This window comes from Grampus griseus (genome assembly GCF_964374135.1).
Source record: "Grampus griseus genome assembly, chromosome: 1".
NCBI lineage: Eukaryota > Metazoa > Chordata > Mammalia > Artiodactyla > Delphinidae > Grampus > Grampus griseus.
Genome location: NC_139017.1, coordinates 70,855,033 through 70,913,697, shown reverse-complemented (window position 1 = coordinate 70,913,697; position 58,665 = coordinate 70,855,033). Strand labels below are relative to the sequence as shown.

The 58,665-nt window shown below is 49.5% G+C and overlaps 1 protein-coding gene across 1 annotated transcript; it reads right to left on the bottom strand.

Moving 5' to 3' along the window:
- Positions 1 to 18,747: 18,747 nt before the first annotated feature.
- On the bottom strand, positions 18,748 to 58,145 carry IQGAP3 (IQ motif containing GTPase activating protein 3; the record flags this gene model as incomplete). Its single annotated transcript, XM_082678996.1, has 38 exons — positions 58,067 to 58,145; positions 55,421 to 55,508; positions 50,549 to 50,705; positions 49,842 to 49,919; positions 48,462 to 48,538; positions 47,647 to 47,714; positions 47,444 to 47,557; positions 47,023 to 47,201; positions 46,499 to 46,577; positions 45,759 to 45,922; positions 45,151 to 45,238; positions 43,377 to 43,540; positions 41,478 to 41,635; positions 39,637 to 39,758; positions 39,371 to 39,534; positions 37,916 to 38,006; positions 36,860 to 37,027; positions 36,628 to 36,767; positions 36,353 to 36,523; positions 33,180 to 33,263; positions 32,952 to 33,023; positions 32,781 to 32,850; positions 29,859 to 30,067; positions 28,995 to 29,147; positions 28,536 to 28,699; positions 27,949 to 28,173; positions 26,960 to 27,100; positions 25,464 to 25,548; positions 24,807 to 25,039; positions 24,307 to 24,439; positions 24,111 to 24,213; positions 23,387 to 23,513; positions 22,224 to 22,311; positions 21,268 to 21,480; positions 20,504 to 20,670; positions 20,091 to 20,192; positions 19,542 to 19,650; positions 18,748 to 18,861 (listed from the first exon to the last, which is right to left on the bottom strand). Exons 1-38 carry the CDS (start codon positions 58,101 to 58,103, stop codon positions 18,748 to 18,750), a joined length of 4,899 nt encoding a protein of 1,632 aa, XP_082535122.1. The 5' UTR covers positions 58,104 to 58,145.
- Positions 58,146 to 58,665: the final 520 nt, after the last annotated feature.

The window sequence follows — 58,665 nt, the reverse complement described above, 5'->3', positions numbered from 1 at the left end:
GTGCTGTGAGATTTGGCCTTGAAAAAGAGGAATGAAATGGGAGGTGGGGAACTCTGTTGGAACAGAAAGAAATGCAGGATAGACGTTAGGAAGGACTTCCCGGAGTAGGACGGACAGGCCTTTCCTCTAGATTCCCCAGAAGTTTGGGTATTTGCTTCTGGGAGAGAAACCCAGGAGGAGCAGAACAACTCTGAGGGTAAAGGAAACTTGGCATTTACGACTCGCGCAATTATAATTTCGGCCTTTCCTCTATCCCTGCCCAGCATGTCCACAGCGCAAGGACTTCGGTCACTTCGGGATCCTCAGCACCAACAACAAGGGCGTAGTAGATACTCAATTTAAGTATTTGTAGAATGAATTGAGTACGATGCAAAGCCACCTCTTTTAGGAGGCTTTCCCTGATTGCCCCACCCAGCTACGCGTAGCACATACCCGAAGCTAAAGGCAATCTCACTCTCTTTTGAACACCCACGGCGTTTAATGAATTTACATCTTCCTTCCAGGCATTAGCGACCACAAGGGCAGTGGTTAAGAGCCCGAACTTGGAAATCACGTAAACGTAGGTTCCAGTTCCATTTATATAGTTTACAAGCTGAGTGACTTTGGACAAATCTCTTCATCTTGGTTCTAATAACTGTCAAATGGGGCTAATGCTACTTAGACCACAGATTTGTTATGAGGATTAAATGGGACAATTTTTGTGAAGTTCCTATATGGTATCTAATGCATAGTAAGCACTCAATAATGGTGGAGAGCAGGTTTTAAGATGGCCATCTCCCCCACTAAACTTCAAGCCTCTTGAGAGCAAGGAGCTTGCCGTACTAATTTATTCCCAGCACCAACACAATGCAAGGCTTACAGTTTGTGCTTTTAAAATGTTTGTTGAATGAATAAACATGAATGAATGAGTATTTCAGTATTTCCTGAAATCTGACCTCCAAACCCACCCCTGAAGTTGTTACCAAAGAGAGAAAACATTACAAGTGCCCCCTCTGGCCCCAGGTTTTAAGCTCTGTGGTAGAGCCTCAAGGTAGAGTTGGGGTGAGGCCCTAATCTCTGTGGTTGAACCAAAAGTATTATGCAAACAAGCCTCAAATGATTGGTCTGCAATGGAGACCTGAAGGGGCCCTCCCCACCTCTCCCCATCCCCAGCTGCTAGAACCCTGTCCCAGCAAACCCAGGCTGGGCATCTGCCAGGAACACAGGACACTAGGGAGCTAGAAGAGAGCTTCTTGCCCCTTCAGAGTTTCTCAGCCCCAACACTAATCCATCTTTGGCCTTTTCTTCCCTGGAGCCTAGTCTGTCCCCCCATCAATTCGTCTCCCCAGCTCTGCCTCCCATCCCCCATTCCAACCCTCATTCCCTCCACAGCTTTCCAACAGTTATAGTGGAGGGCGAGGGGGACACAAGACCTCCTATCACCTGATTCCAGCTCCTTGGCCAGAGGAGCAGTAGCCACCTCGTCCTGGTTCAGCCTGTCTTGAAGCTGCTTATCGATCTGATTTTCAATATCTGTCACCATCTCTGAAGTAGAAGGGCTGACAGACAACAGAAGGGACTTCCTGCCAGGGGAGGAGCTATGAGCAGAAGGCAGTGAGAGCCCTCTCCTTCCTTGAAGACCAGGAAGATGTGGTGAGACCCTCCTCTGGCTGAGAGCAAACCTGTCAACCCAAGGAACCCTGGGAGGTGCAGGTGGGTTTCCCCCACAGGAATCTCCCATCGGCCTTCATGCTGGCTCCACCCCCTGCGGGGGTAGGGTACCGCCCAGGAGCACTCTGTGTTCCAGAAAACCCCAAAATAACCCGCCTTAGCTGTCCGGCTACTATTTCTGTCCATCTTGTTTAATTATTCAAACCCAAGTTGGGGAGTGAACTATAAAAAGCTCTCCTACTTGGGGACCCAGGAGAGCTGGGAGACTCGCCAGGTTGCAAAAGCAGCAGACCACAGGGTTTGGGTGAGGTCACTCAGTCCAGCCTCCTGCCTGAAAGTTCCATCTGCTGTTTGCTGGCTTCCTCTGCTAGAAGAGGAGAATCCAGGTCTCCCTCCCTAAATCTCCCTCATGCTCTCATTTCAGCATCCCTCCAACCCTGCTGTGCCTGGGCTCCACCCGGTCTCCCTTTACTCAAAGTATTTCCTCTCAGCCATCTCTTTGCTGACTGCTCCCTAGTCCTGGTTCTTAACCCACAGGTAATATTGTCAAACCCAAGCCTAAGGGATTGAGGGAGGTGGGGTGGCAGGGAGTGTAGGTAAAGAGGTCAGGTCAGGTGGAAACAGACAGGGGGATGGACACCATGCCCTGGGAGGGCACTCTATCAGCTGGGGGCTGGGCAGCACTGTTCTGGGTGGGGCAGGTTCCTGCCCACTGCAGGCGCTGAGTCTCTTCAGGAGCTTCTCTTGGGGACTCTGACATTGTAGCTGATCGGATGGAGGGAAGGCAGCGGGGAGGACTTTCTTTCTTTTCTGGACCTGGTCTTCTTCTAGTTGGCCAGAAGTCCAGTGTCAGTTTCCATTGAAACTGAAGCCCAGAGCAGGCTGAGTGCAGAAAGCAGGATTCCCCTGGGGGCCATTTCGGTGAAGCCCCTCCCACCACAGACCTTTCCTGGAAAGGTGGTAACAAGAGATGTGGTCATGGTTGCTGGGGCAACATGGGGTCATCCCAGTGACCAGTCTTTGGAGGTGGGGAGTGAGGGGATTGGTGTTAGTGAAGGGGAGACAGGCAGTTACTCAGTCTGAGCAGGAGGGGCTGAAAGAGAGCCTAAGACAGCCACTGAGACCCCAGAGACAAACACATGTGGATGTGGAGTTATAGGATGACAAAGGACAAGGGGCCTTGCGCCTCAAGAGGGGAACAGACCACATGGGGAAGATCCAGAGACCCAGGGCAGAGAAAGCACAGCAGTGGGGTGAGATGTCCAGTGTGGGAGGGGGAACCAGCAGCCTGGCAGAAGCTAGGGACAGGGGAGGGTGGCAGGACCTTCCGAGAGTCAGTGTGGGACCTGTGTGTTAAAAAAGAACCTTGGGTTTCACACCTGGGCCTATTTGGGGGCTTGTTCCCACACATTCCCTTTCAGCAGCAGCAGCAACTCCTGGCAGGTCCAGCCTGGCTCTCCCTGCTGTGGCTGCTACTAGAGCTACAAGGGGAGGTTGCTGAGGTAGGGGGAAGAGGCACGCCGTTGCTAAGCAACCAGAGGCTGTACCTGTGTGGCGGCATAGGAGGGGGCCCTGGCACCATTTGTAGGGGGCAGGGGAGGCAAGGAGACAGTAAAGGAACAGAGTGGACAAAGCTCAAGGCTTCCTCTCGCATCCTCCTCATGATGGTTACAGAGGAGAGGTGTACTTGTCACTCCACGTGTTAATGAGTGTGTGTATGGTCCTTCTCCAGGATGCTATGATTGTTTGTGTGGGCTTGCCTGTGAGGTACTCATCAGACTATCTCTTTTTTAAAATTAATTTATTTATTTTTGGCTGTGTTGGGTCTTCGTTGCTGCGCACGGGCTTTCTCTAGCTGCGACGAGCGGAAGCTACCCTTCGTTGCGTTGCGCGGGCTTCTCATTACAGTGGCTTCTCCTGTTGCAGAGCACAGGCTCTAGGTGCGCGGGCTTCAGTAGTTGTGGCTCCCAGGCTCTAGAGCGCAGGCTCAGTAGTTGTGGCGCGCGGGCTTAGTTGCTCCACGGCATGTAGGATCTTCCCGGACCAGGGCTCGAACCCGTGTCCCCTGCATTGGTAGGTGGATTCTTAACCACTGCGCCACCAGGGAAGCTCCGGACTATCTGTTGAGGGCTGTTGGGAGTGGGGACGGGAGGTAGGGGACAAAAGACCAGGTCAAGCATTTTTTCATCGGGTGATAGAAGGGGTCAAGGATTTGCCCCATCCACCAAAAGGTAGGAGCTTCTGCAGAACTGCAAAGGCCGGAGGGTAGAAGCTTGGCAGGAGCTGGAATGGGAGGAGAGGCTGGCTGGAACCTGCACTGGCCTCCCAGTCAGACAGAGGCTCTGCAGAGGAGAGGCAGCCTGGCAGCAGGATCCCTCTCTCATCCTGGAAGTCTCAGTGTTCTCAAAGCTGAAGTTCCCCACAGTATTTCATTATTTTTATTCTATTACTTTAAATTTATTTTCAAGTTGGCTGGAGTTTGACAGTGGTAACCATCAAAAGCAACGACTCTGTTGTTTCTCCTTTGAGCCCTGTCACCCACCCAACCACACCTCTAACAGGTCTATCAGGAAGCAGCTCAGGCCTTCATGCAGTGTGGACACAGGGCCATCACCATTCTTCTATCGCTTCCCCCATTGGCTCAGCCCCTATCCCCAAAGAGCATCTTCGTTCAACAAGTTTTACTGAGCACCTGTGATAGGGAGCTGGGGAAGTGACGAGGGGTGGGCACCGTGATGGTCCATACCCAGCTCCCCGTGTGGAGTGCCAGCCTGCCAGCTGGTGTCTCGCCAAATTCTGGTTCTCCCATCGCTCTCCACTCACACATGTTGCACATACTGGTTAATAACTGCTTGCGGTCTGTCCTGGCATGGTCCCCAAATTCCACAGGGAACGGGGTGTGCTTCAGCCCCCTCCTGCTCTCAGTAAGAGCTAGGAAATTGCTCCATCTCACACACTCCTGACTTGCCCCTGGAGGGCTGTGTTGCTGCGAAGACGCAGGGGCCAATGAGAGGCCACCTTAGTCCTGATCCATGAGAAAGTTTAAAAATTGAGGATAAAAAAGGTACAAGCTTGTTTTGTTTTCGTTCCTGCTGGATGCCAAGCACTCTGAAAGGCATTAGAGGCACTATTCTCATCCTCCAATAGCCCATCTGACATAGAGTTATCATCCTCATGTTACACATGATGAAACTGAAGCTCAGAGAGGTTAAGGAACGTGTTTGTATTCACACAACAGGTGGCTGTGGGATTCCAACCCAGGCCTGTGTGTGCCCAGTCAGGTCAGGGACAAAATGGTCTCACTGTTGCCCAATAAGAGAACCCTGACTACGTGGTTACAGGAACGCTGGAGGGGCCCAGGACTCCACACGGAGGGGAGACCCCAGGGCGTAGTTGGGACTGTATCCTCATGAATTCAGGACTGAAAGTGCCAATGAGGGAGAAAAGGGCACTCAGAGACCCAGCATGGTCACACAGGAACCTCAGAATTGCTCAGGTTTAGAGAAAGCCTGGGCAAAATGCTGAGTCAGGCAGGTCTGAGATCCAATCCCAGCTCAGTCATTTCTAGCGGTGTGACCTTAGGTGAGTCACTGACCCTTTCTGAGCCTCAATTTCCTCAGTGATAACGTGAGGGTGATACTCATAAAGTACTGCAGAGATTACAGTAGTTAATGTAAATGACGTATGTATGGTGCCTTGCTACAAAGGCCTTCTCCTTCCATCCCCTACAGAAGGAGAGGGTCACATGTAGCCAAGGCCAGATTCCAGAGTGGTGCAAATCTGTTGGTATAGTACCAGGATGCTCAAAGCCCGGTGGAGGTTTGTGGACTATCTTAGAGGTTTCTCTCTTTCTCTCATGGCAGGGGGCGGGGGAAGGTCATGTCTGGAGCAAAAGTGTTGCGAAAGGGCCAAAAAAGGGTCCTCTGCTGGAGCAGGCTGAGTAATGGTGACAGATGACAGAGGGAACACAATTCCCAACTCCAGTTTTCTACCCGTTTCTCTCCTAAAACAGATATTTAAAGTGGAAATGAGAGAACTGAAGTTCTGGAAAGGTGAGAATCAAGTCTACAGCCCATTCGTTCAGCAACTTCCTGTTTCCACCCCGTGAAGTTCAGCAGCGCAGCAGCGCAGAGGGAATTTGCACAGATGGTTGTGGTGGCATGGCCCCCGATCTGTGAGGAATTCTGGAGTTCTGGAGAATAGAAGGGGAGCCAAAGACTGGAGGTGAAAATAGGAGCTTCCAATCTTTAGGGAAGGACTTCCTTGGTGGTCCAGTGGTTAAGACTCCGCGCTCCCACTGCAGGGGGCGCAGGTTCGATCCCTGGTTGGGGAACTAAGACCCCACATGCCTCACAGCCAAAATAAATAAATAATAATAATAAGGAGGAGGGAAAGATAACCCCCACCACCATTTTGGTAGGTGAGAGAGAAAAGCAGGGGTCATCAGGAGCTAGCTGGGGTTTGCTAATCCCTGACCACTCAAGTGGGCACAGGCATCACCTGGGAGACGGTAAAAACTGCTGAGAATCTCGACCCACTCCAGACCTACTCATCACAACTTGCATTTTTTTTTTTTACCTTTTTTTTTTGGCCCCGCTGTGCGGCATGCGGGGTCTTAGTTCTCCAACCAGGGATCGAACCCATGCCCCCTCCATTGGGAGCGTGGGGTCTTAACCACCGGACCACCAGGGAAGTCCCACAACTTGCATTTAACAAGATTCAGAGGTGATTCGAATGTACATTCAAGACTGAGACGCGCTTATCACAAGAAAAAAAAATTGGAACTATGTGTGGTGATGGATTGTGCTGGTCATTTCACAATATATACAAATATAGAATCATCATTATGTTGTACAACTGAACCTAATATAATGTTATATGCCAATTATACCTTAAAAAAAGAGAAAGAGAATAAAAAACAGACAAGAAGCACTGCTGTGACCTACTGTTGGACCCTCTATGAGGTGAGTGATTTTTTTTTTTTGGCCATGCAAGGGCAGCTTGTGGGATCTTAATTCCCCCACCAGGGATCGAACCAGTGCCCCCTGCAGTGGAAGGGTGGAGTCTTAACCCCTGGACTGCCAGGGAAGTCCCAAGGTGAGTGATTTTTAAATGTGTCATCAAAAGCTAGGAGTTCTGGGCTTCCCTGGTGGCGCAGTGGTTGAGAGTCTGCCTGCCGATGCAGGGGACACGGGTTCGTGCCCCGGTCCGGGAGGATCCCACATGCCGCGGAGTGGCTGGGCCCGTGAGCCATGGCCGCTGAGCCTGCGTGTCTGGAGCCTGTGCTCCGCAACGGGAGAGTTCACAACCGTGAGAGGCCTGCGTACCGCAAAAACAATAAATAAATAAATAAATAAAAAAAAAAAAAAAAAAAAAGCTAGGAGTTCTTTCAAGGACGGGTCCCTCCCTCCATGGAGTGTAGTGAGGAGAGGCTCTGTCTGGGCCCCAGCGGCTTGTTTCACTTGTTTTAAACAGTGGGCTTCCAAGAATACTTTTCCTTTGAAGAGGCAGGCCCCAGCTAAAAGATGTTTGAAAATCTTCTATGCCCTGTTATGGAATATCTATGCTATGGAATGCTGCACAGCCTTACAAAACGTGGAGTGGATCTGAGCCCACTGACACACATCAGTCTCAGAAATTGCTCAGTGAAAAAAGCAAGTCTCAGAGCAATCTATATAATAGTAGGTCATTTATGCAAGTAAGCATAATATACATAGATATATGTATATTAATCAATTAGCTAATGGTTAGTGGCTTTTTCATTCAGGGTCTTACACTGTCACACTCTGATAGGGGTTAAGGTGAAAGCTTCCTCACATGTCTGGCACATGGGGTGGGAACACTCAAGCAGGGTGGGAACATTCAAGCAGGGGTCCAGAAAAGCTATGATCTATTCCCTCTGTAGTCTATCTTTGTGGTCTCTCCAGCATGGGGGCTTCAGGGTAGCCAGACTTCTTACAATGTGGCTTACGGCTCTAGAAGTATGTGTCCTAACACAGACAGCCAAGGGGAATCAATATTGCTTCTTATGACAAGACTTGGGTGTCACCTAGCACCACTTTTGTCACACCTTAGTGAGACAGGCCCAGAGGCCTGCCCAGGCTGTGGGGTAGAGGACAGAGCCCCCACCTGAGGGAGTGTGGTAACGTTTTGGAAGAGCATGTGGGATGGGAAATGGTGTCATGGCCATTTTTGGAAAATACATTCTGCCACAAAAAGTTCATATACATAAATGCAAATAATATATATAAAGAAGGGCTGGAGGGATCCATACCAAACTATCAATAAACCTTCCCTCTGGGGAAAATAGGTAGCAGATGTTTTAGCTTACCTTCGTATCTATTCCTTGAGTCTTTGACATTGAGATACAATATACATTATTTTATTTGTTTAATGAAAAGGAAACTGAAGAGAAGGAAAAAGTAAAACTTTGCTGTAAGCCTTTTATAATAAAATTATTTAATAGATTGGTATTTCTGGGGAATGTTGTATAATGCATCTGAAATTCATGAAACCATTTAATTAGGTTGATTATAATATATTTAAACAAGATGCAGAAATGTGGACAGCATTAATATTTTATTTTATTTATTTTTATTGGGGTATAGTTTTACAATGTGTTAGTTTGGACAGCATTATTATTATTTTTCTGTCTTTATTAAGATATAATTGACATATAACATTGTATAAATTTAAGGTATACAATGTGATGATTTAATACATGTATGTATTGCAAAATGATTACCACAACAGGGTTAGTTAACACCTCCATAAACCTCACATAATTATCGTGTGTGTGTGTGTGTGTGTGTGTGTGTGTGTGTGTGTGGTGAGAACATTTAAGATCTACTCTCCTAGCAACTTTCACGTATAGAATACAGTATTGTTAACTGTAGTCACCATGCTGTACATTAGATCCCAGAATTTATTCCTCTTATAACTAGAGGTCTGTACCCTTTGACCAACATCTCCCATCTCCCCACCCCCCATGGATAGGATCATTCATTCATTTAACAACTATTTATTGAATACCTACGTGTGTTAACTGAACAGCTATTCCCAGAACATTTTTGTTCTGAGTCCATTTTGAGGGACATCTCTGGTAGTTCCATCCATTGTCTCACCCTTTTTCACATATTTATCTGGAAAGAGAAAAGCCAGGCTTGGTAAGGAGTGGCATGTTGGTGTAAAAAGACTTCAATATATTAGGTAAGAATAGTGAAAATATTCAGCCTCACTCTTCCAGTTATCTATTGCTATGTAACAAACCACCCTACAACTTAGTGGCTTAGGGGACTTCCCTGGTGGTGCAGTGGTTAAGAATCCGCCTGCCAATGCAGGGGACATGGGTTTGAGCCCTGGTCCGGGAAGCTCCCACATGCCACAGAGCAACTAAGCCCGTGCGCCACAACTACTGAGCCTGTGCTCTAGAGCCCATGAGCCACAACTAGTGAGCCTGCATGCCACAACTGCTGAAGCCCATGTGCCTAGAGCCCGTGCTCCGCAACAAGAGAAGCCACTGCAATGAGAAGCCAGCGCACCGCAACGAAGAGTAGCCCCCGCTCGCTGCAACTAGAGAAAGCCCAGACAAAAAAGACCCAACGCAGCCAAAAATAAATAAAATAAATAAATTTATAAAAAAACAACAAAAAACGTAGTGGCTTAAAACATCATCATCATCACCATCATCATCATCATCACAATCATCACCTTCATCACCATCATCGTTATCATTATGGTTCTGGGCTTGCCTGAGCTCAGCCAAGCAGTTCTGTCTTAGGGTCACTCATGGAGTTGCAGACAGACAATGGCTGGAGTCTTCCCAAAGGCTTCCTCACATGTTTAGTTGTCAGCTAGGACCTCAGCTGGGAACGTCAACTGGAACCTACACTTGGCTCCTCTGTGTCAGCTTAGCTTCCTCACAGCATGGCTGTAGGCTACCAAGAACAAATGTTCCAACAGGACTGGGCAGAAGCCATATCATTTGTGACTTACCTTTAGAGGTCCCAGAGCCTCACTTTCAGTGTAGTTCTAGGCCTGCCCAGATTCAAGGGAAGGGAACATAAAGGCCAACTCTCAATGGGAGGAAGGCCGATGCCATGATAAGGAGAGCATGGGGGCTGGGAGAGTTTGTTATGGCCATCTTAGAAAATATAATCTGCTATTTCAGTCATTATCAAAAAATGAAAACTAAACAATCACGCTTGTAGTTTTCAAACGAACAATGGATTCGGTTAACAGAGGGTCAAAGCCAAGTCCTTCTGTGTCAGGCCAGATGGGCTAAGTTGTGCTGCGGTGATGACCACCCCCCAAATCTCAGTAGCTGAAGATAGTAAGTCTCAGTGCCAGACAGTGCCTGGCTGTCTTTCCAGGGTGCCACCCGCTGGTGACTCAGCTCATGACACTTGTCACACATAGGATAGTAGGGGGAAGTTCTGCTCCAGGTAGCCACTCGGTAGTGACCCAGGCCGATGGAGGCTCTACCATCTTGTAGCTGCACTCTCTGGACCACAGATACCGATGAGGGAAAGAAAGACCAGAAAATCACATGTGGGATTTTTGTCGCCTGTGAGCCTGGAAGTGACACACTACACCTCCTCTCACATTTCATTGGTCCAAACTGTTCATATAGACCTGTCTAGCTGCAAGGGGCTGGGGAATGTAGCAGAGTAATTGGGGTTTGGGGTGAGCATTTAGTGGTCTCTGCCACATCTCGTGTGACCCCAACAAGGCCATACACGATCGGTCCTTCCACCTTATCTCTCAAACCTTTTCTCCAGATATCCACATGGCTTACCTCTTCACCTCCTTCAAGTCATTGCCGAGATGCCTCCTCCTCAGTGAAGCCTCTCCTTATCACCCTCCTGAAAATCGTAACCCACCCTTTATTCCTCCCCTTCACCCGTGCTGTCCCTTATTCTGATTTTTCCAAAGTACTTATTACTTCTTTTTTTTCTTTAAATTTCTTTATTTTTGGCTGCGTTGGGTCTTCCTTGCTGCGCACAGGCTTTCTCTAGTTGTGGCGAGCAGGGGCTACTTTTAGTTGCAGTGTGTGGGCTTCTCATTGCGGTGGCTTCTCTTGTTGCAGAGCACGGGCTCTAGGTGTGCGGGGTTCAGCAGTTGTGGCACACGGGCTCAGTATTTGTGGTGCACAGGCTTAGTTGCTCTGTGACATGTGAGATCTTCCCAGACCAGGGTTCGAACCTGTGTCCCCTGCATTGGCAGGCGGGTTCTTAACCACTGCGCCACCACGGAAGTTCCTACTTCTTTTCTTTTCAATTGAAGTATAGTTGATTTACAATATTGTGTTAGTTTCAGGTGTACAGCAAAGTGACTCGGTTATATATGTATAGATCTATATCCTTTTTTCAATTCTTTTCCATTATAGTTTATTAAAAGCTATTGAATATAGTTCCTTGTGCTATACAGTAAATCCTTGTTGTTCAAAGCGGTTGTTACTTCTAACATACAAAAGTATCTGTCTTTCTTTACAATGTCAACACCATGAGGGCATCAATCTATGTCTGCTTTGTTTAACGACGGATCCCAAGTACCTAGGATAGTGCCTGGCACAGAGACGGCACTTAATAAATATTTGCTGAAGGACTGAATTTTTAAAAATACTTGCTGTCGGCAAGGTCGTGGTAAGACTAACACTTCTATGCCGCCCTCTTAGTGGGACTATAAATTGGTGTAATAGAGTTTTAAATAAACTTTTAATTTTGGAATAGTTTTCAATTTACAGAAAAGTTGCAAAAACAGTACAGAGAGTTCTTGTATATCCCTAAGGTTAACATCTTACATTGTTGTGGTACATTTGTCAAAACTAAGAAACCAATATTAGCATATTATTATTAACTAAACTCTAGACTTTATTCATTTTCACCAGTTTTCCCATTGGTGTCCTTTTTTCTTCCCAAGATTCAGTCCAGGGTACCACATAGCATTTGGCAATCTGTATTTTTAAAATGTGTGTTCCTTGCCGAGGAAGGGGCCTTCTTATGCTACACTGGGAGTGGTAGGAAGGCAACTGAGAGGTTTCGCAAGCCCCACGAGGGCAGATTTGTGTTGATTTGCAAGAGTCAGGCTGGGCTTCATTCTGGATCAAGGAGTACTGGCCCCATAGGGTGTACCGGTTTTCTCTCACCTTCTGTGCCCTCTTTCTTTGTGAATTGATACAGATTTGCTGGAGGACATTAGGTCACATGCAAAAAGTGCCTTTAAAAGGTGCCTACTCTTTGACACAGCAACTTCCCTTCTAGGAGTATAATCCAAGGAAATAAACCCAGGCACAAAGATTTAGGTAGAAAGATGAATCAGGAAGGAATCTTTGTAAATAATAAAACATGGCGCTGAGGAATTTCAGCAAGCAGGGATCTGTCAGGAGATGCTGATAGCACTCAGGGTTGTAAGGAGTGAGATGACTTGACCTGGGAAAGATGACACACTGACCCCTCTAGGGATCTCAGTGTCAGAAACTGCTGGCTGTCTCTCCAGGGTGCTGCCAGCTGGTGACTCAGCTTCAACTGGCTTTCCTTCCGGGGTGCCACCCTCAGAATTCAAATTCTGATTGCAGAAGGGAAGGGAGTCTGTGTCTATTCTATAGCCTTGAGCCCAGTGTCCTGGTCAGGGGGAGGCAGATTCTGCTAACCATTAATCCCACCAGTCATTTGGAGGAAGAGAGAATCAGTACCCTAAAGGAAAAGACTCAGGACTTCCCTGGCAGTCCAGTGGTTAAGAATCTGGCTTCCCCTGCAGGGGGCACAGGTTCGCTCCCTGGTCAGGGAACTAAGATCCCGTGTGCCGCATGGCATAGCCAAAAAAAAAAAAAAAAAAAAGACCCAGAGAGAACAATGCCAACAGAGCCCCCTACAAGGCATTTGCAACATAACATTCTTCTATATATCAAAACTTAACCCTCTAGACGGTTATTTTATAGTGGATGGATTAAGTATATATGGTTATTTTATAGTGGATGGATTAAGTAAATTATGGTATATCCCATTTAATATGGTGAATTTTTTACAGTGTTAAATGGAAAAAGCAGGTTACAAAATAAGATGCATAGTGTGATTCTAATTACAAATATGATTAGAAGAAAATACATCAAAATATTACAAGTAGCTACCATTTGGTGATGGTATCATGAATTATTTTAACCTTTTTTTGCTTTTTAAATATTTTCTAAATTTTCTACAATGAATATGTGTTATAATCTGGAAAAACCTAATTTTTTAAAATTTCATGCTCTTTGATCTAGTAATTTCTGTCCTAGCATTCTAAGGAGATAATTAGAAATGTAAATAAAGATCTTATACCCAAGGATATCCATTGCAGAATTATATAAATTAATGAAAATGGAAAACTGTCCAATATTATGGGAATGTTAAATATATGAACTATATGGGTTATGTTATAGACATTAATAACGTTTTTGAAGAATTTTTTTTTGTTTTTAATTAATTAATTAATTAATTTTATTTTTGGCTGTGTTGGGTCTTCGTTGCTGTGCGCGGGCTTTCTCTAGTTGCAGTGAGCGGGGGCTACTCTTCATTGCGGTGTGTGGGCCTCTCATTGCGGTGGCCTCTCCTGTTGCGGAGCACGGGCTCTAGGCGCGCGGGCTTCAGTAGTTGTGGTACGCAGGCTCAGTAGTTGTGGCTCGTGGGCTCTAGAGCACAGGCTCAGTAGTTGTGGCACACGGGCTTGGTTGCTCTGCGGCATGTGGGATCTTCCCGGCCCGGGGCTCGAACCTGTGTCCCCTGCTTTGGCAGGCGGATTCTTAACCACTGCACCACCAGGAAAGCCCTGAAGAAATTTTTAAGACATAGAGAATGTTTTTCACAGCTAAATGAATAAAGCAGACTCTAAAATTGCATATATAGTGTGATCTCAGCTACTCCATTCAGTCCCTCTGGTTTAATTCAACAGTACCAATGTGGGACTTCCCTGGTGACTCAGTGGTTAGGACTCTGGGCTCCCAATGCAGGGGGACTGGGTTTGATCCCTGCTCAGGGTATTAGATCCCACATGCATGCTGCAACTAAGAGTTCGCATGCCACAACTAAGGAGCCCACAAGCCGCAACTGAGGAGCCTGACTGCCAAAGCTAAGACCTGGAGCAACCAAATAAATAAATAAATAAATATTAAAAAAAAAAAAAAACCAGAAACCCCAGTGCTAATGCACTTTTTTCTTTTTAAATAAATTTATTTATTTATTTTTGGCTGCGTTGGGTCTCCCTTACTGTGTGCGGGCTTTCTCTAGTTGCGGCAAGCGAAAGCTACTCTGTTGCGGTGTGTGGTCTTCTCATTGTGGTGGCTTCTCTTGTTGTGGAGCACAGGCTCTAGGCGTGCAGGCTTCAGTAGTTGTGGTGCACGGGCTCAGTAGTTGTGGCTCATGGGCTCTAGAGTGCAGGCTCAGTAGTTATGGCGCACAGGCTTAGTTGCTCCACAGCATGTGGGCTCTTCCCCGACCAGGGCTCAAACCCGTGTCCCCTGCATTGGCAGGCAGATTCTTAACCACTGTGCCACCAGGGAAGTCCCTACTGATGCATTCTTATGTCACATGACTAAAAGTATTCCCTGTAGAACAGTTCTTCTCAAGCTGTCTGTAATGAAGGGTGGCATCTTAAGATTTCCCATCTGTTATGGACTGATATTTTCGTGAAATACAATAAAAACTAGTTATTAGAAAAATGAAATGAAAAGACTTATAAAATATAAACTCAATCTTTTATTAGATTCAGGGGTAAAACTGCTGGCTGTGAGTTTCTAAATGCTTGTTCTCAATTTCGGCATGTGTCCCAGTAGCGGACCAGGAACAGCTTGTGGTGCCTAATCCCAGCAGCACTGCTGTAGAACAAGGGACACGCCACTCCTCCGTGATGTTCACACCTCAGTTCTAGAGCCATAGCGTGCGTTGGCTTTCCTTTTCATAAGACTAGTATAAGCTCACTGTAAGAACAGCACAGAAAGATACTTCCTCCTCCCCAAAGGTGACCACTGCCACGTTTCTTGTGTATCTTTCCAAACAACATGTACCATTGACAGCTTTTCACATCATTGCACTCAGATCTAGCTCATCATTTCTATTGGCTGCATAATGTACCGTTGTGTGGCTGCCTTTCTAAGATCATCACCATTACAAATAATACTGCCACAAACGCTCCGGAGCTCTTTGCTCCCTTATACAGGTGTCTCCACAGGAAAAATTCCTTACTGGGTATGTATGCTTACATTAAAAAAAATAAATATAATTCACATACCATAAAATTCACCCTTTTAAGGTGTACAATCAGGTGGTTTTTTACTATATTCACAGAGCTGTGCAGCCATCCCCACTATTTAATTAATATTTTCAACATCCCCCAAAGAAACCCCATATCCATGAGAAGCCACTTTCCATTCTCCCCTTTCCCCAGGCCCCGGCAACCACTAATCTACTTTCTGTTCCGGACATTTCATATAAATGAAATCATACAATATATGACCTTTTGTGTTCGGCTTTCACTTAGCATAATGTTTTCAAGGTTCTTCCATGTCGTAGCATATATCAGTACTTCCTTTTGATGGCTGAATAATATTCCATTGTATGGATATATCACCTTTTGTTTATCTATTCATCAGTTGATGAACATTTGGATTATTTCCACTTTTTGGCTACTATGAATCATGATGCTATGAACATTTATGTACAGATTTTTGTGTGGACGTATGCTTTCAATTTTCTTGGGTATATACCTAGGAGTGAAATTGCTGGCTCATATGGTAACTCTATGTTTAAAATGCTGAGGAACTGCCAAATTGTTTTCCAAAGTGGCTCCACTATTGTACAAGCTCCCTCGCAATATATGACTTGTAATTTCTCCGCATCCTCACCACTTGTTATTACCTACTTTACTTTAGCCATCCTAGTGGGGGTGAAGTGGTATCTCATGATTTTGACTTGCATTTTGTTAATGACTAATGATGTTGAGCATCATTTCATGTGCTTATTAGCCATCTGTATATCTTCTTTGGAGAAATGGCTTTTCGAATTCTTTGCCCATTTAGTTGGGCTTTTTATTTTTGAGTTGTAAGAGTTTCTTTTTTTTTTTTTTTAAATTTCTTCCTCCCTCCCTCTCTCCCTCCTTTTCTGTGTTGGGTTTTTGTTGCCGTGCATGGGCTTTCTCTAGTTGCAGCGAGCGGGGGGGCTACTCTTCGTTGCGGTGCGCGGGCTTCTCATTGTGGTGGCTTCTCTCATTGCGGAACATGGGCTCTAGGCGTGCGGGCTTCAGTAGTTGTGGCTCGTGGGCTTAGTTGCTCCGCGGCATGCGGAATCTTCCCGGACCAGGGCTCGAACCCGCGTCCCGTGCACTGGCAGGAGGATTCTTAACCACTGTGCCACCAGGGAAGCCCCATAAGAGTTCTTTATACATTGTAGATATAAATCCCTTGTCAGATATATAGTTTGAAAATATCTTCTCCCATTTTGTGGGTTGTCTTTTTATTTTCTTGGAAGTGTCCTTTGAAGCACAAGTTTTGAATTTTGATGAAGTTCAATTTATCTATCAATACTTTTTCTTTTGTGGCTTGTGCTTTCAGTGTCATGAAAATTTATGTGTTTCTTCTAAGAGTTTTATAGTTTTAGCTCTTATGTCTAGGTTTATGATGTTTTAATTTTTGTTTGTGGTGTGAGGTAGGGGTCCAACTTCATTCTTTTGTATGTGGATATCCAGTTGTCCCAGCACCATTTGTTGAAAAGACTACTCTTCCCCCCATTGCATTGTCCTGGCACCCTGCACTTATATTTCTGATGTTGCCAAATTGTCCTCCGAGGAGGTTGCACTGGTGTATAGCCCCAACCATTGGAGCTAAGTGTCTGTATCTCAGATTGGGCATCAACAGTTAGGAGAAGACTTGATGAACTGAAGCTCATCAGGGACCATCACTAGGGTCGAGTCAGGTGAACCTGGAAGAAGAGAGTGGCATGAGAGTGTGGGGTGAAGGAAGTGGAAATGCTTCAGAGAAGAGAAAAATGCAAGGGAATATAATCTGAGCAGATGGGCCCGAGTTTAAAGACTTTTTGCCCCTTACCAGCTGTGTAGCGTTGGGTAGTTATCTAATCCTCTGAATCATAGTTTCATCATCTGTTAAACAAAAATGGTGACTGCTTACCCTTGTAGAGTTGTTGTGAGGAATAAGTGTAGGTAAATATCCCACCAGTAACGGTAGCTGTTGTGACTTTTCTACATGCGGTGCCTGCAGCTGAGATCATGTGATTGTGGGGGGGCATCACAGTGGGGTAGTGTTGGAGCCATTTGGTGAGTGTGAGACTTTTAATGATGACTGATCATGTACAGAAACTTGGATCCACTGGTACGTGTCACTGTCACCCAGAGCGAGGCGGTACTTGAAGTTTTTGCTGTGACATGTTAAGGGGGGGAGAGGATGTGACTGAGATTGAATGTGACAGCAAGACAGATCCTGAGTGACAGAATGGAACGGAGTGCAGGGAGATGGGCTGCACTGGGCAAACTTGTGTGCACCCGCCCAGTAGGAGCTGCTTGGGAGTTCTGATGTCAGGACGGGTGTCTGTATAGACTGTCCCCTCCTCCAGACTCCCCTCCGTGCTTCCTGAAACCTGGGAGGAAAGGAGGGCGGCTTTCCTCATGGACATGGGATTTTGATCATAGTGTAGAACCCATGATACTAAGGAGCTGTGGCTCAAGCACCTTTGGTGTCATCACCCAAGGCTCAGGAAAAGAATTTGCAGCAAATGTGTGCAAAACGGATGAAGTAGAAGCTGGACTGGTTTCTCCTCCTCTTGGCTTTAGTCTTCAGAGTGGCTGATAAAAGCAGAATCAAAACCTAAGCATTTCTTCCTACTCTCTGTCCCCTGGGGGAGGGAAGAGAGGAATAAACGCCACATCTCATTAAGCATTGATGAGCTCAGGCAGGCAGAGTGGGCCCACAGCCGAGGCAGGCAGGAGGCTGGGGGAGGCTGCAGGAAGGACTCCCCAGCTCACCAGGGAACATCTGTCCCAGAACTTGGAGGCCTGCGCAGGAAGTGAAATAAGGGGTTAACAACAGATGTGGGGGTAACAGCTGCTTTTATTAAAATGAAATCAGAAGGGCCACAGGGACAGGAAGCTGGGTAGATGTGGGGACAAGAGAGAGACAGTGGCTGAGACAAGACGGCAGATCTATGGAAACTGCCTGGAAGAGTCAGCTCTAAGGTGCAAGAATCCTGAGGGTGAGAGAGAAAAGGGGAAGACTGCTTTTTGTACCGTATGAAGCTGAAGTAATGAGATCTTAAACACGAGTGATCCAAGGTGACTTTATATACAAGGTATAAAAGATTGGCATGAATATTAGTTTGAACAGGGAAATGGGAACTCTTTCTCTGAGCTCAAAAAGAAAGCAAGCCATGATTAAGGCTGCACAGAGTATAGGGGTAGGAGAAAATAAATACCCTAGTGACCCGCATGTAAAACAGACTGTAAACAAGGGAATGAGATTTGAGGTTAACGGAGGGTCATCTTGCCTAGGCCGCCTTGGATGGCAACCGTGTCACAATGCCACATGGGCATTCACGAGCGCCGTCCACCCGGTGTGAGGGTGACGGGCTGGAGGGTGTGAGGCGTCACAGAGTGGCCTGGGCTTCAGCAGGGCAGGAACACACACAGCTGATGAAGTGGGAGTGGGGACAGGGACCCTCTGGCTTTGGGGTCTGCGAAGGGAAGGGAGGCAGCAGGAAATCAGGCCGCTGGGGCAGTGCTCACGGTATTGGGAGGGCAGCAGCAGACGCAAGAGCAATAGCTTTCTCAGGTCAAAGGGCAGGCCCTAGGTTCATTCCCTACCATCTGGCTGGAAAACCGTGGGGTTCTGGGACTTCAAAGCCACACAGCCAGACTCAGAGACAGGGTTCGCTTGGGCCAATTAGAGTCCCTGCCTGTGGCCAGGTAGACAAACTCCTCCCAGCTGGGGAAAGGGTGAGACTCCTCGAGCCCTGCCCAGTCCTGAGCTCTGGGTGTCTGCAGGGAAGTGGAATAGTGCATTAGTGTTAAGAAAAGCATCCAGCGAGGTAAGAAAGGCTTGGGTAGCACCCACTGCCTCTGTCACTTCCGCAAGAATTTCTTGTTGAGGAGGAAGATGAGAAGGTTGACGTTGACCTTGGCCTTGTTGAAGAGTTTCATGACAGCCACACCCTCGTATTGGAGCTGCAGGAGGTCCTAGGAGGGAGGGAAGGGGCAGGGAAGCAAGTTTGAGGGTTTCTCACGGTGGCCCATACAGCTAGTCTATAAAACACTAACATCTTGGAGCCTTACACAGTCATCCAGTGGCACTGGCCACTGAAGTGGGCATTGAAACCCCCTGCACAGATGAGGAAACCGAGGCCAAGAGACAAGTACAGTGACTTGACCAAATGTCAATTCAAGCAGAGCCAGGGCTTGAAATCATTTAAAAGACAAAACAGCAGAGCAAAAAGATTTGGATTTAAAATCACTGCTTCCCTGAACACTGGCTTATGACTTAGGCCGGCTTCTTAACCTTTTAGTCTCAGAGCCTATAAAATAGGGATAATGCTTGAGAGTTTCGGAGAGGATTAAATGAGGTAATGTGTAAAGTCCCTGACATGTGATAGGGCTTCAAATGTTAATCCTGCTCTGACATCACCAGCCCACTCCACTCTCCTGATGCTTGGCAGTGGGGTCTGTGTCAGGGCACGGGGACAGAGAGGCTTGGGCTACACAGACCATCACCCTTCTCTTCAGGAATAGATGATACGGATTGGGTGGGGAACAGAGCTGATGTCATCCGCGGCCCAGGGAAGCCAGGCGAGGCTGCCATCTTTAGGCTAGCACCGAAAGCCCATCGGGTGTCTTGAGGGCTCATGGGAGTGTCCCCTCACCTGATAGTGAAGCTGAAATCGCTCCATGTCCACACCCAGGAACTTGGCATTTACTTCGAACTTTCCTGCCTCATCTCCAGGGGTGATGTCAAAGATCACATTTCTGAAGCTATCAAGAACAGGATTCAAAACAGGGACCCACTGCGTCTTTCCAGGGCCACAGCCGCACTCTTCCACCCACAGCTGCTCATCCCAGGCAGTGCTGTGAGTCACCCAGAGCCAGGCTTCTCCTCTATCACTCTCTTTCTCCTCCCACTTTTACCTCTGCTTACACCTCAGCTCTTCTCTCTGCCCAGCCCTAATCAACTGTTCTCTCCTCCAGGACACCTTCCCAGCATCTTCTGCCTTGGAGTGTCTAGAACTGTGCCAGACCACACCCACTGCCCTTAACTCTGTCTGGAAATGTCGTGTCTTCCCCATTGTTCTAGCAGCTCCTTCAAGGCAGGGACCATGCCTCTCCTTCCCTCCCACCTGGTGCCCAGCCCAGAGCCCCACCCCCAGGTTAGGACATGGGAGAGGTCTGACATTCTGCCCTCCAAAGACACATACTGAGAGGTGGGAAGATCTTCAATTTCCACCAAGACACCCTTCTCCAGGAGCTGGGCAGCAGTGTAATGGAGAGATGGCTGCTTCTTCCCTTTCCCAGAACTCCTGAGGAAGAAAAGGCCCCAGAGAATGCATCTAACAAACCCTTCAACACCAAAGACACTAGTTCTCTCTGTGGCTGGTAGGAAGGAAATTAGACCCCGAGGAAGACTTCTCACTGGTGGAAGACAAGAGGAGGGGGCTGCACTTGAACCCAAGACTTTGCGAGTGAAACTCAAAGACCAGAGTCAGGAAGGGACCATGCTGTTCTGGGGTGAGATGTCCCTATCAAAGCTGGGAAAGAGTGGGGCAAAGGTCGACATGGGCAGGAGGAGAGGTCACAGGCAAGCTTCAAAGTGTAGGAAGGGAGCACCTACTTGGAGCTGGGGGCCAGGTGGTCCAGGCAGGCCCGGATGTACTGGCTGTAGTAGTCGCCCTGCTCCTCATAAAAGGTGGCCTTAGTGCTCAGGGCCTGGAACGTGGCCTGGAGCTTCACCAGCTCTGCCTTCCGCCGCTGCCGGTGCCTGCGCTGGTTGCAGATGTCCTGGGGTTGGGGGCACCAGGGGAGGGGTGAGTTGACCCTTCCTGGCAGGAGAATCTCAGGGTCTGATTCAGGCCCAAGAACAACTCACTGTAAGGATCTTTAGGAAGAGCAGGAAGAGGAAGATTTCAAGGTTGTTTTCCCTAGGAGGAGGGCAATCTCAAGGACCCTATCCCAAACCCTTGAAGGACGTTTTCAGGGCCTCTCCCCCATTGAGGAGTAACTGTTCCACGGCTCCTTGTTTTTTAGTGAAAGAGAGTTTCAAGAATACTCCCTTCCCTGACGAATTTTGAGACCTTTCCTTCAAAAAGGACCCTTGGAGATCGCTTGGGCTTCCCCTGGCTGGTGACAATTTTGGGTAGGCACTCACCAGGGAGAGGCCTGCCCTTGAGGTGCCAGCACTATGGACATGCGTGCGCGCACGCACACACGCACACACACACGCACACACACACGCACACACACACGCACACACACACACACACGCACACACACACGCACACACACGCGCACACACGCACACACACACGCACGCACACTCTCTCACTCCCTCCCTCTCTCTTTCTCGCCCTTCCGCTCCCTCCAGGCCCAGGCCGTTACCTTGGCCAGTTCGTCTACCAGCCCCTGGTAGCCGTCGCTGGCACTGACCAAAGCCAGGCCCTCGAGTCGGCGCAGGTTCCGCAGGACACGCTGTTGCTTCTCTGCCAGCGGCAGGAGGGAGTGAGCTGTCAGCGAGCGGTGTCGTCGCAGCGACACTGGGGTCTGGGCTTCACAGGCCTGGCGTCGGCACATCAGCCGCTTGTGGGCTGCTTCCTGGGGGGCAGAGATGCTGAGGGGTCTAGCAGGCCCTACCATTCTGCCCCCAGGCCATGGTCCAGAGGGGGAGGGGCGGGGTGAGGTGGCTTGTGAACATCAAAGTGTACAGCCTCGCAGATGCTGAAGGGCCTCGCGGGTCACCTGAGAGGAAGAGCGGCCAAGGGGGCCCCACTAGGAGTACAGCATAAAGGATTCCGGTAGACACTGGCTGCGACTCCCAACGACGGAGCTTTGTGATGGCTCCAGGGTATCTGGGCTTCTCTCCCTCCTTCTGTCCTGCGTTGTGGGACAGGCCTCTACTGGTTGTCCCCACCTGTTCTCTGGGAAGCCCCTGGCTGAGTCTGTACTCCAGCTGGCCCAACTTGCCCCTGGCCACCCACCACTCAGCACCTTCTCCTGCCTCCAGGCCCTCAAGCAGCCCACTCCCTACGCTGAGCACCGGCCCTTCGGTGCTCTTCAAGGGAGCCTGCCCAGACTGCCTCTCTGCACCCCCAGCAACTCCTAGCACTGACAGCAGGGGCTGGCGTCCCTGCAGGGCTCACTCTTATTTCAATGGGGAGTAGGGAGGGAGGTGGAGTCTTGGCACTCTGCAGCCTGAGGGTCTCTGGGGGTCAAGGGCAGAGGCCTCGGCCCCCCAGAGCTCACATTACTGGTGAGCACAGCTGTCTTCCCGGGAAAGGCATCAGCCATGCTGGTGGGGGGTGAACGAGACAGTACCTGTGGGCCAGCCTGCCGCTCACCTGCTCTCTGGAGGCCGAGAGGGACAGGATCTCCTTGAGGGAATCCCCAGAGTGGAACTGCATGATTTCAGCCAGCATCTGCTTGGTGCTGCAGGAGGGGAGCGAGGGGGGAGAGGTGAGGGACAGGGGGAGGGTCTGGACATGGGGCTGGTTAGGGAGCTGAGAGTAAGTGGACCTTGCCCCGCATCACGGCTGCCAGGGATGCTTGGGTGGTAAGGAGAGAGGGTGCGATGGGGGTAGGTGTTGTGAGGAGAACATAACCAGGAGGAAGACCCAGGAGGTGGGGTGATGGGTCTGTGATACAGAACTACCAGGGTTCCGAACACACTGTGCTCTCTTACACCTCTGTGTCCTCTGCCTACAATGCCTCCCACAAATGGTCTTCCTTTGAGTCCTTTGGCTGAAGGACACACTTCCTCCTCTGTGAGACCTTTTCTACCTAGGTGTCCCTCTGAGCACTCATGCACCTGACACCCACCTCCCTCTTGGCAGCTCTCTGATGTGTACTCACCCCTAGCCTCGCCCCACTGTAAGGGCTTTGATGGCAGGACAGAGCTGAACACCCTGCTCACTGGTTTACCAGGTGAATGGGTGAGCAGAGGGACTGCCTTGCTGGCAGGGGGATCAAAGTGGCGACCTGGCTCCTCTTCTGCCTGGATGACCAGCCCAGCCCTGCTGGGGGTCCTCCCTCACTTTTGCAGAACTGGGGTTGAAAAGCTCCATGCCCATCTCCTGACCATCACTCGTAAGGACAGGGAATTAGAACACGAGTTCCCCCACCGACCGGCTGTGGGACTATAGGCAAGTCACTTAACCCAAGTTTCTTTCTTCCACTGGAAGGCAGGGAAACCATCATCTACCTCACCATTTGTCCCTTAGGTTAAATGATGTGTAAGAAAGCATTTGGTAAACAGCACAACAATATGCGAACAACCGTGTTGTCAATGTCCTAACTATTCCTTTGCCTTCAGCCACAAGACAGCGCAAAAAGCTGAGGCCCCCAGAAGGGAAACAGCTGAGACTGCAGCAAGGGGAAGGCCAATTCGGCTTCAGGGAGAACTTTGTGAAGGATAAGAGAGCCCAGGAAGAAGGTGGGATGGCCACTCCACAGTAGCCATCTTACTGGCCTGGGGAGGCTCAGGGGGCCGAGGCTGCTCTCCCACCTCAGAAGCAGGCTCCGGGCATTGGTGTCGTCAGCATCTGTCTCTAGCCCTTCAAACTTGTTGGTCAGTGTCAGGGACACTTCTAGCTTGCTCAGATCCACGTTCCCGTCCGCAGCTACGTTCTCCCCTGAGGCAGGTGAGGAAGGAGAGAGACTAGCACACTTACGCACAGATGGGGCCATGGTAAATAAATACATTGCTCCATGAGCCCCCCTTCCAGGAAGCTTTCCCACACTGCTCTGCGGCACCACCCTGTACCCTCAGCCCTGAGCACCAGCGGAAGGGCTGTTACCCACAGAGCTCACCCTTGCATTACTGGGGCTGTGCCTCCCCAAGTCTGGAGCTCCTGGCTGTCTCCCATCTGTCACCACCTCCACCCTGCCCTTCCACGCCTGTAAGCCAGCTTCCTTTCATTCCACAGCTCCTGAAATCCCCCCTCATCAGAGACACGTTTTAAGACCCAAGACAGGCCCTATGCCTCCATGGCTCTCTCACATGATTGAACTGGCCATTTACATGACGGTACGGGGTCCCCTACTGTCTGTCCACCTTCTCCATATCAGTCTGTCCATCCCAGGACCAGAGGGAGAGAGGGAGAGCGTGTAACCAGCTTCCTGGCACACGTCCCCGACTGAACAAAAACTCGAGGGGGCACGTTCCCACGCCCTGCTCACCTGACTGCCCGCCCCCGCCGCCCGCCCCAGCTATCAAGGATGGCACGTACCGATGAGGTCAGAGACGGTGGGCAGCTCCCCAAGGTCCTCCAGGAGCTCGTGCAGGGGGTCGCGGTGATCAGGGGAGATCCAGTCCTGGTGTTCTAGCAACAGCTATAGGATAGGGAGAAAAAGAGATGCAGAGTTTGAACCAGGCCTTCCAGGGCCAGCCCACCTACCCAGCGCCCCCAGGTTGCCGCCTCTCACCCTGTGCGTGTTGACCAGCTCCCCCACGGTGATGTACACCACAGGTTTGGCCACAGCCACCATGTCTGAGTACTCATCCATCGCAAAGCGCTCTTCTGGCTCTGGCACGTGGCAGGCTCGGCAGATGAACCTCCTACCTCCAGAGGAAGATCATGTGAGAGGGCGGGGCGGGCCGGCACCCACCACATTTCTGTTCCCATCAGCCTTCCGCCGGCCCTCTCCAGTGACGGCTCAAGCCAACTGTGACTCTCCAGTCTCGACTCCGGCCCTTCTGTGCTGCTCTACCTTCTCTCCCGGTGGTCCCCTCAAGCCAACTTCCTTCAACAGTCCTCTTTTCTCTCCACTGGGGAGTCCTTCCAACAATCTATCCTCCAACCCACTAACTATACTCTTCACCTCTATGCCTCTCCTCTTCATGGAGTTGAGAGGGGAAGTGGTACGTGAAAGAAGATGGGAAAAGGAGGAGGGGACAGGAGGAATAGGATGCCAGGACCCCAGACCTGAACTTGAGGTGTGTCTCCTCCAGATAGTCGTTCAAGACCCGCAGGTGCTGGTTCTCCCTGGAGAAGGCCTTGCCAGCGGCAGCATGCTGCAGGAGTTGAGCCACAGCCCCCAGGGCGTGGCGCTGGGGGGTGGCCAGGGCGCCGCCTGCTGCCATGGCCACAATGTCGAAGGCGTCGGGGGCCACTACAGCCGGGTTCAGGAAGCGGTAGTACAGGAGGTTCCCTACGACCTGCGGGCACAGGATCGTAGAAGCACCTGGGGTCCGCCTCCACAGCCCCAGCCCCGCTCTCCCAGCTCACCTGGCTGGAAGGACCACCTGCGTCAACCCCGTTATGGTACAGAAGAGTAAACAGACCCAGAGCAGGCCGGGAACTTGCTCAAGGTCACGCAGCAAACTTGAGCAATAGCTGGGACCGGAACCCAGATCTGACAAGTCCAGGGTTGGCCACTGTTAACTCATGTCCTGGGTGTCTTTCCTTCTGCTACCTGAGCCCTGCTGGTGAGCCAGGCTCGACTGACAGGGTGGAGAATATTTTCCTTCTTGGATTTTTACAGCATAGGGTTTTCTGTCCTTTTGCGTCAGTCTGGGGGTTCACAGGCACCATCGGGGCAAAGGAGAGCGCAAGAGGTGGGGGATGGGAGACAACACTTGCCTTATAGACCTCATTCTCTGTGGCGTCGGGGAACTTCTCTGCCAGAGTTGTCTTCAGGACCTTGGCCACATATCGCATCCCATACCTGGGGGCAAGGCAATAGGTGCGCTATGGCCCTACCCACCCACCCCAGAGTGTGGGCCTGAGTGCCTGCTTCTCCTTCCCCAGGCTCAGCCACCCGAGAGCTGAGCTCAAGCACTGGCCCTCCCCTATACACAGCCAGCTCCCTGCTGCCTTCCTCCAAACATCTCTGGGCCTTGTCCCTCCCTCCTGCCCTTATGTCAGCACCAAGGACCAGGGCCCAGTCAGCCACTAAGCTCTCACGCAGCCTCCAACCTGGCCTGAGAGCCTCTCCTTTGGTCCCCTTTAGTCTCCCCTGGGAAACACCCCAGATCCCAATATTCATCCCGCACTCCCCACAGAGGCACCTTTAGCCTGTACCTTAGGTGTCTGACACCCACAGCCAGAATCCCATCCCAGGACAGCCTGGGAGGCTCTGAGGCTGTTATCACAGAGCATCTGTGAAGGGCCTGGTCAGGGCTAGAGGCAGGGGCCGAGGAGCACAATGAACTGGAGTAGAAGCATCCAGTCCTGATTCCACCACTAACCAGAGATGTCAGCTTAGGCTGTTTTGCTCCACTTATAAGTTTGTTCCCTCATCTGGAAAATGGGAATGTTCGTTCTTGCCCTCTCTATCTCATAGTGTTTTTATGAGGATCAAGTGAAACTACATCTGTGAAAGTAACGGTAGTGCTATTCGAACATGCTAGACTTAATTATTATTCCTACTATGGGTGTGCCACCTACAAATTTAATTAAATACCTTTAAAAGCGATTTCCACCTCCTAGGGTGTCAGGGACAGAAGTTTACAGCTCACTGTGTACTTTCCTTTATTAGTCCTAGGACAACCTTTTCTGAATCCTAATTTTAAATCCTTAATCCAGTCCTCCAGGTTTGGAAAGCAGGGTGCTGAACTCTGTGGGCTCCCCTCTGCAGCATCCCCACCTTGCCCCGTGCACTACTGAGCACCAGAAAGGCTGGCTGGCTGAGTGATGATCTAGATGAGGCCCACCTTCTCACCGTTTTCAATCATCTGTTTTCCAAACAATAATTATTGACTAAATTTTAAGAAAGGAAAGGACCTTTATCAAGTGTATACTGGTTTGAAGTTTTCTTATTTTTGACTTTGTGGACTGAAGAGTTTTATATTGTCCACCACTTACACTCAGACAATAATATGTCCCCATAATCACTTGAGGTTCCCTTCTCTGGCCCAGTGATGTCCTGACTGCCCACACAGACCTGCGTGCTGTATTCCAGCGCAAGTCTCTAGCCGGGGCTTTGGGCATTCTCCACCCATCTCCTGAAGCCCTTGAGCACCTCGAGACCAGTTTCCCTTCCTGCTTCCATCCTTCAGTATTGCTCTGCTCTCCCCATCATGGCCTGGCCCTCTTGAGATCCTGTGCCTAGGCTGGTGTGCGGCTGTTGCACATACGGAATTTGGTCCGCAGATGAGATGATGGCTGCAAGGAACTTATCGGTCATGGCAAGGAGGTTGCGGAGGGAGATGTCCAGTCGTCTCTGGACCTCGGGGTGGCTCAAGGCCTGCTCTGGGGTGATGTCATAGGGGAGGTGGCTATGGGCAGAGAGAGACAAGTTATCAGCCAGAAGCCCCTCCCATGGCCTCCCCTCCCTAAGGCTCTACCCCCTAAATTCAACAACAAGATCTCATACATACACACTGAGGGCAGCCCAGCATATGCTTAAGGGGATTAGGCCAGAATAAGAGAAAGGACTCGGAGAGGACTAGACTGATGTGGGTGGAAGAAGAAAGAGATGGAGCACCCAGGGGGAGGTGGAAGAGTGTAGGAGGAAATGGAGGACCTGGAGTCTGTGGAAAGATCCTAAGGGGAACCAGAGGAGACCAGGGCCACCCTGCATATCTTTGGTAGTTGTGGTGGTGGGGAAGGCTGGGCCACCCCCAAACTATACGGCCGCGTGCCACCCAGAGAAGCCACCAGCACTGCCTACTCTCCTTAGCGGCTCCATTTCCCTAGTACCTATGCACCTGAGTTAATGCCTCCAATCTATAAGGCCAACTTATTTCTCCCCCTATCTCATTTGCCTATTCATCTATAAATTTGAATATTCAACTATACCCCTATCAATAAGGAGTCCATATCCCAACTCCCAGTAAATCTGACCTATCATTTGCAAGCACTGACATGGCAATTAAACACATTTGCACATTCATCTGTGCTCATTCTATGTTAAGCACACCAGGTCTGGTGTCATTTACAGCAGTTCCATGTTAATTACCAGAGGGGGTCTAAAGGCTACCAGATTTCATCCTATAGGGCTGGTGTCATATTTGCATAAATCAGCATGCTTATTTATATGCCACCTTCAAAGCACGCTCAAGCTTCCCCAGTGAGGCCCAAGACTGAGCTGATCAGAGAGCTCTCCTTCTGCCCGTTGGCTCACCTGCGCTGCCCTGTCTGGGCCTCGGTCTGGTTGATCCAGCTCTTGTAGAGGTGGACAGGGTCTGTGTGGATGCTGAGCGTCTTGTCCTCCAGCACATCCTGGATCACCTTGCCCAGGATCTCCCGCAGGGCACTTTGCCCCCGCCCGTTACGATAGAATCTCACCACCAGCCTCACCACCGTTGGGTTGCCTGTCACCATGTCCTGGGGCTGCTCCACCTTCGACCTATGGGTCAAGAGGCAATTGAACCTGGTCTCCTGCCTCTGTGTAAAATAGCTGCTTTTCCTTTTGAGATTTTTGGCTCTTTAAAGCCTGCTCTGGTATCCCTCCTGTTAAGGAATGTCTTGTTATCTCTGTCTCGGCCTTTGTGCTAACATTCTGTCTCGGCCTTTGTGCTAACATGTCAGCGCATGTCCTCCCTGCATGCTATCCCAGGAGATGGCTTGTCTCCATAGGAAGCAGAGAAAAGAGGTCTTCTGATTCCATTTCTACCTTCAAACCTCAATAAATTGTCACCTTGTGAAGGAGCTAATAGTGGCATCTCTTCACCCATTCTCTTCCCATTCCTTTGCATCTGGAAAACCTACTTGATTTCCTCCTGGAGTGCCGTCTTGAACAGCTGGAGCAGGAGATAGGCCTCTCGGCGGTTGGAGGCATAGTTGTATAGACTGAAAATCACTGATTCCATGAACTTGGTGGTTTTGTTCTGCGGCATCTGAAAGATCAGCTTGGCCAGGTAGATGGGTTGAGTCTGTACGCAATGGGGGAGATAAGAATAGCTGATAACGCACCTTGAGGACTAGTGATCAGATAAAGCAAGGTTTTGCTGATTGGAACTTGGAATAGAGAACACTGTCACACTTTCTGGGGGGTACTGGGAACATTCCAGACAAATGAACAGAGGTAGTTTCCTTCCCTGGGTACAAGGCATTAGGACTGTGGGAAAGAACACCTTACTTGCAGGTAAAGGCACAGACATGAAGGCCTCAAGGTCTCAGACCCTCAGGAGATAGTGGAGATATCTCCTTCCAAAGTCCTCTGCTCACCTGGAGCAGGTAGAAGAGGTGTTGGTAAGCTTCTAGTTTCTGCCGTTTCTCTTTGCTCAGCGACTTTAATCCCTTCTGCTTGTCCAGAACCATCATATCTGACAGCTGTTCCTTATTCTTCTTGGTCAGCTTCTTGCAGTGGGAGACCACTTCCTGCAGGGGCAGGGGAGCGGGTGATACAACCGACCCAGGCCAGCACAGAGCACAGAACATATGGTCTAGAATCAGTGCCTTGAAGAGCCAGGGCTTTCTGCTGTTCAAGGTATTCAAGGAATGAGCCAAGGGAGATAAACAGTTCTAGGGTGAGAAAGGGCCTCCTACTGCCCCGAGACTCCATCTGGCACCTCTGCTGTCACAGGATGAGTCCCCAGAGAGAAGTGGGTTACCAGACTGAGGCACCATGTCTATTCGTTTCTGCTATTATTTCTTATTAGACTGTTGTACAGATTTGAGGTGGAGATATCACTATATCACTTCCACCCCGTCACTGCATATTTGTATGGTAATTTACAGTTTAAGGAGCTTTCATATCTATTTTTACATTTGGCCTGGTGAGGTAGGCACTCTCATTATTCCCACTTTACTAATGAGGAAACAGACCTAGAGGTTAAAAGACCAGCCCGCAGTCCCATCACTAGGAATCAGCAGAGCCAGCCATTCCAATTTTATGTCCGGTGTTCTTCCTGCTATATCATGTGCCCCAACAAATTGCTAGAAGGGCAGAGGACCACTGCACAAGGACCTGAGCCACGTGATAAAATCCAGACATTTAAAAAATATTTGATTAGCAACCAGAGAATGGCCAGCATCACCTCTCCAGAGGCAGCTAGATTTGGGAGAAGGGTGGGCCAGTGGGCCCCTCACCTGCAGGGTGATCCGATTCTTCACCAGCAGGCCAATCTTGATGTCCATGAGATTGAGGTCCTGCTCCAGCTGCTGATTGGACCGGATCTTCCTGACCACCTCTTCCTGGAGCTTCAGCAGCTCTGCCTCAGCCAAGAAGTCCTGGTGGCTTTGATTCAAGAGGTGGGCGAATCTGCATACCACGCTGAGAGGGGGATGGGGCACGTGGACTGGCAGGAGGGGCAGAGGCGCCAGAATTAGACATGCCTTCACTAGAGGCTTCCTCTCCAGCCCCCTTCCCCAGTAATCCCTCCCTCAGTGTCCATTCTGCTTGAGGCTAACAGGTCCCCAACCCCAGCCCTCTTCTAATTAGTTCTGCCTGCAGTTGGAGGGCAGTGGGCAGCCTCCCAGCCAGTCCTGTCCCCGAGCTCCTTATCTTATAACTAGGGATGACACAAGAGCTGTCCTTCCCCTGCCTGGATTCACCCCCAACCTGGGCCTATCTCGGTGACCTCCCACACCAAAGTCAGAGCCCTAGCATCCTCTGATGATCCGTTTAGACTCCCCTATTCTGATTCACTCCCCACTCCTGCTGGGCCAACTTACTCATCCTTCATTCCAAGTTCACTTCCACCTATCAGCCTCCACTCAGCCCTGCCTGACCCTCACACGACCCTCCTCTGTCAGGAGTGTCTGCGTCAGGGGAACACAGATAGAAGGAATGTTCAATGGGTTTTATAATATAGGGAGGTCAGAGTTAGATGGATTCTCCTTGAATCTCTTTTGGAATGATATTTGAGCAAAGAGAAGCCTGTGAGCTAAGCTACAGGGAATAACAACAAAATATCAACTAAGACATATAATGTTCACTATGGAACAGAAACTGTTCTAAGTGCTTTAACATACTTAAAACAACCCTGTGAGGTCAGCACACTGTAACTTACTGAGGAAATCACTCCGGCACAGAAAGGGTAAGTAACTTGCCCTAGGTTACACAGCTAGTAAGAAATGAAGGAGTCAGATTTGGAGGATAAACAAAACCAGGCCTGGTCCTTAAAGGCAGTCCAGTAAGGGAAGCAGACAAATAAACCACAATTCACTACAGTGTGGTTAGTGCTCTGAGAGGGGCAAGCATGGGGACCTTTGGGAAAGTGAAAGCGGGCCACCAAAGGCTACCTGCGGAGTGAAGAAAGGCTTCCGGGAGGAGGTGAGACCCAACCTGATGTCTGTGAAAAGGAGGTGAGAGGGAGTGCACTTGGCTGTTTTAGGAAGTGCTAGAAATCCATAATGCCTGTAACACAGTGTGGAGGGTGCAGGTGCTGAGGGACAGGGCTGGAGGTCAGTGAGGTCAGAGGTGCAGGGAGAGGTTGGATCAGAGAGTTTTGGAAGCTGTGTTTAGGAGACTGGACTTTATCCCCAGGGCAATGGGGTGTCCCTGACAGGTTTCAAGAAGGAGAGTGACAAGATCACGAGGTTTAATTTATCACGCTGGCTACTGTGTGGAAGACAGATCTTTGAGTGAAGAATGGATAAACCAATGGAAGACAGCTGATGGCATCTTGGATTCAACGAGATATAGCACCTTAACTCATTTAATCCTCACAACAACCATACCTGATCATTATCTCCATTTTACAAAGGAGAAAATGGAGGCAATAAAGAAGTTTAGTAACTTGCCTAGGGCCACACGGCTAGTAAGTGGCAGTGCCCTGAGTGGAGCTGGGGCTAATGAAATTGGGAGACAGACCTGGGAAAAACAAGTTCTTCCAGAAAAACTATAAACTAAAGAGAAGAAAAAGAGATCAAGGATGGTCAGGGTAGTGGTATTAATGCAACAGCAAGAGAAAAAACAGAAAGGGCCAGGCTGGGGAGAGGTAAGGAGGGAAAAGCAGCTAGCTGCCCGGAAGCAGATGGACCAAGTGTCTGTGGCTAGATAGGGGCAGATGGTACCCCTGCCGGCAGGACAGGGTGGGAAGATGGACTAAGGAGGTAAGGGAGATGATTCCTGAACAGTGTACTCAACCTTGAAGCCCACAGGTATGGCCTCAGGCCCAGGAAGAAAAGGGGCCTACCTCTTCGGAAACCCACGGGCTGGAGGCAAACCTGGAGATAGACCACTAGTCCACTTCACCGAAAGGAGGGGGACCTCCAAGGCTGGGTTTCTGGGCTTTAAGAACAGGAGCCAAGAGCAGCCTAGAAGGACCTCTTTAAGGCTTTAGATGTATGCCGAACTACTGGGAACCATGGGGCACGAAGATGGAGCTCCCTCAAGAGCTCCTCCTCAAGTTTCCTAGCACTGCAGAGAGGACCCCAGGTACCTCGCCTGGCTTCCTGTATGTTGGGCCACAGAGGGCGGGAAGTGGAGGAATCATGGGTCAGGGAAGAGGGCAAAGTTGGGGAAGGCTGGAACTCTAGGGAGAGGAGAAAAGTCCTTTTCTTTCTTTCTTTCTTTTTTTTTTTGCTTGTGTGGTAGCAACAGGAAGATAATCTAAGACTGGTACAGAGGTACAGACAGAACCTTGTTAGAGGGGCTTTTCCTGTGATGAGGCTATCTCTTACTGGGGTGGGGCAGGGGGCTTTTGTTACCACCTCTGTTCCACATTCCTACACAGACAACTTGTACCTTCCCCTTACCCGCTATGTGGCCCCAGGAGGGATATCTGGACCTCCCTTCCTATCCCTCCCATCAAACCGGGGTATCTGCAAAGGCAGGAGCACATCTCCTCATTCCTCCACCCACCCTGGGTCCTGAGGCATGCTCAGGGTTGGGAACATCAGCTGTTGGTGAGAGAAAAAGGCTTAAGAAGGCCAGACAACTTTTCTAAGGTCCCAGTTTGTGAGCTGTGGGGTCGTGTGACTTTCTACCTTGCTAACTGCTGAAAGCCAGGAAACTCGCAAAGACAGACACTTGCACAGACAGAGGAGGGAACCCAGGCAGTTTACCTAACATCCTGTAGTCATCCCGGGCTTTCCTGGCTCGGAAAAATGCCTGGATCTTCACGATGGAGTTAACCTGCCAGGAACACAGATGGGAAAAGGGTTGCCGGCTGCCTGTGCTCTGGTCTCATGGATAAAGGTTGGATATGGGGACAGGGGGAGTGGGATGACACTCACATTCTTCTGGAAGTAGCCCAGACGCCTCCGGTATCGCCTCCGAGCTGCCCACATCCGGGCCCAAGCCTGGATCTGGGGGCAGAGACACACTGCCTCAGAGCTCCAGGGTCAGGGCCCACTCTCCAGGCCAATCCAGCCATCTCTAGAGGTCATAGGTGAGGGGACTAAAAACTGTTCTCAGAGAGTCCTTCAAGAAAGACAGGAACCCACCCAAATCATGATAGCTACCTTGATTATAGCATTCGTGTTTGCTTTTAAATACTGCAACCGTTCCAGGTAAATCTTCCGCTGTCTGTAACCCCGCCAATGAGCCTGAGATCAGAAGGGAAAAAGCGGTAACCACAGCTGGTCCCTGTTGGCCTGAGAAGCCTGTGGGAAAAGCCTCGTCCTGGGATCTCCAGGGAAGGGGCAGGGGGTGGGGGGAGGCAGGAAAGTAGAGGGGGAAGGAAGGGGAAACTGGCCCTGTTCTCAAAGAACTTCCAACTTCATGGGGAAGACCAAATGTCTGCATGTAGCCAATCATACCCTCTGCCACACTCCCTGGTCCCCCCCCACCCCACACTCACGCTTGCACCATGCAATCAAACATACACACTCATGCTAAGCAACACCTCCTCATAGAAACAACTGTTAAGATACAAGCGTAAAAGATATTAATAAAGCATACATCTACTCACCAGCTTCACCACAGCATGTACCATAACCCCCCCGACATACTCATCCACCCACATAAAGACTACCCACACTCTGTCACACACTCCATGGTCTGCAGAGGCACATGGTGGCACAGGTGGAAAGTGTATGCAGGCACAGAGCTGTGTGCCCACCATCTCTGCCAATGGCCATCTGGGCAGCAGGTCATTCATGCTCTCATAACTCACCCTTCTCTTTACAACTGTACCATTCAGCTCTGAATTCCAGCTCTCAGCAAATCTTCCCTCTAAGGCCCCCAGTAATTCAGCTGTCAGGCTGATGCCCCTCCCCACTGCTAGTCTGCTGCAAAGGGTCTATATGACCATCTCCTCCATAAATCACATCCCCTTTGGTCCCTAAGACACAAATCTCATGGCTCCCTTCTGTTTTGGTCTCCTTCCTAGGAGCCTCTTCCCTTTCACCCCAAGCTTGTGTGAGATTAATTTTCCTAAAGTACCACTTAGACCATGTTTCTTCCAGCCCCCAAATTTCCAGAAGTTCTCAACCATCTGACCCCACACTCCTATCTGTCTACGGATCCCTACTTCCTTAAGGATTTTAACCACCTCAGACATTTCACTTTCTTCTAAACATGCCTTATGATCTTCTGCCCCTGAACCTTTGTCTGTGCCCACCCTCACCCCAGCCCTGTCTCTACCCACTGAAATCCTGTCTTTTAGGGAACACATTAAACATCTCCTGAGAGCTCAGGCCCTGGAGAACTCTCTGCCGCTGACACTGCCATGGCTTGGTGTGTTAAGAGCATCCCCTTTGAGACAGCTGGCCCTCCCAGCCCCTTCTAAAGCCAGCTCTCTTGGCCAGGCTTTCCCCTAAGACTTACACCGTCCTTCTGTTGGGAAAGGATATAAAAGAGACAGCTTGGCCCCATGATACCAGCTGTCCATCTTGGAGCCTAGAGGCCAGGAAGCCCCAAGTCTGTGCGTTTCCTCAGCACTCTTTCCCCTCCTACTCCAGGTACTGCCTGACATATTGTCAGTTGCTGTGGGGAAAGGCAGAGGGGTCTCCTCTCTGCTCTTACCACCTACCCACCCCCACATGGCTGCTCCTTAAAGAGAAGGCCTCCAAAGCTGGATTGGTCAGAATTCAGGACCCTGACTGGGGTCCTGGCCAGGGTCAGACCTCTCAGGAGAGATTACAGCCTCAGCACACCCAAGCTGCTTCGTTTCTCAGTCTCACACCTGCTAGCTGGAGAGCAGGTAGCCTGGGGCTCTGGGCCCCCTCTCCCTTTCTCTGTCTCCCAGGACCCAGGCCAGAGCTGGCACACATCCAGGCTCAGTAGCAAACTTGCCTTCGGACGTTGTGCCCTCTCCCACTGCTGGTATGGCTCTTCTGCTCCTTAGAGTTGCTGTGAGGTGCCAGGCTGTGCTCAGGAGGGAGGAATTCCTATGATTTAGACCACTAAATGCTGATTATTAAGGTTCTGTTTTGAATTCTGGGACCAATGCCCCGAAATGTACATCTCGTAACGGCTCCCACCAATAGAGGACGTACTGCACTAAGTGCTACATGTAATTTTCCTACTTTACCCTCACAATCAACATGAGGCGAGTACCACCGTTATGCATGAGGAAACTGAGTGCTGGAGAGGCTTAAGTAAGGTGCCCAGACGTAGTAGGACCAAGAGGCAAACTGTAGCCTCTGACTCCAAAGCCTGAGTTCTCAGTGACCACCACATGTCCCAGATCATAATCAAGGGCCATTGGCCAGTCTCAGTCTGTGCTTCTGTCTCCCTTGGGGTTCTCTGGTATTATCTCTGCGTCCCTACTATCACAATATCTCACATCCACTGTATTCCAGTTCCTGCGATGGGAGAGATGTGATCACTCACCTGTGTCTCTCACACCCATCTCTCACCCTTGCCCAGTGCCAAGGGGCATCCTTCGCAGATACTGGGCATTTGGAGGTGTTCATTAAATAAAGTCTCTTTTACACTGCCAACATTGCCACGAGGCCCTCCAGGTCACGTCTGCCTGAGGAGGTCTCTGTTTGCTCAGCTCCCACTGTTCCTGGCTTGTAAAGTGCCTGGGCCCGAGGCCTATCTTCCCAGTTGGCCTCGTGCCCCAGTTACCTGGGGGTTGGTCTCAGAGGCCACACTGGACCATCCACAGGTTGGGAGAATAAAAATGGAAAGGCTGGCTGGAGAGAAAAGGTAGAGTTCTTTCCATAAGGGATTCCACTCCTTTTCTGTTTGACCACCACCACCTCTTCACTACTCCTTTTCTAGGCAGGAAGTCCTCCTGGTGTCTAAACCCTGATGTCTCACTAGATCTTCTACTCTCCCCCTGGAGAAGCTCAAAAGCAGCTCTCATACCCTCTGGAGGGTGATGATGATGACTGTAACTAGCATTTATACCATGCTCTTGCCTATCTGCCAGGTACTGTTTAGATGTACTTTAGATATTACCTCAGAACGACCCTATAAGGTGGGTGCTACAATTTCCAGATTCCTCGTTTTCAGATGAGGAAACTGGGAGAGAGTAAATAACTTGTTGAGGCCATGCAGCTAACCTGGTGGAACAGGGATTCAAACCCAAGTAGTCTGGGCTCCAGAATCCACGCTCTTAATCACTACTGTTCAGAGGCCAAAAGATCGTCCCAACTCCACTCAGCAAGAAGTAAGTAGGGAGAAAACCCTGAAGCTCAGGTATGTCCAGGCCCTGAAGCCTCAGATGGCCAGAGCCTGCTACCTGGATTTTGATGATTGCTGGGAGCCAGCTCCTCAGAAAGTGGGAACGCTCAGCAAACTTCTGCCGAACCAGGAAGCCGCGGAGGCGGGCCTGGAGCCGGATAATGAAACCCACATTGGCCTTCCAGAGCTGTTGGCGGTCGTGGGCAGCGGTGATCTTGGTGACGGCCAACTGCGGAAGTAGGAGAGAGAGCCTTTGGTGTCCTGGTGGTTGGGAGCCCCTCCCGCAGGAAACTTCCCATCCATGAGCCCCCTCCTTTGCAGGGGCCCGCCAACCTGGATCTCCTCCCGAGTCAGGTGGGAGGTGTTGAGGCGGCAGCCGGGGGGTCGCTCCCAGGTCCCCTGGAAGGTCTGCAGATGGAAGTAGTAGGCGGTACCATCCTTCATGTCATGTTGAACCCAGAGCGCTGTATCCCCTAAGCAGAAACCAAGTAAGCAGAGAAGGCTCAGAGGAGGCTAGAGGTGGCTGAGGCATGCAGAGAACAGAGGGACATGGTAAGGCCACTACCTGGGCGCCGCTTCTTTGCCATGGCATCTTCCAGGACTTGCTGGTAGCCGTCAGCACAGTCAGGAACCACCCCTCGGAGGCCCACGGAGGGGTTCCTTAACACCCGTTCTGTCTGGGCTGCCTTGCCCTCCTTGATGGCCTGATTGATGGCAGCCACACCAAGAGCCACTAATAGGGGCATTGGGAGGAAGTGGTCAATCTTTCTGAGCCCCTCCCAGAGGCCCTGTCCTGTCTGTTGGGAAGGGATCCAGAGAAGAAGGACACAAAACCACTCTGCCTGATGGAAGGGACAAGGACATCCCAGGATGGACACAGATGAAAAGTAGCAGCATGCAGCTGTGCTTGGAGGAAAAGCTAGCAATCAAGGAAGGCTTCCTGGAGGAAGGCTGTGTAGGGCTGGGCTGGGGCTTGGTAAAAGGAAAGTCAGCTTGTACAGAAGCTCCAGGGCAGGATATGGTCAGAAAGCCTCAAGACAGTCTTTTAGGAGGAGAATAAAGTCCAAGAAGTGGGGGGAGTTGATGCAGCCCCTGCCTTCCAGTCACTCACAGACAGACAGATGGACAGATGGACTCCAGACACTGAAAACTAACACCATCAGCACCCCACACCAGAAATAACACCAGTGTCTATTTGTACTGACCTTGCCTAGTTTTCCTCAAAGCCAACCCCTCTTCGCCAACTTCAAGACTAAACATTCTCTAACCAGAGATGATTGTTGGAACCCAGACTCAAGCTACCAGTAGAAAACGGGATGGGTTTTTGACCCCCATGTGGTTTCACATGCTCACATTGTAGGAGGAAAGTGTACACAGGAAGGCACAGAAGGAGGCAGTGGGTGGACTATGGGCTCTCGACTCCTGAGGATTTCCTGCCCAGCTGACTGCTAGGGAATCCATCCTACGGTCGAAACAGCAGCCCTGTTCTCATTCTGGCCTGCCTCCCCAAAGAGGTTGAAATGGAGAAGGAGGTGACTGGGGAGGCTCCCGCTGAGCCCACGTCTCCTTGCCTCCCCCAACCCCTCTCCCCCCACTCCTGCCCCCACTGCCGTCTATTTACTCCTCTGAGCTGTGTTTGTGTCCTGGTTGGCTCTAACCACTTCCTGGCGGATCTCTTCCAGCCATAGCGCAGCTCCAGGATCCCCTGTCACCTGGTAAATTGAGAGAGATGGGACAAGATGAGAGCCCAGGCTGGTCTCCCCAAGCCCAGCTGCCCAGGGGAGCCAAACTGCAGGCCCACTTTGGGAGCCACAGGGTAGCAGTCTCCACTCCCCTCTGCCTACCCTGCGTGGGCATGGCCTTATGGCTCCCTTGGACTGCTGCCAGGTTCACAAGGTTCTTTCCTACCCTGCTTTCAGGCCAAGCATCAGCTCAGCTTGGCCACAGCACCCCCAGAACCCTCTTAAACCCTCAGCATCCGCCATCCTCTCAACAGCTCACCTCCCTGCCCTTGTGCCTGAGCCATGTCCAGGGAGAGCCCACGCCGGAGGCCACACTTACCTGCCCCTCCTCCCCATTCCCCTACGCCTCAACTCACAGCTTCTTGGGCCCATCTGACCCTGACCTCCACCCTCTCCTTCCCATTCCTCTCCACGGTCCTCTGCCGCACAAGGCAGCGGGAAGATTGCATGTGACCACGGGTCAAGTGAGCCTGTGCCTGCCACGCTGTAAGGCTTGTTCCCTCCCTTGCTTTAGCCAACCCCAACCCCAGACTCTACTCCCTCCCAGCTCTCCTCATTAATAGAGTGAACGTTCTAAACTAACATTTTATTGAGCACTGTGTTCCAGGCAGTGTTCTAAAGCACTTTCTTATGAACTGAAACTTGCAAAGCACATAAGACAATGCTTGGGAACAGAGTTAGAACTCCATCAACCTTAGCTAGTACTCCTGTCATATTACCTCACTTAAACCCTATAACTCTGAGACAAGTTCACTATTATCACAAGCTTGTAGGTGAGGGAACTGAGGCCCAGAGAGGGTAAGTAACACGTGCAGGGTCAGGTGCCAGGATGCAACCTGGAGTTGGATGCAACCCGGACAAGGATGCAGGAGTCCTTGTCCTCAGCCACTCTCTACGCTGCCGCCTGCTCTGGATGTTACAGGTTTTAAACCTGTTACATTCTTCAACTCACTTGGTTTTTACCCTCATTCCAGTAGGTAGGTAGGACCAGGGCATGTGGTATTTTACAGGTGTATAAGGAGAGCTCAGGGATGTTAGGGAATTGCTATAAGTCACATGGTCACTGAGTGTCAGAGCAGGGAATCCAGTCTGGGTTTTCCGGCTCCCAGACCTGTGCTCTTCCCACGCACAAGGCCCCCACCATTTGCTCTGTGCTGGCGACCAGAACTCTGCCCTTCTTCCCCATGGCCAGATCAGAACCCCCGCTGCCTCGCATCCCCAGAAGGGACAGTGTCCATCAGACTGGCTTTCCCAGGGTGCATACTGGGCACAGCTCTACCCATAGGGGATATTCTTCCTGCTCTGGTGACCAACCCAGCCAGCCCAAGCCTCACCTGGGCCTTCTGCTTTTTGGCCGCCACAAGGAGGAGATGGTACCGCGGGGCGACAGGAAGGCTGACATCGTCCAGGCCAGCCGCAGGAAGCAGAAGGGAGGAGAGGGTCTTTTCAGGGTTGTTCTGTTCCAGAGCCTCATTGATGAGGCTGACTGCAAGGACCTCTGGGAAAGAGAGATATAGGTGGGCAGAGGGCCCAGACTTATGGCTAAGGGATGGGGCTGTCCGCATTGGGCCATCTTCCCCCAGTCCTGGACTCCACTCACGATTGGTCTCTTCCTGGACCTGGGCGTTGACCTGACTCACAGTGGCCTGAAGATCATTCCAGCTCAGGAAGGCCCCATCCATTCCATGCACCTGTTGCAGCTTCACCAGAGTATCAAAGTACCTGGTAGCCAGGTGAGTGAGAATGAGGGGGGTAGTATGTGCACCATGAGCCAGAGGTCAGGGGAAACTTCTGGACTACTTTCCTCACTTGACCTCCAGGACGTCACATTCTCCTGGTTCTCGTCTCGCCTTACAGCTTGTCCTTCTAAGTCTCCTCTGCTGGTTCCTCCCTCACTTCTAAATGTCGGAGCATCCCAAGACTCAGTCTTCAGGCCTCTCCTCTCTCCGTGCTCACACCCTAAGTGATCTCACCTAATCTCATGGCTTGAAACACCACATTCTAATGACTCCAAAAAGTACACCAATAGCCCATTCATAAATGCCAGCTGCCTGCCCGGCATCTCCACGTGAATGCCAAAATTCACCGCAAGCCCAGCAGCAAACATCTGAACTCCCGATCCCCCCCATTCAACCTGCGTTTCCCACAGTCTTTCCCATCTTGGTAATTGTTTACTCCAACTTCTCAGGCCAAAAATCTTGGGAGTCATACCCGTCTCCAGTCTCTCTCACACCCCATATCCAGCACATAACCAAATCCTGTCAGTTCAGCTATCAGAATATACCCCAAATCTGGCTCCTTTTCACCACCTCCACTGCTACCACACTAGGCCAAGTCTCCATCAACTCTCGCCCAGGTTACTCCAACAGACATTTAACAGGTTTCCCTGCTTCTTCCCTTCTAACCCGGTAGTCGATTCTCGGCACAGCAGCCAAAGTGATCCTGTTAAAAGTAGGTCAGATAACCTCCCTCCTCGCTTAAACCCCCCCACCGTGGCTTCCTTCCTCACTCAGAGTAAAAGCCAGAGGCCTACATGGTCCAGCCTCTGCAACTTCTTCTCCCATTATTTTCCCTCCCTCCCTCCACTCCGCCTCGTGGCTTCCTGGTGTTCTTTGAACACATCAAAGACACTTCTTTTTCAGGGTCTGTGCCCCAGATAGCTCATGGCCATCACTTATGCCTTTTAGGTCTCACTCCAAATGACCCCCCTACCAAAGAAGGCTTCCATAACTGTACTATGTAGTAGAGACAAACTGCCCTTACCATGTCCCCACCCTTTATCTGCTTTGCCCTGTATTTTTAATCACCATAGCTCTTCTAATCATTTGACATGTTTGTTTTTTGTCTGTCTCCCTCTACTAGCACATAAGTTAGAGAGCAGGGAACTGTGTTTTGTTCACTGTTGTTTCCCAGCACCTAGAATAGTACCTGGCAGGACTTACCTGGTGGAGCAGTGGTTAAGACTCCGAGCTCCCAATGCAGGGGGACTGGGTTCAATCCCTGATCAGGGAACTAGATCCCATATGCATGCTGCAACTAAGAGTTTGCATGCCACAACTAAGGAGCCTGCTGGCCGCAACTAAGGAGCATATGTGCCGCAACTAAGGAGGCTGCGAGCCACAACTAAGACCCGGTGCAACTAAATAAATAAATAAATAATTGAAAAAAAAAAGTATCTGGCACATGAGTGGGTACTCAAACCTTTGTGATAAAAGATTAAATAAATGGAGGAAAGGGGAATGACTGTGAACCCACCAACTCCCAGGAGAAACACAGGCCAGGGAACTGCAAATAGACCCTGAGGGTTGGCCTGTGCTGGAGAACAGGGCATCATGCAGAAGGCTAATCTCCGAGCACAAGAACTTGGACTCTTGACTACATTCCCTCCATCACCCACCCATCCCCTCTCTCAACATGCAGCTAAACCTTAACCTTTCTCACCGTTGAGCATTCTCTCCTTCCACCTCGGCCAGCCCTGTGGCGGGGTTCACCAGACTGCTCCAGAAGCTGCTGGCATCCCTGGCCTCCAGAGCTCGGTTGATCAGGACCACGGCTGAGAGCATCTCCACGGCCACGAAGAGCTCCTCCTGGCCAAGCTCCTACAACAGAGGGAGGGCTGATTCCCTAGTGGGCTGGTGAAGGGCCTCGGGGGTCTGCCTGCCATCCTGCCCCCAAGACTCTCCCACATCCCAGAGTCTCTGTCTCAAAACACCTATGGCCTAATCCATTCACTAATAATTAATCATACTTAATATTTGAGAGTGCTTACTATGTGCTCAATGTATAAGTACTCTGTGCACATTATCAGTTAATGTTCATAACAAGCCAAAGAGGTAATAGGTAAGTATCCCTATTTCACAGATGAACCCATAGTCAAGTAATATAAGTTAAAGCTAACTGCCGGATACCAGAGCCCACATTCAACCAGTGAGCTCTACCTGCTCCTTTCTGGTCCCTTCCACACACCAAGAACTGCACTAGGCCCTGGGCACACTGAGAACAAGATAAAGTGGGCTCCTCAGCGCTGTGCCACACACCCAAGGGCCCCTTCCCTGCCCAGTCTTCTCATCCTTCTCAAATATCTGCTTGTGCTGTTCCCTGTCTGGAGCACCCTTCCTGTCCTCTACAGATAGAATGCTGCAAATAATAATAATAATGATGATGATGATGATGATGATGGCGGCTAAAAATTTCACGCCAGGTTCACTTCTAAGCACATATGTTAACTCATTTAATCCTTACAACAATCCTATGAAATAAATATATTATTGTTCCCATTTTATATATGAATTGAGGGGCAGAGGAGGTAAATAGTTTCCCCAAGGTCACAGAGCTAGGAAGCAGTAGAGCTGAAATTTAACTCAAGGATTCTGGCTTTAAAGTCCACATTAGTCGCTATGCTTTACTTCTTAGGACTTATTTTATGCTTCCTTGTACTATAGTCTCATACACTGAGACCATGAGCTTCCTGAGTATCGTGCCTGGAGTCGATGCTCTATAGATGCCTGCTATGGTTAGGATTCTTTTTTTGTTTGTTTGTTTGTTTTTGCGGTACGCGGGCCTCTCACTCTTGTGGCCTCTCCCGTTGCGGAGCACAGGCTCCGGACGCACAGGCCTAGCGGCCATGGCTCACGGGCCCAGCCGCTCCGCGGCATGTGGGATCCTCCCGGACCAGGGCATGAACACATGTCCCCTGCATCGGCAGGCGGACTCCCAACCACTGCGCCACCAGGGAAGCCCAGGATTCTTTATTGAGTCTCCTCTCTTCCAAGAAGGCTTCCCAGACTTAGCCTGAGCTCTGCCCCTTCCATTTCCCTAGTGTGAAGTCATCTCCCATTTACATCATCTACTCCTCCCTGTGTCTCTGCCTGGGCCCTCGGGTGTGTTCTAACTCCTCCAACAGGCTGGGAAGTCCCTACAGGAGGGCCCTATCACCTCACCGTCAGAGAAGCTGTATGGACAGGGGGAGGTGGGACAGCAGAGTGGTTAAAAACATAGGCTTCAAGTATATTCAGCTTTGCATGCACTCCCAGCACTGCCAGCCACAGCTGTTTGGGGCAAGTTACTTAACTTCTGTATCTGTTTCCTCATCTCTAAAATGGAAATAATAATACTTATCTCATAGGGTTCTTTTAGGATTAAATGAGTGTTTAAAGCAGTGTTTTCTCAAAGGTATTTGCTATTATAATACACTCAGGATGGCAAGGATGGTAGCCCACCTCCCACCCCTAATCTCTTGCCAGAATCTAAGGGTGCCCTCATGGGTGCTCTGGACTGACTGCTCTGATTCCTCCAGCTCCTTGGGAACCCAAGAGCTGGATCCTCATTTCTAGGGCTTACCCCCTGCTGCTGCCGCTGGAGCACTGCCAGCTCCTCCTGGTACACAGCTGATGCAAAGGGGTACACTGGAGGCAGCTGGGCTTCTGGGCACATCAGCTCCTTCACGGTGTCAGCTGCCACTCCCCTCCGGATGGCTTTGTTGATCCTCTGCACAGCCTGGAGCACTGCAGGGGAGGAGGGAGAGGCTGTACAGGCTGGGCATCCAGTGCCATTTCCACTTTCCTGGCTAACTAGGTTCTGCTGGCGATCTCTGAGGGGAAATGGCTTTGAACCTCTGCTAGGTTCAAAATGCGTTTCTAAATATTCAGGAGGGAAAGGGGTTGGGTCGCTTTAAGAAGAGGCTCTGGAAGAAGCAATTTGTCAGGCCTAGAAGTTGAGTAGCTCAGCAGGTGGCTGTCATAGCAGAGGTGAATTCCTAGGGTGGTGAGCATAAGATTGACAGGAGGCTATGTAGCACAACTAAAATGAAGTTAGTCAAGGGGCTCCAGGGACCAAATCTTGATGACAGCGCAGAAGAATAGGGAACTAGCTCCAAGGTGGAGCCATTTGGGCTGCAAAGGGCGAGAGTAAGCTAAAAAGGGGCCCTGGTGTATCTATGTAGTTTTAGTTTTCAAATGCTGGGGCTTATAAAATGCCAAGCAGATATGGGCATTGACATCAAGGAGCACAAAATCCACTGGGGAAAAATAAGGATACAAAATTACCTACATTGCATTGCTGCCACCGCTATGTGAGAGGTACTTCCCCTCCCTGCAAATCCACTGGCAGCGTGGGGGAGGAGGGATGCTAGGGGGAGAGAGTAGGAAGATTTCACAGAGGAGGAGGCATTTGAGGCAGCTCTGCAGGATATTTTCATCTGCTTTCCACTGGTGAAAACGTGGGAGAACTGTAATCCAGAGGACCAGAGGCCTGGCAGTGGGCAAAGCTGTGGGCAGTCAAGGAAGAACAGGTCATCTGACTCAACTGGGCTGGTGGGATGTGAAGAGAAGGGTTGGGGGAGACATTTGGAAGGTCTCACCTACCATGCTGAGGAGATGGGACTAAAGTCTAGGAGAAATATGGAAGAAGCCACGATGGTCTGAAGATGTTCAACAAAGAAGCTAAGATCAGATCTGTGCTTGAGCGATTATTCAGGCAACAGCAAGGAACTGAGCGATAAGCAGGCAGTTAGCCAGGAGCGGCCTGGGGGCTCCATGAGGTAGCCACAGAGAGCCCTGCCAGACAAAGGTGAAGGGTGACTGAGCAAGTCCAGTCGGAGGCAAGCATTCGTGCCAGGTGTGGTTGTCCACAGGCTGCTGCGTGGCGCCTCGGCACTCTATGTCTCTTCACGCCTGCTATCCCGATTGAGCCCCTTGGAGGGAGACAATCGCTAACCCACATTCTTTTAATAAAGAATTATATTTGTATATCATGTTTTTAAGGGAAACTGAGCTGGATCATGAGTTTCTCTCTCATCTGGGCCACCACTATATTTCAGAAGCCAAAGGAACTCAACCAAGTTGAAACGGTCAAAATACAGGGGAGGTGCCTAGAAGGAAACTGCCTGTCCTAGAAGTCCAGCCTGGTGCAGTACTGACTGTTATTATCTCCAGGGCCTTGATGAACTTACCTGTAGCATCCCCCCAGGCGGCCAGGAATAGGGCACACTAGGTGGGGAGCTGGAAAATCGGGCAGCAGTCTACCTTGCTCTACACAGAAGCTGGCAAAGGAGTTACATGCTCTCTCAAGAGCCAGTGATACACCCAGACCAGGTCTCAGTCTGGAGATGACTTACTGGCTTGTTCCTGATCACCCTTTATGTTGGCTGCAGCCACACCAGCTTGGACCTCCTCCTTTTCCAGAAGCTCCACCAGGCCCAGCTCCTGGAAGAGGGAAGAGATGCAGTAGAAGAGAGTCCTCCTGGGACCATGAACATATTTCAGGAGCTGCCAGCATGAGCCCCAGGTCCACCCAGTCACCCACCCTCAACCCCAGCTCTCCCCTTTAGGCAGACTAGCCTGGCCCACCCATCCCTCAGAACTCATCTCTAACCTCTGGCTCTTTCTTACCCAGCAAGCACCTGAAATAACAACACAGGCAACACAAATATAGTGTCAGGGAGAAAGTCAACAGCATTGAAAATAAGATTGATAACTTGAGGCCTCAATTCAGCAATGGGGGAGCATATCACTGCCTACTGGACTGCCCCTGGGTCCCCCCCGGTCAGTATGAGAGATTCTCAGAAGGCAGAAGCTGATCAGCATGGGCCGTTAGGCTTTGGGGTAATTTAACCATTTAAACATATAGTCAGTACTTACTGAATACAAAGAATTGACAGTGGTGAGGCCCTCCCCCATCCTATAGTCAGATAGAGGAAGTAGCAGATCATAGACAGAGCCTGACCTGTGCTTTCTGCTCTCTGTCTGAGCTCAGCTGTTCCAGGTACCAGTCTGCAAAGTCTCTCCTCACTCCTTGCAGGGCCAGGACAGGGTCTTGAAGGGCCTCAAGCAAGGCCTCAGGGCTCTGTCTTTCCAGGGCATCATCAACAACTTCTAGAGCCCCATGGACTGAAAAGACCAAGACTCCATAATGGATAGTGTGAGAAAGCCCACCCCTTAATATCCCCAGTTCAGCCCTCTTCCTGCCTGCCCAGGGTTACCCTCACCCCTGCCCCCTGGGCTCCTAGGGCCCAGCCCAAATTCTTCAGCTTGATCTTCACAGCCTTCCCATCTCACTACCCCGTACCCTGAGGATATCCTGACCTAAAAAGGTAGAGGCACGCTCCATCCTGGGCTTTCAAGCAGCCTCTCCTGCCCTGATCTCCTACCCCCAACCATTCTCCAAACTCTCTTCTTGAAGGACCCCAGACCAACTGCCCCCGGGACCAAGAGTTGAAAAGCCTGCCCCTTTCCCTCTGTCCACTCTATGGATGTCCATTCAAACAGAAGCCCCCTTGACAGCAACCACTTCTCCAGACGTTAACAGACATAAAACAGAGCACACACAGCCTTGACTTTGAACTTCCCTTGAAATAAGTGCTGGCCCAAGTGAGGTCATGGGTCTTCTGGCCTGAGAGAAGCCAACCCCATAACTCCCTAGGCGGGGGCTTACCCTTCAAACCCCTCCTGGCCTTTCTCTCTTACCATTGACATGGTTGATGTTGCCCTGGATTTCAGCCTGAGTTAGGTAGCAGTCATAGATGTCCTGGCTTTCTCCATCATTCTGCAAAAACTACATTGAGAGGGGAACCTGGGAAAACCAATTCAAGCTTTCTTACCCCTCCCTCCCTGTCTGTAACTATTTCTTCTTCTGGGGGGTCTTCCAAAGGCCAAAGGTCAGTCTGGTTGGAAGGAATCTGGGGAAATTGTGGGATCTAATCCCCTGGCACTGACACAGTTAAGTTGAACTACCCTTTGGAATCTCCAGTCTAATCTCATCCAGTTCTACATTCCAGTCTCTCAGCCCTGCCCGAGAACATTTTCCCCTATCTTCTCTTTTGAATTCCCATTATTCTCCTGAGTTCCTCTCCTGTTTCTCAAAAATAACTGACAAGTTAGTTTCTCTAGGCAACTTTGGATTCCGGAGACAGGACAAATAGGAGTCCTGGTTTCACTCGAGATTTTCCAGGCCACCCAGCTTTTCGGCCCCGCCATCCAAGGCTCCTTACGCGGTTCCTGGCATTGGCAGCCTTCTCCATCCTGGCCTGGGCCAGCAGCTCCTGGTAGATGGCTGCCAGAGGCTCTCGAAGATTCCCCAGCAAAGCACTGGGATTCTGCAAGGCAGCCAGGGTGTCCTTGACCACTCCTCGCTCCACTGCCTCATTGATGGCAAGAACAGCTGCATGGACTAGGAGGGGACATGAAGACAAGGTCAGGATGCCAGAGCAAACCCCAGTCCAGCTACAGCGTAACCAGCTGCAGACCCCACTCTGACGTCATCCCCTTTTTCCATCCACAGGGGCCAGACAAGCCAGGTAGGCTGTTGGCCCTGCCTATGATGAGAAGTATCCAGGATTTATGCAGGGGCTATAAGGTTCAGAGTCCTCCCATACTCACTGAGCTACCCCAGCAGGGGAGCCTGGTCTCTACCTGCAGCCTCATCCACCGAGAGTTCATTGGCCAGGATGCCCCCGATCTTGCTGAAGGCAGGCAGCTGGAGGCCATATTTAGCTAGTTCAGAGGCCATGTTGCTGAGTTCCTCAGCTGCAATGATAGCACAGATGCCCTTCATCAGGCCCAGAACCCCCAAGACCTGCCCAGACTGTGGTGGCTGGGGAAGGAGCTGGGCTTACCTGTGAATTTCACTTTCCCATATAGATCATGTATCTGAGGGGCCAATCCCAGCCGGAAGAGGAAGAGACTAGGAAACAATGGAAGGCATTGGGGTCTATTCATTTTCACATGCTGACTATAATAGGTTTGCAGGAGATACTATGGGGACTTGGAGATGAAGACCATACAGCACCTGCCCACAAGTCATCCCCCATTCACAGGGAGAGAGGTTATTGTAAGTCAGCACAAGGCAATGCCATAGCAGAAAAATAAGATGCTGTAGGAGCTCTGGAGGGATTGCGAAGGCTTCACAGAGAAGGACACATTTCAGTGGCAGGTCACTGGATGGAGATGGAGGATGGAAAGGGCATAGCAAGCAGAGACCCACTAAGCTAAGGCACAGAGTCCTCAAAGGATGTGGGAAATGAAGTCAGGAAGAGAAGACATGATGGACATAGGAACTGGTCAATTACTTTCTATGCTTTAGCCAACTGGTTGCTGATGGCCGGCTGCGAGTAGGACTAAATAGCCTTCTCCATTCACGCTGACGGCATGTGACACTCCAGATGCATCCTAATCTGACTTCCTTGCACCCCGGTCACAAGCTGAACACTCTTCCCTGCCTGCTCTTTCCCTTCATCCACACAGATCACACATAAATGTGCCCTCCAGCATGCACATAAGTCTAAACAAAACTATGTAGATCAAAAATGTCCCTCTGAGAAGTGCTCCCTGTGGTCTATCTTCCATCCTCCCTGCTGCAAAGTTTGTTGCTGTTGACTGTTGGTTGCATCCACCTAGAGGAACTTGGATGACAAAAGTCTCGGTCTCTCACCTGAGTGCATGGATGCAGTAGACCACCCGGGGCATATTCTTCTTGTCATAAATGTCCGTGGTCTCTGGCAAGAAGGTCTAGAGGGGAAACCAGCCAATTACTGCCATTGAAGACTTGGAAGCAGCACCAGATATGGAGAGAGGGGCTGAGGAATGGGTTTCTTCTCTGACCTGGGGCTTCTGGGTCAATCTCCCCAACGCTTTACAGTCAGCACTGCATCCACACACTCAGTGTAAAAGAAAGGCATTGGGGACACATGCTAAGCCAAGACCCAGCCACGGACACACAGCCCCAGATTAACCAAACGCCAGACAAGGCTATCAAGGCTATAGGATGCAGGCCACATGCTCCAGGAGATGCAGGCCCCCTTTTCATCCTACAGACACAGCCAGCTTGTGCCCCTCACCTTGGACTCTTGCCAGAAAGGTGGCATGCTGGGAGCTGGCCATGACTCCACAAGGGGCCTAATGAAACACACACTGCCAAGGACTGCCAAGGGTCAGGGCATGCCACCCCTGTCTTCAAGCCAAAGGTCTCTGATCAGTGGGGGCCCCTCTAAGAACTGAGTAACCTCAGGCATGATTTCTCATGCCACCTGGCGACTGTAACGAGGTTTAACCTCAATACCTCTTGGTTACCTTAGATACATAAGAAAAGACCAAATCTAGAGACTTAAAAGTGTTCTAGCCTCACTGAGAACACATGGCCTCTATTGATCTGCCTCTCACCAAAGCATCTGTCTTAACTGTTATTTCCTTGTCTTATAATTGCCTTCTACAGTGAAGAAAAACACTACAGAATCCTATGCCTTAATTTGTATAGTTCTTTATAATTCACAAAAGGAATTCACACAGATCACGTGATCTTCCTGACAACCTTATAAGGAAGACAGGGGAGGGATTACTATCCCCACTTTACAGATGAGAAACAAACTGAAAGTCAACGAGTGAGAGGACATGCAGCATGTGTCCAGTTGGGGTCCTGGCCTAGGCTTCCAAGTCTACCGCCTTGGGATGTGGTGTGTCCTTGCTTCACACTATGCAATTCTGGTGGAAAGATGGCTGGCCAACATGAGGCCCACCTCCTGTGTTATATAGGGGCCTCACTGACTAATGGGAACAATGGCAACAATGCATCCTGGGCCAGGTTGCCTTCACCTCCCTTCACTTCCCTTACCCACAAGGAAGTGAAGACAGAGACCAAGTAACATGGTTCAAAGACATACAGCCTCAGGGAACTTAAACTCTTAGATTAAGTTCATTTAGAAGACACATGGAGATGAGCACTAAAGAGTGCCAGGGAGAAAAAGCATGTGTGTGGTGGAGGTGCGAGTACTGGTGAAGAGCAAAGGTGAACCCCAATCCTGAGACCCAATGTTACCGAAGGCAGACCGATGTGGGCTACTGCAGACAGCCAAAAGTTGATGTTGTCTGTGTGACGGAAATGCAAGCCAGTTGCCTAAAAGGGAAGGAAAGAGAAGAGAATCTATTTCCACAGTTCTCAGGGTTCCCTCTGGGTAGAGCCCAGACCACAGCTTGAAGATTCAAGGGGTGGGGGCAGAGGACCCTGTGCTATGGATTTCCCATCCCCCCAGGACAGAGACACAAAAACAGAGAGAAACCACCAGGGATGGATGACCCAGTGGGTCATTTGGGAAGGATGGCACAGGGATGGGATTAGCAAGCTAGTAAGGCTTCCTGGAAAAGGGGAGTCCGGAGCTGGGATGGAAAGGAGAGGCGGGTTGGGTTGACTAGAGCAGCATGTCCTGGAAGTAACTTAAGGTGGCAAAGCTCACAAGCCTCTGAGTGTAGACTGTGGGTAGAAAAGTCTGCTTGGAAGTTCTCGTATCAGAGGCATCTCAAAGCCCACCTAGCAAATGCCCCTTGCTGCTAAGCATAGTACACACCGCCTAGCTGCAAGACACCAATTGAAACCCGTTGTTCCAGTGCAATGATTACTAGCACCCATTTTATCCTCAATAGTACCCAGGTTTGGACAATAAATTATATGGTCACCCCACTCTCACAACTTTGAGAACAGATAGTTTGAAAGGAAGAAGGTAGAAAGTAGAGACCTCTGCTCCCCACCTGGTACCGTAGCTGCTCCACGTCATAGATCTTCTTCAAGGGAACCACAGAGGGTGCAAAACAGTGGCCCAGCTTGGCCAGCAGCACTCCGTTCCGGAGGCTCTCCTCCAGCTCCACCGGGGAAGGAAGCTCCTCCTTCAGGCAGGCCTCCATCCAGCTGAGAGCAGAGAGAAGCTTCTCACCCCCTCTGGCAAGCCACAGCACTTCATTCCAACCACAAGACCTTCCCTCCCTCCCTCTCTCCCCCTAGGCAGCCTCTCACTCTCTCCTGCCTCCTGTTCCTGCCCTACTCCCAACTCCCCTCTCTGCCCATTGCCTGGCTGTTCCCACCTTCTCCCAAGCTGCCGCAAACACCTGGATTGGCCTATCCTCAGCCCCCACCCACCCTATACATCTTCCCTGACAGCTACTGAAGCTGCCCATCTTCAGTGAGGCTTAAACAGGCTCTTACCTGTTACATGATATAACCTCTCACTCAGTCTGGTTATGCATTTGACTGTTGAACCAAATTGTACCTGCTCACTTCTCTTATTCTGCAAGTTCTGAGAACCCAGGTATACAAAAGTCATGTCTACACAGCACATAACCCAGCTTTGATGATGATGAGGGGAGTAGGGAAGCCCCAGGGTTGAAGCGAGGGGAGCAGCACAAAGGGACAGAAAGGTCACAGCCCTTCGAATCAGAAGACCTGCTTTCCATGCCATCTCCCTCACTTCACCTCTCCGGGCCTCAGCTGTATAATCTGCAAAATGAAGATACCACCTGTACCTCCTGCTTCAGTGGGCAGCTGCCAGGATTAAATGACGTAATGAATGTGAAAACACTTTGAATATAAATGTAAAGTATTATTATGGCTGATGATGGTATGAGGGAGAGAATAAGGGCTTCTCCGCCTATTGGGGCCTATAGGAAAGATCTGTTTTCAAAGAGAGAGCCAGTCACACCTCCCTTCATGCCTTCCCTGACAGAAACACCCTGGTTTTCTATCTACCCCATTCTACCCACTTTCTCTGGAGAACATTAAAAATATGCTATTGATTAAAAGGAAAGAATTAAGCATTTATCCTGTCTTTAGAGCCAACATCCATTCACAGGAAATACGGGGTACAGAAGAACAAGTTGAGGGACACAGGAAGCGAATAGACAAAGCCAGAATGTAGGATGTTCTACAGGACAAATGACCCGGTTTCTTCAACAAGTCAGTGACATAAAGAACTGTTTATGTCAGTTCCAGATGAAAGAGGACTTAGTAGTACATAACAACCAAATGTAAAGTGTGAACTCTTCCAGATCCTTAACTGAATAAGCCAACTGTAAAAATAGATGATTTTTTCAGACAATCAGGAGAATTTGAAGATGGCCTGGGTGTTGATCCAAGGATTAATGGATAACTTAGGTGGGTATTATAATGGTATTGTGGTTATGTAACCAAGTGTCCATATATAGAGATATGTATTAAAGTATGTAAGCGGAAAAAAGGACGTGATGTTGTCTTTGTTCACAGATGGCATGACTGTCTTTGTAGAAAATCTGAAAGCATGATACCAGAAAACTTGTGGCGTTAATAAGTGATTATAGCAAGGTTGCAAAAGACAAGGTTAATATATAAAAGTCAATTGTGGGACTTCCCTGGTGGTGCAGTGGTTAAGACTCTGTGCTCCCAATGCAGGGGGCCTGGGTTTGATCCCTGGTCAGGGAACTAGATCCCACATGCATGCCACAACTAAGGAGCCCGCGAGCCACAACTACGAAGCCCGCCAGCCACAACTAAGGAGCCCGCCTGCTGCGACTAAGACCTGGTGCCACCAAATAAACAAATTAAATAAATATAAAAATAATAAAATAAAATATTATAAAGCAGAAACTAACACACCATTGTAAAGCAATTATACTCCAATAAAGATGTTTAATAAATAAATAAACAAATAAAATAAAAGTCAACTGCTTTCCAATTCATCAGCAACAAACAAGTGGAATTTGAATTAAACACAATACCATTTACATTAGCACTCCCCAAAATGAAATACTTAGGTATAAATCTAACAAAATATGTACAAGATCTACATGAGGAAAGCTACAAAACTCTGATGAATGAAATCAAAGAACTAAATAAATGGAGAGATAGTCCATACTCATGGATAGGAAGACTCAATATTGTCAAAATGTTAGTTCTTCCCAACCTGAGCTATAGATTCAATGCAGTCCTAATCAAAACCCCAGCAAGTTGTTTTGTGGATCTCCACACACTGATTCTAAAGATTACATGGGGGCTTCCCTGGCGCAGTGGTTGGGAATCCGCCTGCCAATGCAGAAGACACAGGTTCGGGCCCTGGTCCGGGAGGATCCCACATGCCGCGGAGCAGCTAGGCCTGTGCACCACAGCTGCTGAGCCTGCGCTCTGGAGTCCGCGATCCACAACTACTGAAGACCTCGCACCTGGAGCCCGTGCTCTGCAACGGGGGAGGCCACCGCAATGAGAAGCCCGCGCACCACTGTGAAGAGTGGCTCCCGCTCGCGGCAACTAGAGAGAGCCTGCACAGAGCAACGAAAACCCAACTCAGCCAAAAATAAATTAAAAAAATAATAATAATAAATAAAAATAAAGTTTACATGGAGGCACACCCAGCTAACTCAGTCGGTGGAGCATGAGACTCTTAAAATTTACATGGAGAGACAAAATACCCAGAATAGCCAACATGATATTGAAGGAGAAGAGCAAAGCTGGTACACTAACACTACCTGACTTAGCCACAGTAATCAAGACAGTGTGGTACTGGTGAAAGAATAGGCAAATAGATCAGTGGAACAGAACAGAGACCCATATAAATATAGTCAATTGATCTTTGACAAAGGAGCAAAGGCAGTACAATGGAGCAAAGATAGTCTCCTCAGCAAATGGTGCTGGAATAACTAGACATCGACATGCAAAAAATGAACCTAGACCTAGACCTTACACCCTTCATAAAAATCAACTCAAAATGGAGCATCAACTTCCAAGTAAAACGCAAAACTGTAAAACTCCTAGAAGGCAACGGGGAAACCTAGATGACCTTGGGTATGGCAATGACTTTTTAGATACAACACCAAAGGCACAATCCTTGAAAGAAATAATTAATAAGCTAGATTTCACTAAAATTAAAACTTCTGCTCTACAAAAGGCAATGTCAAGAAAATAATAAGACAAGCCACAGACTGGGCGAAAATATTTGCAAAAGAAAATATTTGCAAAATACACATCTGAGGGAATTCCCTGACGGTCCAGTGGTTAGGACTCGGCACTTTCACTGCCAGGGACCAGGTTCAATCCCTGGTCAGAGAACTAAGATCCCGCAAGCCACATGGCACGGCCAAAAATAAATAAAATAAAATAAAATAAAATAATTATTTAAAAAAAGACACATCTGGGCTTCCCTGGTGGCGCAGTGGTTGAGAGTCCGCCTGCCGACGCAGGGGACACGGGTTCGTGCCCTGGTCTGGGAAGATCCCACATGCCGCGGAGCAGCTGGGCCAGTGAGCCATGGCCGCTGAGCCTGCGCGTCCGGAGCCTGTGCTCTGCAACAGGAGAGGCCACAAGAGTGAGAGGCCCGCGTACCGCAAAAAAAAAAAAAAAAAAAAAAAAAGACACATCTGATAAAAGATTGTTACCCAAGATATCCAAAGAACTCTTAAAACTCAACAGTAAGAAAACAAACAGTCTGATTAAAAAATGGGACAAAGACCTTAACAGACACCTCACCAAAGAAAGATATACAAAGAAGATATACAGATGGCAAATGAGCATCTGAAAAGATGCTTCACATCATATGTCATCAGGGAAATGTGAATTAAAACAACGGTGAGATACCAATATACACCTATTAGAATTGTCAAAATCTGGAACACCGATAACACCAAATGCTGCTGAGGATGTGGAGCAACAGGAATTCTCATTCGTTGCTGGTGGGAATACAAAATTGTACAGCCACTTTGGAAAGCCGTTTGGTGGTTTCTTACAAAACTAAACATACTCTTACCATATGATCCAGCAGTTGTGCTCTTTGGTATTTAGCCAAAGGAGTAGAAAACTTACATCTACATAAAAACCTGCACAAGGATGTTTATAGCAGCTCTATTCATAACTGCCCAAACTTGGAAGCAACCAAGATGATCCTCAATAGGTGAATGGATTAATAAACTGTGGTACATGTAGACAATGGAATATTATTCAGCACTAGTAAAAAATGAGCTAGGAAGCAATGAAAAGACATGGAGAAAATTTAAATGCATATTACTAAGTAAAAGAAGCCCATCTGAAAAGCCTACATATTGTATTATTCCAGGTATGTGAAATTCTGGAAAAGGCAAAACTATGGAGACAGTAAAAAGATGAGTGGTTGCCAGGAGTTGGGGGTGGGGGTGGGGGTGCGGCAGAGGGAATGAATAAATGAAACAGAGACTTTTTAGGGTAGTGAAACTACTCTATGATACTATAATGATGGATGGCTATGTCATTATACATTCGTCCAAACTCATAGACTACAGTCTACAACATGAAGAGTGAACTCTAAGGCAAACTATGGATTTTGGAGGATTATGTGTCCAAGTAGGTTCACCAATTGTAACAAACATACCACTCTTGTGGGGGCTGTTGATAATGGGGGAGGCTATGTATGTTTGTGGGGAGGAAGCATGCGGAAAATCCCTGTATCTTTCTCTTAATTTTGCTGCGAACCTAAAACTGCTCTAAAAAATAGTCTGAAAGAAAGAAAAAAAAAGATGCTATTTCAACTTTCCCTTTCCCATAGAATGGACTCTTGTCTTTTTGTATTTGCTTTGGGGGCAGGTGCCTGGGGTGGGAAAGGGAGACCAGAAAGAGGCGGTCGCTCTGCTCACCGCTTGGCTTCCTCCAGCCGGCACAGGTACTCATAGGCGACGTTCTGCCGCCTCTGCTCATCCATTTCCTCAGCTGTGAGGCGTTCATCTGAGGAACCAAGGAGGAGAGCATTAGACAGAGGGCTGTAGCAAGCTTCTTCTTAACAGACTTTCTAAGACAACTCTGCTCGGAAACCGGAGGCATCTCCCACATGTCTGTCCCCCTAGTCCCAGGACACTGGCTCCAATCTTCTCTCCCATCCAGTAAAGCTTTCCTAGTCAGCACCCTGTTAAAGGGAGGCCTCCCCACCCTTTAAGAGGGGATCCTTCCTGTATTGGAGGCATTCCTTCCTTTTCCCCTCTAGCCATCTTCCTGACCGCCCCCCTTCCAAAACCTACTTCACTGCGCTTCCCTCAGTACCTCCTAGTAGGAATGTCCAGATCCCTCCTTGGCTGGGAACTTAGCTCCTCATTTTATCCCTAATTAGATTCTGAGTTCTCCAAGAACTGTACTTGTGTCATCCTCCTCAGGTACTCTCCCAGAGGCTAGGTTAACAGGACTAACTAGAACTCATCATTCAGCAGCCATTCATTCATTCAATACCTCCTATATGTCAGGCACTGGACTAGTGGACCCCTACTCTCAGGAAGTACAAAGATTATTATTAGAAGAGAAAAACATGTAAGTAAAAAACTTCAACCTGATGTGAGAAGTGCGATCATAGCTCATGAATAGTCTATGGACGTAGACATAGAGAACGGACATGTGGACACAGGGCGGGAAGGGGAAGGTGGGACAAACTGGGAGAGTACGATGGACATATATACACTACCATGTGTAAAATAGATAGCTAGTGGGGACAAGGTATAAAGCACAGGAAGCTCAGCTCGGTGCTCTGTGATGACCTAGATGGGTGGGATGTCGGGGGGGTGGGGAGGTCCAAGAGGGAGGGGATATAGGTATACATATAGCTGATTCATTTCATCGTACAGCAGAAACTAACACAACATTGTAAAGCAATTATACTCCAATAAATAAATAAAAATAGTCTATGGAAGCAGCAGAGGAAGCAAAGGATTCTACCTGTGAGTAGAATCTTAAAGAATGAACAGGCAGAAAGGGAGAAAAGGCAGTTCAACAGAGGGAACCACGTGAAAAAAAGCCACTCACTTGGGTTTAAGTGGAAGGACAGAGAATTTTAAAAGATCACAAAGGTGTATTTACTCTCCCTTTTGGTATAGGTCACCTGAGGAGTAAAATAGTCTCCAAGCTAAATAAAATGCAGACAATCTCTGACTCCTAAACTCAAGAACAGGAAATCCCTGAAATGAGACAGCACTCATATTCTGCCTTAGCCACAGCCTCCTTTATCCTTTTCCCCCCTCTTCTCCCCTATCTCTCTAGTCTCCTTAGGGAAGACAATACGAAAGCCGACAAAATGAGAGAAAGCTACACACATACACCAAGAAAATAAAGTCAGAGAGCTTGAAAACAGAGACAGAGCTTAGCAAATGTCTTTGACTCAGCACTTAATGTTGTTCCAACTCTTTCTCTCTTTTCATTATGTTGCATATCCTGCAATATGATTGGGGCAGGGGCAGGGCTTCTTTGAATTGTCAGTTAAGCAAGTTAAAACACACACACAAACACACACACACACCCCTCCATGTTCAAATTGGAAAGCACTGGCCAATCGCAGGAAATCCATCAGTTCTTCTGAGCGGGGTGTACAAGAAACAAGTTTTGGTTGCTAAGCATGGAAAATAAACCAGTAAGTGAGTGACATCACTTCAGAGTTATGAATTGAGGACTGTGAGAGATGGGCGGGACTTTGTACATACACACAGAGTCTTAAAAAAAAAATCAGTTTTCCTGTCCTTTTCAGATCTGGAACTAGCTTTCCTTCAACAGATAGGTGGACGTGGACTTCGCTTTTTGAATCCTAATGGAGAGCAAGGGAAAGGAGTAGATTTTGCTTTTCTTTCAGAAGGTCAGATGGAAACCTTTCCGCGGTCCCATTTTTCGGACCCCAGTCTCTCTTTCTAAAGCAGTGTTTTTGAAAGTGTGGTACTTGGACTACCCGCATCACAATTATGTGGGGTGACGGAAGAAGCACAGCGGTGCTTGTTATAAATGCAGATTATGGGCCCAAGTCGAGACCTATAGTTGCTAAAGCTCTGGGATAGGATTCAGGAATCTGCATTTTAAATTAGCTCCCCGGGTAATTCCGACACCGTCAAGTTTGAGAGGCATTGTCTCAAAGAAGCATCAAAAAGTCAAGGAAGCCCCCGCAGGCCTTTTTAGGCGTCCCGTCCCCCGGTAGCGCTTAGCAAGTATGGTAGCCAAGAGTAACAGCCGAATTTTTAAGGGGCCATCCAGACCACCTACATTCTCCCAGCCCAGGAGCCCCAGAATTTGGGAATAAGTGAGAAAACTCTTTGTAAGCTTTGAAGCGCGACACAGAAGTCGGAGCGTTTCGCAGCTCACAGGTTTACTCCCGCCCGCAGGAGTCCGGACTGAATGCTCCCTCCCCACTGAGCACAGTTCGGCCGCCCCTTGCTTGGTTGGCCCTGCGCCCAACCCCAGCCCCAACCTCTCCCAGGACCGCCGAGTCCCCGACCAGTGGCATCACTGCCGGCCCCTTCTCGGCCCCTTCTGGCACTCACAGGTCGCCCGGGACGGGCCCGTTCCTCTCCCCTCCATGTTTCTCCTTCTTCCAGGTTTGAATCTCCCGCCGCCTGGCCACCGCCCCTCATCGTAGCCACAGGCAGACAGGACACGTCCTGTCTGTGCCGCAGGGGCCTCTGGGATTTGTAGTTCCAGGCTTCGGAGGTGCGCCGCCAGATGGGACGAAGGGTACTGTCCAAGACGGGGAGGGGCGCTCCCGGAGGGGAGCTCCCGTTCCTGTGGTATTTTGGGTCGCTGTTTCTCCAGGGCTCCTTCGCTGTTAAACCGTCTTATTTGAAGTAGCCCCTGCGCCTACCCCTGCCTCTATCATTTTTCCCTTGTATTCCCATTAACCCCCCCACACACACTTCCTATAGTGTTCTTTTGTCCCTTTAACTTGAGGGCCTACTATATGTGTGTATATATATATATATATATATATATATATATATATATATATATATATATATATAAAATGGAATATTAGCCATAAAAAGGAATAAAATATTGCCATTTGTAGCAATGTGGATGGACCTAGAGAATATTATGCTTAGTGAAACCAGACAGAGAAAGGCAAATACTATATGGTATCACTTAT